Source organism: Anastrepha ludens, chromosome 4, assembly GCF_028408465.1.
Source record: "Anastrepha ludens isolate Willacy chromosome 4, idAnaLude1.1, whole genome shotgun sequence".
Classification (NCBI taxonomy): domain Eukaryota; kingdom Metazoa; phylum Arthropoda; class Insecta; order Diptera; family Tephritidae; genus Anastrepha; species Anastrepha ludens.
The window spans coordinates 93,090,533-93,147,198 of record NC_071500.1 but is presented as its reverse complement, the minus strand read 5'-3'; the positions used below and the strand labels follow the sequence as shown (position 1 = coordinate 93,147,198).

At 37.2% G+C, this 56,666-nt stretch overlaps 2 protein-coding genes across 2 annotated transcripts; both read right to left on the bottom strand.

Moving 5' to 3' along the window:
• Positions 1-17,063: 17,063 nt before the first annotated feature.
• On the bottom strand, positions 17,064-24,532 carry LOC128862069 (ionotropic receptor 75a-like). The gene is made up of 7 exons (XM_054100475.1): positions 24,442-24,532; positions 22,291-22,466; positions 18,769-19,137; positions 18,567-18,703; positions 17,861-18,467; positions 17,504-17,784; positions 17,064-17,443 (listed from the first exon to the last, which is right to left on the bottom strand). The coding sequence occupies exons 1-7, from the start codon at positions 24,530-24,532 to the stop codon at positions 17,176-17,178; spliced, it is 1,929 nt and encodes a 642-aa protein (XP_053956450.1). The 3' UTR covers positions 17,064-17,175.
• A 4,665-nt stretch (positions 24,533-29,197) lies between these two features.
• Positions 29,198-35,347, bottom strand: LOC128862067 (ionotropic receptor 75a-like). The gene is made up of 7 exons (XM_054100474.1): positions 35,257-35,347; positions 32,502-32,674; positions 30,815-31,180; positions 30,605-30,741; positions 29,891-30,500; positions 29,513-29,790; positions 29,198-29,456 (listed from the first exon to the last, which is right to left on the bottom strand). The coding sequence occupies exons 1-7, from the start codon at positions 35,345-35,347 to the stop codon at positions 29,198-29,200; spliced, it is 1,914 nt and encodes a 637-aa protein (XP_053956449.1).
• Between the last annotated feature and the right edge of the window lie 21,319 nt (positions 35,348-56,666).

The window sequence follows — 56,666 nt, the reverse complement described above, 5'->3', positions numbered from 1 at the left end:
CATTTCTTGTAATACCACAATATCTAAGCACCCAAATAAAACTAACTTTGTTGTGTTTTGCAACGCTGTTCAGTGTTGTCTTACATTCACCGACTAACTCCGAAGAACAGCGTGGATTAGCAAGGGCTTTTAGTGCAGCTTGACTGTCACTACAAATTCACTACTATTCAGGGTTTGCTTAGCAAAAGACGCAGGTTTATTACAATCTATCATAAAGAAACTTAAAGGTCAAGATCCATCTGGTACCACTAAAGCCCAATAAGTCTGTTGTCAGCCAAGTCAACTAAGAAATCTGCTAAAACAAATCTCGAGAGGGCAACACACACGAGAGGCAAAAGCAAATAAACGAAAGGCAGATATCTTCGCAAACTACTTCGATGGTTCCTGATATGGAACACGACGGCGATTGTAATGTTATTAATAAAATCCCTCCGGTAACATAGTACGAAAGATAGTACGGAAGATAAAAAAAATCGCCAGGTTACGACCTTTTACTGCTGAAATACTGAAGCAGCTCCCGAACAAAATAATTGCCGCATTGACGAATATCATCAGCACCACATTTAGGCTAAAATATTTTTCAATAGATTGGTGGAAGTCAGTATGTTTAATAAGCCAGGTAAAGCCGCTCACAATGTAAGATCATACAGACCTATCTCACTTCCTCCGATATTATCGAAAATGGTGGAAGCACTGTTGATCAAAAGGATCAGTATAATAATAGAAAGCGAAAAAATTATACCGACGCACCAATTTGGTTTCCGCACGAAACATTCGACTATTGATTAAGAACTTAGGATAGTTCGAATAATTCAAAACGTTTTTGAGAAAAAAAAACTTGTTCTGCGGTATTTCCTGATGTCTCCAAGGCTTTCGACAAAGTATGTCACTATGTGCTGCTGAAGAAAATAAATGCGCTACTATCCAAGCAATACTTCCTTATCCCATTTTTGTATAGGGGGGCCATGTAAAATTTACTTTTCGAATCGGCTATAAAACAAAAACTAATCAATATCTTTTCAAACTTTTTTTTTATTTTGAAGATTGAACATTATCATTTATGAATGAAAAATAATATCGTTCAAATGACTGCCACGACTGGCTTTACAGTAGGCCATTCGATCAACCCAATTTTTAAGCACATTTTCGATTGTTTGGGCTCCAATTTCATGAATGACAACTTCGATTTCGTGTTTTAAAGCATCAATCGTCTCTGGATGGTTCGCATAGCATTTTCCCCTTAACGGCTCCCCTCAAAAAATAGTCCAACGGGCTTAAATCACAGCTCCGAGGCGGCCAATTAATATCGGAATTCAAAAACGGTAGCCAAAAGTTCGAGTGTAACTTTGGCAGTGTGACAAGTTGCAACGTCCGGTTGAAACCAAATGTCGTCCATGTCATCCTCTTCAATTTTCGGAAACAACTCGTTGAGCATGTCACGGTAACGCTCGCCATTTACTGTAACCGCGGAAGAAGAAGAAGACTCACCACTTTGGAAATAGGTTTTCAATATTTCCCAATTTTGTTCAAGTGTATAGCGTCCCATTTCGTAAATGTCAAACCTTTAAGTAAATTATGAACACATTTGACATGCCATTTGTGTTACCATTCTCAAAAAATAGGTGGTTCAAAAAGTAAACGCTATTTGGTCCAACCGTTGTTTATCCGACCACTACTTCAGAGTAAAAAAACAAAAAATTCATATTTTTATTCCATATTAAAAAAAAAATAATAAAAAATAAAGCAGGGTTCTCTAAGCAAGCGCACTTGGCACTTTATTATATATGCTTTTTAGATGTGATCTGCCATGCAATCCAAACTGCGTAACAGCTACTTTTGCTGACGATACAGGTATTCTTTCGATAGGAAACACGGAAAACGCTTCGGCATCACAATTACAATTGGCCATAAATGGAATATATGACTGGACCAACAGATAGTATATTAAATTAAACGAAAGTAAATCTTTGCATATAAACTTCACCTAAAACAAAATAAAATACGTTCTAATATATATACATAAATGTATACTGGATACAAAATGGATGCAAATACTGCAAAATACCTGCGGATGACTCTAGACGCCAAGCTAAGATGGAACGGACATGTAAAGAAAAAGAAACAAGGAATTAAATTAAAGTATAGAGTTCTGGAATATGGTAAATGAGCCAGCACTATCCATCAATAACAAAATAATTATATATGAACACATTTTGTAGCCTATATGGTCCTACGGCGCACAGTTGTGGGGCTGCTCCAAAGTACAATAACATTCAAATTATACAAAGGTTCCATAATAAAATTATTAAATGTGCAGTCGGTGCTCCTTGGTTTATCCGTAGTTCCGATCTCTAGCGTGACCTAAATATTGATTCGGTAGCAGACACAATAAAAAACGAAGCAATAGGCCCACGATACAAGATTAAAAAACCACTCCTCAATACGGAGGGATCTAAAAAAACAGTATTGTGCAATTTCTTGCATATAAACCACATTTTTATATGGAGGAAAAGTTCAACACCGTAAACCAAAAAAAAACTTAAAAAAAACTAAAATCAACGTAATTTTATAGGCACTTAAAATTTTTACTTTTCCTATTAATTTGAATGGACTATATAAAAATCTGTTTAAAAAATTAAAAATCTCATGAAAATTTTTTGGAATTTTTCTTAATTTCCTACACAGTTTGGAATTTTTATTCAAATCGTTTTTGTTAAAGAATGCCCTATATTTTCATTGAGAATTAGTTAAAGAAAAATTAAAAAATCTAAATATCAAAACTTCCAATCACAAAGGTTACACTGGTGTTTTTTCTTTGTTGTGGACGGGTGTAAATGAATATGGACGTGGTATATGCCCAATGCAGTTGAGATAATCAACGCTCACATTTTATTACTTTGTTTTCTTTTACCAGTTTGCTTATAGTTTTGAAAAATGTCCATAAGTATGAGTGTATAGAATTTTATGTACACTGAACTGCTTAACTCGATAAGTTGTCTATCAGCGCAATCTTTCGGATTACCGTAAACGATAAGTGCAAGCAAACACAATGCATAAAATGTTAGGTAGAAGCTTTAGAGCAGGTAAATGAATAAAAATAAAATAAAATAAATAAATAAATAAAATTTATATGTGCGTGTGCGCGAACATGTGTGTAAGATTTGAAGCATTTATTTTCGAAAACTGTTTAATAATGTGAGAATATTCAGAGGAGAGTTCTGAAGCCATCAATCCTACTGAAGGGATTACAAATGATGGTCGAATATCGACACGCCAGCGACAGTTTTGTCAGTGCATCCGATAGGTTTTCAATTAGAATTTTTCATAGGCGTTTGAAATTGAAATTTGAAAAGGTCGAGCTACGGAGCACCAAGAGATTTGGGGGCTCCTAAAAAATATATATATATATTGTATATAATACGGCAGATATTTTTATGAGGAGCTTTTTCATGGCAGAAATACACTCGGAGGTTTGCCATTGCCTGCCGAGGGGCGATAGCTATTAGAAAAATGTTTTTCTTAATTTTGGTAAATTTGGTTTGGATTCGAACCTACGCTCTCTGTGAATTCTGAATGGTAGTCACGCACCAACCCATTCGGCTACGGCGGCCGCTCCTAAAACACTCAGGCTAAAAAGCCCATCGTATTTAAAGCTTTGGAAAGAGGGTAGATAGTTAAGAAGGAAAGGAGAAAAGTATCAGAGAAAGAGACAGGAAGGAATAGAGACAGAGATAGAAATAGTTAGTCCTGTGAGAATTTTCCAGATTCTTTGGCAAATCTGTAAATATCCCCCAGTTTTAGAGAAGGAATATTACTCATTCTCACGACATCGCAACCCCAAACTCGTAGCCGTGCTCTAGCAAAGGCGGGACACTAACAGAGAAAGTGCTCAGTGCTATCCGCCTCCTCCAAGCACGACAGGCACATTGGGTCCTCAATGATTCCAATGGTGGTTATATGCTGACCCCGTGAGTTGTTTCCTGTAATAATACCGACGATCAATCGAACGTCTTTCCTTCCAAGTTTTAGTAGAAAGTTTGACAGTTACTATTCGGACTTGTCACAAAATACTTTGCAGTTCTGCAGCGTTCTAGATCGGACCATCGCTCTTTATGTGAATTGCATACATAATCGCTGATCCAATCCATGATTCCTGCAGAACTAAATCCGATTATTGGCTCTGGCCCTTGTAGGGGAACCGCTAATCGACTTTTGGCCAATTCATTGGCAATTTCGTTTCCTTGAATACCGAAGTGGCCTGGAACCCATATAAGTACAAGCCTGTTTTGTCTTGCGACATAATTAAGCTTCTTCTTGCATTCTTGAACAATCGTTGAGGTTTGCTTCACGTTCTCCAAGGCCTTCAGTGCAGCCTGACCGGCACTGAAAACTCCAATCTGTTACCCGCTCCATCTCCTCTCGATTATCCATTTGTCTACTTTCAGGATGGCAAAAACTTTTGTTTGGAAAACAGTTGCCGTTTCTCCCATTGACGTTTAATAACACATCCATTCTTGTTCAATGTTATTACGGTTCTGATTGATTGATTTTCGCAAATAACCAAGTCTTGAACGAAGCTTACGGATATCTGGCGCCCTCCCTAATAACTAGCCTTACCCGTGCAGTTCGCAACTATGCGCGCGCGGACATCTTTTCTAAGACACTCGTGGGTCTAAAAATGATGAGTCCTAATAAAACAAACAAAACACAGAAAATCGGTCCTCCTCCTAACAGACTGACACGTACAACCAGTTCCGCAGTTCGAGCAACGGTCGCACCGAGCTAAAAGAAAACTCCTCATATCGGCTCAATAAGTCGTACAAAGCAAATAGTGACAGCCGCAGTGAACGCCAGGTCAGTAACTACACTAGCAGCAATACTTGATGCATGTCCAAGCACAAGCAAAAATGCACTAGCCCGGCAGTCAACAGCGATTCAACCCGCAAAAGCGGTCCCGACCGAAAGCACAGCTACTGCTAGCTCCGGTACCGAAGGATGGCTGCTTGTGAGAGTGGTAGATCCAACGAAAGCGGGCTACCAGGGGCTAAATAAATAAAAATTAAATGATAAATAAAAATGAAGCTTTTATATAAAGTTCTCGTATATACACGAATGTGCAGTATATAAGTAGACGTGCCTTTACTTGGAATGTTCCCCTGTTCAAAAGCTAAGTAAAATAAAGTTTTAACTATCCCATAATTGTTCATGTTTTTAAACGATCAGTTAATAAATATTTATGAAGCTGCTTATGTATGTGAGTATGTATGACTAATCGTGTGCATTTAAAATATTTACAATTTTACTGTGGAACCCCCAATGTAAATGCAAATTATTGCAAGTAAAAACGAGTTTAATAATACTAGGAAAATTCAGCTGCAATAGTAAAGTACACTGAAAGGAAACTAATAAATAAATTTATCACATATTTTTATAATTTCCGTACATACTCGTAGCTTTGGAGTTTTTAAATTGGTAATTTGAAATTGGTCGATATTACAAGCTCCAATTACAGACAACTTGAATATGAAAATGCACGACATTTTTTATATGAAGAAAAATTGCAACGCCGTCAATGATAACAGTTATGAAAAAGCAACGCTATTTTGCAGAACTTATAACAAGTCGTTTATTGTACTAAAATTCAACAAGCTATAAAACTGTATTTCAAAAATTCTTCTGGGCAGTCAAATTAACCCTCATGGCATTGGTATGAAAAGTTTGTGGAATTTTCTCAAGAGATAGGGGTAGTCAGAGCCCCAAAAAATGATGTTTTTCAATAATTTCAATTTGCTAGTCAATTGCTTTATTTCACACAAATAAAAACATAGCACAAATGCATTACGTTTCAACTTGACTTTAGCAAAATTTCAAAAAAAAAAATTGATAATTGTAAAAGTTATCGTTGTTTGCGTGGAGCTCGTTGCGGCGACAAGTCCTTGAAGATTCAGCTAAAATCAATTAGACAAGAGAAATTAGTTTTATTAATAGGTAATCTTGTGCCTGATCGAAGCTTTTTTGCAAAATTAATAATATGGCGGCCTCAGGAAATATTTTTCAGATTTTCGGAAAAAACCGACAATTAATTGTTAAAAAATATCGAAATTTTTGAAAAAAAGTTCTTCAATCAAGCACGGGTTTTTTTATGTTTTACAAAAGTAGTATAAATTTTATTAAAATCTACCAAGCGGTTTTTACGTTACAGTGATCACCAGTTAAAAAAACATAGTTTTAAGGGGGGCCTCTTTTCAGTGGCTCCAAAAAAAGGTGTTTTTTCTCAATTTTTTTCGAGGCGAAAAAAGCGACACACAGGAATAATCTTTTGCATTTATTTGAAGGTATGGTTGAAGAGTAATAAACAATTGTTTAACATAAATAAAAATAAAAAAATGGCGGACATATGAAGGATCTCGCACAGCTTCTCGTTGCGCGTTAGTAAAACGGCGTGTAAGATTGCGGTCGTAGTTTTCACCTGAAACATAAAAGAAAAATAATGTCTAATTCAGAAAGCTTTCCCGCATATAATAAACTTCTCTTGTATGTATAAAAATGTGAAAAAATGAACACACAATTAATTATTGAAAAAAGTGCTTTTTTCGCTTTTTTTCAAAAAAGGTGTTAAATAACATTAAAAAATGATTTTTTTTTTTGTATTTTGTTAGTTAATTAGTTGCGCATTTTAATTATCTTTATATAGATTACACTGTGCGACAGTGAAAATATACTTTTATAGAGACCTAGCACAACTTGTAGGTATAGTAAAACTAAGAAACATGGTATAGGAGAAATTTCCAATACACCCCCAAAATCTCATTTTATGGCCATAAAAATAACAATCATCTGGTTTATGATAAGGGTGATGATGCCACATCATCCGAGAATATTGAGAAATTCGACTTATCTGGCAACGTTTTGATTTATGTCTCTTGAATTTCAATGAAACAAACAATGAAACTTTGACGTTTTAATAAGGTTAAATTATAATAACAAACTTCTTTTGTTAATCAATGTACAGTGTGAACTTTGGTACACTTGGGAGCTTTTCCATATAGCAAAATTAAATTTACTATAACAGTAGTGTACTAAAAAACATCCTCAATATCGGATAATATCGTAAAAATGATGTCAAAGTTGAAAAAATAGAGAAAAAATAAAAAAATTCCAAATACTTCCGTCTACAGTCTCGTCAGTTGTCATTTCAGAAAAATTGTCAACACACTGTCAAAAAGGCTTGTTTTTGTTCTTTCGAACTAAAAAAACAAATTCGAAATCGGATGGAAATTGGCGAAGTTAGGAGTGATTGTTCACATCAACCTACTGAAAAACGGTTTTATGGCCATAAAATGAGATTTTGGGGGTGTATTGGAAATTTCTCCTATACCATGTTTCTTAGTTTTACTATACCTACAAGTTGTGCTAGGTCTCCATAAAAGTATATTTAATTTTTTTTTTTGTCACACCGTGTTATCAGTTTGAAATGATAACTTTTGTCGTTTTTTTTAGCATTTTCAAAAACATGGTTTTGAGAAAACGTGCTTCAAAGTTTTCAGAAGGTAGACATTATACTCACACGAGAGACGGTACACAGGCCTGTAACTCCGAAATCGCTTAGAATTCCGCTATAAAATTTTGAGGGCATATTCTCCTATATTATATCTATCGATTCCAGTCAAAAAATCGATTTTTTAAAGCCGACTGATAATAGGCCCCCCTTAAGGAAAAAGCATTTAAAGTTTTGCTATCGATTTATGTAGAGCTTACGAATTATTTAATTACTTACACTATGCCATCTATTCCTGGGCCATATAATAGTTCTTCAGCCATCATAGCAGTTTCCGAAATATCGATTTGCTGCTGCTGCTTACGTAGAATACTACCTTCTCCAGTGTTATCTGCCACTTTGATACGTGCAGCATCCAGTGACTTGCTCTCGAACGCTCCGAAACGCGCGAGCGCCTTTTGTTAATTGTTGAATAACTCGAAAAGTATTTGTCGGATTCACTTCAAATTTTCACACAATATTTCTAAAAAATTATACTTTAAGAAAATGTAAAAAAACTCAATTTTTGAGAATTCTGACTACTCCTTACCCTTTAATTTTTTTATGACTATTTTTGCTAGACAATAAGCTTTCGGTTGGTTGGCTAAATTGGCGAATCATCCAGAATCCTACTTCCGCCCCAATTTGTTGCCAGATCCTCGTTACCAACTTGTTTAATGGTTATTTACAGCGGGACTATACCTATTTTATGCGGTTTACAGTCTGTGTCAGAGGAAAAGAAACTGAGGTTAGTGTCGTTCGAAACTTTACCGTTAACGCAACCAAACAAAACAGAGTGAGAAGGACGCGAAGCGTTTTGAGGCGGTATTTTTATGCACGCATTCGAAAGGGCCGAAATTGTCTTACGCCACGGCTACGAAAGTGATTACAAAATCAAAAAAAGTGTATTGTGATGTGGAATCAGCGGTATAAGGTGTATAAAAATGTTGATGACTTTTCCGAGCGGGGCTTGAAGGGAGTGACGACAAAAAAGCAGTAAAAAGTGATCGTCCACGTTTTTAAGCGGGACCCTTTTTTGCGACTACGCTAAGCACACACAATTCTTGCTAAACAGGGAATAGATGTGAGTATCAACACCATCGATCGTCGACTGAAGGAGGCGCACATATTCTACCGCCCCACATCATCAAAACCAGTGCTTTCAGAAAAACACATTGAGAAACAACAAAACAAGCAAATGACATCACAGTATTGGACTGGCCTTCCCAGTCCCCAGACGCCAACCCCATTGAAAATGTGTGGGGAACTATGAAAACGCGTCTTGCCGGAAGGCCAGACCATGAGTTAAAACAAGTCGTACGTCAAGTTCGTAAAATTTAGTCTTCTTTGTCGACGAGCTACGCAGAAAAGCTGGTTCACAGCATGAAGAAGACGATGAAGACTACACGGCTTATTGAGTAATTACGACTAGTAGTTTCGTACATACTTTCATTTAAATTTAAATACACAGGGTGGGCCATATAGCGTTTGCTTTTTGAACCACCTATTTTTTTGAGAATGGTAACACAAATGACATGTCAAATGTGTTCATAATTTACTTAAAGGTTTGACATTTACGAAATTGGACGCTATACGCTTGAACAAAATTGGGAAATATTGAAAACCTATTTCCAAAGTGGTGAGTCTTCTTCTTTTCTGATTTTCACTTAGGTGGCTACGTCTATAAGCAAAATTGTCGGATTTGGGGCTCAGAAAATCCTCACGTTACTGTAGAGAAGCAAATGCATCCACAACGAGTCACTGCTTGGTGCGGTTTTTGGTCTGGCGGCATCGTCGGGCCATTTTTTTTCGAAAATGAGCGAGGAGCCGCGGTTACAGTAAATGGCGAGCGTTACCGTGACATGCTCAACGAGTTGTTTCCAAAAATTGAAGAGGATGATATGGACGACATTTGGTTTCAACAGGACGGTGCAACTTGTCACACTGTCAAAGTTACGCTCAAACTTTTGGCTACCGTTTTTGAATTCCGATATCAATTGCCCGCCTCGGAGCTGTGATTTAAGACCGTTGGACTATTTTTTGTGGGAAGCCCTTAAGGACAAATGCTATGCGAACCATCCAGAGACGATTGATGCTTTAAAACACGAAATCGAAGTTGCCCTTCATGAAATTGGAGCCCAAACAATCGAAAATGTGCTTAAAAATTGGGTTGATCGATTGGCCTACTGTAAAGCCAGTCGTGGCAGTCATTTGAACGATATTATTTTTTATTCATAAATGACAATGTTCAATCTTTAAAATAAAAAAAAAAGTTCGAAAAAACTTACATGGCCCACCCTGTATATCTTTTATTCTTCATGAATCATCGCGCTTCCTTTTTTCTGATACAGACTGTAGGTACTTTTTTCATTTTATAATTAGTGTCAATTAAATAAATATAACAGAAACTTAAATAAATTAAGATCTTTTTTGTGATTAAAAATCACTTCATAATTGGACAAAAAATAATGTTAAAGTGGAAGTACCTTGCTGTGCCACTACTTTTGTTCATTACTGTATATACTATATAAGTGATTTGATTGTAGTCCATAAATATGCAGTAATACGTTTTCTCCCCCTCCTCCCTTTTGTCTGGCTTTGCGTCTGATTTTTTGTTTTTATTGTTGCAATTCCGCGTAGTCCTGTTGTATTTGCCGTTGGCAACTAATTATAGTTTGCATGAAATTCGTGAAATGATAAAAGTAAATTAATCAAAATATGTGAAATAACTCTATGGCGCTGCCATTTTCCACGAACGGTATTAGAGTGAATGACAAATACGCTTTTATGCCACATAACAGTTTGATGGATTAGCATTTTACAGATTATGAATTTATTTACAACAAAGCGAACCATATTGCGAGAAGCACTAAATGACTTGAAACGCAGACTTTTTCATTTGAAATTATAATTAACATTCATATAAATTTTTTTAACACCCTTGGTTCTACCTTTCCTTTTTTTAAATGCTCTTCAATAACAATTTAATTCATATACTCGCATTTAAGCGCATTTGCTTAGCATAAAAAGTATCTTAAAACACTTAAAAATACTGCCACCAACTTTCCCAAAACAAGAAAACCCAATAAAAAGAAAATTTTAAGCACATCAAATGCTGCTTATCCTTCCATTCGCCCTTTACGAAAACCCCTTTAGGCAGGTTGACGCATAGCTGCAGCGATTTTCACTTTTCGGCACCCTCAACAACAACGCCTCATACACCCCGCACAACACATAACAAATCTGCATTTTTACTTTTATCTTTCCCACACATTCACCTTTTGATGCCACCACTCGTAGGGATATCGTTTTCAGCACATTTAAATCCTTACCAGCTTGCAGGACTGCAGGTACTTGGCAATGCAAATGCAAATTCAAGTTCAAATGTATTTGGGTGTCTTTGCTCTGTAAATACATTTACAATTCACAAACTACATTACAGCATCACCACACGGCCAAGAAAGTGAGAGTAAATGATACCCTTTTTGGGGAAAAAATTATGTCGGTTTCAAAAAATATTTTTTTTTTAATATTTTCTCTTTGGTCACAATCCGATTTGCTATTTTTCTATAGGATTTTTCAAGAGGTGCACCCGAACTTTGTCAGTGCTGGTTGAAATGGTGATTCACCAATCATCCAATTAGTGCTTCCGCATCATTTTGTCAAAAGTGTCAACTAGGCAAAGTTCCAACTGTCAAATCTAACTGGTAGGCGTGTTCAAATCTAAGGTGAATTTTAATTTTTCTCAAAAAAGATTTATTTATTCATCAATTTCTATTTTATTCCCTTCAAAGTAGTCCCTCTCAAACACTTGTGCCAGTTTTTTTCCAATCCTCGAAGCAGTTTTGATATGCACTTTTTGGTATGTCCTTGAGCTCACTGAGTGATTCGGTTTTTATCTCTACAATCGTCGCAAAATGACGTCCTTTCATGAGTCACTCCAACCTGGGGAACAGGAAAAAGTCGTAGAGGGTCAAATCTGGTGAATACGGGAGATGAGGCAAATAATCTCTCACATCATCATGATGCAAAAGTGATGCATTTTTTTTCCACATCTCCGGGCGTGTTTTTCGTATTGCTTTACGCAAACGGCACATAACTTCAAGGTGATACTCCTTATTTAACGTACGAACTTATGGTAAGAACTCCTGATACACTACGCCATGGTAATCCAAGAAAACAGTGACCAAAACCTTGATATTTTATCAATCTTGGCGTGTTTTTTTTTGTCTTGACTCTTATGGAGTCTCCCATTCGGACGATTGGGCTTTGGTTTCGATGTCATAACCATATACCCATGATTCGTCACCAGTTTTGACACTTTTAAGCAAATCTGGATTATCCTTGACGTCATTCAACAATTCCTTAACGATGCTCATGCAACGTTGTTTTTAGTCAAAATTCAGCAAGTTTGGAACGAACTTCGCTGCCACATGCTTTATCCCCGAAATTTCCGAAAAGATTGCATGGCATGAGCCAACCGATATGCGGATATCGTCAGCAATTTCTCTAATTGTGATTCGACTATTCTCCATACCAATTTTCTTCGCTTTCTAAAGATTTTCATCGGTTGTTGATATCCTGGAGCTTCCAGAGCGATGATAAAGCTTTTCGCGGGGCAACTTCTGCCGTTTGATGTGGGACTACGCGGAATCACTGGGGAACAAAAAAAAAACATTATCAACACCACTGAAACTGTTTGTGTTACTTAATTTCAAAGTGCGAGCACTCTTAATGCGCCCGCCTCATTTGAAATGATGTTTCTCCTTTAAAAGCGTGTACAACAGAAATGAAAAAAGATTTTTTATTTTTGTGTTTAGTATTTTATATTTTGATCTATTGTTAAAAAATATAAATATTTTTTTGCCATACGAGGTTTGTTCAAAAAGTTATTATCCGTCAAAAAATGGTCTTTCAAACAAAGGTATGTCGTTGGCGACACGGATTCCGGGACTCACAGGTGTCTGCAACCCAAATGACAAAAAGGTTCCTGTTCAGTATGAATGTCGTTATCACGAGAACTACGATCTTAAAAAAAAATCAAATTTGACAAAATGGCAGACGTTCAAAAAGAAAAATCGTGGTCTGAACCTTTTTTTAATGTGGCGAAGACCTTTATGAAAAATGCTATATTTAGAATTATTTTTAGGTGTATTAATTTCCATAAATTTAAAGCTATTATAATATAAACAAAAAAAATGTTAGGGATATGGTAACTTCTTTATTTTTGAAGTCGGTTAAATGTAAATAACAATAAAAATAAAAACAAAAATAAAGCCAGAATTAATGGTAATTTAATCAACAGAAAACTAAACTAGTTCAGTGGTCTTGTGGCGTATTTCTACATGCACTTTGCATTAAAAATTTAAATTCTTTGTGGGAAAGAAAATAAACTAAATTGTAGACTGAGGTAAATGAGTGAGCACATTTTATTCTTATATATACATAGATATATACAAATATATGCTTTTTATTATTTTCTTTGTCAAAATACACACACTGAGAAACTATTTGACCAGCTCGATTCAAACAAACTTCAATAAAAATATTCAATAAAAATACAGCCATCACCATAAACTATAGTGTAAATAACTAAATATGTATATTAAATAACCATTTATGTGTCCTCTCTTAAAATTATTTACACACCAAGTGAAGCCCAGTCCTTCTGCACCTGATTTTTCCAACGCAGAGGAGACCCTCCTTTTCCTTCCTTTTTCCTCTGCTACCACCAGCTGGTACCGCATTGCATACTTTCAGAGCCGGAGAATTTGTATCCATTCGGACGACATTACCTAGCCAACGTAGCCGCTAGATCTTCATTCGCTGCGCAATGTCTATATCGTCCCAAAGCTCCTAAAGCTCACCGTTCCACCGCCTGCCATATTCGCCGTTGCCAACGTGCAAAGGTCCAAAAATCTTGCGAAGAATCTTTTTCTCAAATAGTCCAAGCGTCGCTTCATCGGATGTTATCATCGTCCACGTTTCTGCGCCATACGTTAGGACGGGCATGATGAGCGCCTTTACAGTGATAGTTTTGTTCCTCGAAAGAGGACTTTACTACTCAATTGCCTACTTGGTCCAAAGTAGCACTTGTTGGTAAGAGAGATTCTTCGTTGGATTTCAATGCTGACATTGTTAATGCTGGTGGATTTGGTGTTAATGCTGGTTCCTAAATAAACGAAGTCTTTACAACCTCCACATCTTAACTGTCAAGAGTAACGTGGGTGCCGATACACGACTGCGCCGACTGTTTGTTTGATGACAGGAAGTACTTCGTTTTGTCCGCCAGATCCATTCGCTTTGCTCCTTTATCCATTTTGAAAAGAGCAGATCTAATAGCGCGGTTCGTTAAGGCTTATGAGGTCTTGACCAGCATCAGGTTAAAGACGTCACACTACTAAGAGTCACCCTGGCTGAAATCTCGTTTGGTATCAAACGGCTCGAAAAGGTCCTTTCCAATTCTGACGGCACTGCTTGCATAGCCGTATAGTTTTGCGGGGATACCAAATTCAGACATCGTGCCATAGAAATAACTCATTTTTGTACTGTTGCATACATCTTTGAAGTCAACAAAAAGATGGCGTGTGTCGATTCTCCTTTCATGGGTCTTTTTCAAGACTTGACATATGGAGAATATCTAGTCGACGGTGGACTTTCAAGGTCTAAAGCAACACCGATAAGGTCCAATCAGTTGGTTGATGGCGGGACTTTTCGCGCAATACCCTCGCTAGAAACTTATAGGCGATATTTAGAAGACTAATCCCGTGGTAATAGGCAGAGATTGCAGGATAACCCTTCTTATGAATTGAGCAAAGCACACTTAAATTCCAATCGGCAGGCATGCTTTCATCCGACCATATTTTGCATAGAAGCTGAAGCTTGCACCTTACCAGCTCCTCTCCGCTATGTTTGCGTAGCTCAGCCGGCAGTCCGTCGGCGACCGCAGCTTTGTTGTTCTTTAGCCGCGTTATCGCTATTCTCACCTCGTCATGGTCGGGTAGCGGAACGTCAATTCCGTCGTCAACGATCGGTGTATCAGGATCTTCACATTCTCTGTGACATGCGCAGCTGTCACTATTAAACAAGTTCAAGAAGTGTTCCCTCCATAATTTAAGTATGCTTTGGATATCACTCACCAGATCGCCGTCTTTGTGCTTACAGGAAAAAGTCCCGGTCTTGAAACCTTCTGTAAACCGCCGACCTTTATGGTAGAATTTTTATTGCCTATTGGCCAGCAGTCCCAAATATGAGCTTCAATTGGATGCTTAACAGTTGATTGTGGTTGTCGTTTATTAACAGTACATCAAGACTGACGTATGCAACTGTTCTTCCGAAGGAAAAATTCATCCGGGAATATTACATTTGCCCTATTCCATTCTGAATTCGCTTTAGCCTATGCAAGTCTTTTTTTCAATGTTTAATAGCGGAAAGAGCGATTTCATTGTCCTCTTCTGGAATTTGAGGTCTTGTGCACACAAATTTCCACGAATCGTGTCTTTGGCTACATCACTTTTTCTTAAAACTGTTGCAGCTTCATGCAAGCATAAGTTCGGGTTTGTCACACACAAATCAGAGATCTTCTGATCTGGCTTTGTACGGGGAAGTCGTCAAGGTTTTTACTTCGGTATACCGTTGCACCGATTTATTCATGAACGTCGTCGACTCCTCCGTATGAATAATTTGTTCCGATCTCCTTAAAATCCATTTGAACTTTCCAAAAACTTTAGAAGATCTCTGATTCATACAGTGCTGAGATCTTTTAACTCATTAACAAACTATCTACCTAAAGTGTGACTCTTCGTCTGAATAGAATGGGAAAGTGGCACACAAGGTGCCAAATCGTTTATTCTTTATCTAGAACTCATGTGTCTGCGTACCTATTATGATGGCAGTACCCTATTATAAAGGAAATCATTGAGCTAAGGCTATGCTTATATTTGCCGAGAAGGGATTCTGTATCTGGCCACAATTGTCGGGCGATTCTGCAGATGGTTGTCATATTTCGTCTACTAATCTTAAAAAATTCTCAAAATGTCTTTCTTCACGTTATTTTCAATGTTCTCGTCAGTAAGTGTGGTGTCCAGTCTTGTTATTTCATCGGCTCTATAATACCCCTCGGCCGCAGTGGCCAGAAGCCTAATCCGAGCAAACGAAAAATGCGAAGAGATAAAGGCAAAGTTGGATGTTGTCTATGGGGACGCTTCGTTATCTATGACCACGGTTAGATATTGGTTCAACGAATTTTAACGTGGGCAAAAATCAGTTTTTCATGAGGAGCGACCAAGACGCCCGGCAGACGTTGTTACCGTGGAAATCATTCAAAAACTCCAAGACATGATTCTTGCTGATCGACAAACGAAAGTGCGCGAAGTAACGGAGGCCATAGCTGTGTCGAGCGGAACGGCAATTAATATTTTACAACATAAGATATTTTACGCGATTGCTCACGGTGAACAAAAAGTGGATGCCGCTGTTAACTTAGAAGCCGTGCTTGGAGGAATTGAAGCGAGATCCGAAGGAATTTTTGCGTCGATTTGACCCATTTGATGAAACTAGCAACTAAGCAGTAATCCAAATAATGTATTTCTCAAGATGTATCTGCTCCAAAGAAGGCGAAGACAGTTCCATCGGCCGGAAAGGTCAGGGCGACAATTTTTTGGGATGCGAACGGTGTCATCCTCATGGACTTTTAGAAAAAGGAAGAACGATCATTGGAAAATACTAAAGTGAGTTATTTGACCACTTTCACAAAAAATTTAAGGAGACACGGCCGCATTTGGCGAAAAAGAAGATACTGTGTCCCCACGATAACGCACCAGCACATGCATCCGAAGTTGTAGCCGTCAAACTGCTACAATTGCATTATGTATTGTTGCCGCACCCACGTATTCACCCGATCCAGCTCTCTGCGACTTTTTCCTGTTCCCTAACATAAAGAAATGGTTAGCGGGAGGAAGTCATAATCGAGACAGAGACGTATTTTGGAGAGTTCAAAAAATTAAAGTTTTTGAAGGGGTTAAAAAACGACCGGAGCGTTGGGAGAAGTGTATCTCTCTAAAAGAGGTGAAAAATGTTAAGAAATAAAAAGAAGTTTGGAAAAAATGGTGTATTCATTTCTAACACGGGTACTTGTTGAGCCGCCATCGTAAGTCAGCCTTCTCGTTAAGAGATGTGCGGCGCTTCACGGCTTTCTTGAGTCGGAGCAGTATCTAAAGAGCCACTTTCTGAGGTATATATGCCTAAGTTTATTTTTGCTCCTTTTGCGCTAAATGAGAAAAGTTTTAGAAAAAAAAATGGTTTGTTATCTGTCCTAATTTCTGATATTCCTACATTAATAACTTTCAGCTGCACCCTCTTTTAATTTTATTATTTATTTTTTCTTTGCAATGGTGTTTTCGAAAACGATATCTATTTCCTGTGTCTGTGCGTACACTTTTACTACTTATTCAAGAAAAATTATTACATTTTGTGCTTTTTTTTATATATTTAATAAACTGTATGTATATAAAGCAAGTACCCTTAGATTGCATTTTAATTCAATAAATTTTAGAGCTTTTCTACGTAATTTATGCACATAATTTCTATCTTCATACAACTTCTCAAGAACCACTTGTGCATAGTACTCATTTTCCTCTTCAATTAGACATTACGTCCTCCGCCAAAATACTCCTCCAAATCTTTGTAACATGGCGACACCGGTGTTCCAGCAGACGTTCAGTGAGCAGCTCCACTCCCAATAGCAGTAAACACAAAACAAATGAGAAAAGTAACATCAGAAATAGCGGTGCCGTGTATTCCATGCCAACAGCGAAGAGATAATTGCTCGGTACACAATTGAGTTTGTCCTTAGCCCAATGGCGACGATGTTTGCGCCAAACTCCTGTCTCTATAATGCGAACGGCTCTTAAAGAGGAAATTTAAAATTTGTTATTCGAACCAAACGAATGATTCCCAAAGCGATACCTCAAGCGTGTCAACTCCTTGTAGGTTGAGTTTTGGTGCAATTGGGTATATAGACTTTTGTCTGGACGCAACATAACCTCGTTTAGATCACAAATCTCGTGCGGTAAGAAGTTCCGTTCCAAAAATGAATAAGCCTGCGATGTTTCGAGTACGAAAACAAAACCGGGTTCATCACGCACACGTAAAACACCCTCTTCCATGGGCATCCAAACATTTCCGGGATGTCGCTTTGCCTCAATTTTACGATGCACAAATCGACGTACTTCGGGTAGTTGAGATGCCTAAAGAGGAAAGAGGAATTAAACAATATTATTATTATTCGAGAGAGTTGCGCAGAGAGCACAACTAACTACCCACATTCAAGTACACATAAGTGTAAGGCAATGGTTGTAGTCCAACCTCCAGGGAACTATCAGCCAACTGACCCAACGTTCTAATGTCTGACTTCACCGGTGTGCCCAGCAGCGTTGAAAGCAAAATTGACGTATAATAGTTATACATTATGAAGGTAGCAAAGTATAGTGTAAAATAGGCCATACGTCCACCCATCGAAAATGGTACAATATTGCTACCCTGATAACAAGCCGAGCCGAAGGCCAATAGGAAGGTGGCAAGCAGTGAAGGCTCATAGGGCAAACGACGTCTAAAGTTGCGCATTTCCACAGCGAAAGCACGCCAAAGAAAAATCGCAAGAATCGCCAAGAGAATACTGAAAACAAGCCAAACAGAGCTGTTGAATGGTTGTAGAAAGGCATCACCTCGCATACTGCCGCTGCGTGGCGTACGAAAGAGGCAGAGCGAGCGAAAAGCGCCAGTTTCGGCAATAAGCGAAAGATGCTTGAGACGCGAGGCAGTAGCGAGAACGGGAGTGGATATAAAGTCAGCGGCCTGAGTGACAATGTCACCTACAGTGCCACCATGCGTCTCATTGGTGCTCCAGCGATCATAAAAGGTGAGATTCATGCTTTTGAAAACGAGAGGAATGAAAAAGTTAAATTAATAATAAATGCATATTCCATTTTCATGATTACTTTTAAGTTTTTTGTTTAACTTCACTACTCACTTACAACCGAAGCTATCCTTGAAAACTAACAGTACTTGATACCCGAAACGAGATATTGGATCAATTTCAGTGTTGTTCTCTGAGGAAAGGTACGCCAATAATAAAGGCACGGGCCAGCTAAGCGGTCGGTTAGTGATCTAAAATGTAAACGAAACGATCACAAATATTTGCTAATCTCGCAACTTCCTCGCGCTCTACTAACCACAGTGGACACGCGCATAGTTATATCGTGCAGCTTATCCCGATTGCCATATTTGTGTCTCAAATGCAGTTCGGAGAGGTAACGGCTTACATGGCAAACTTTCCAATTGCATTGATACTCGCGATCAATGGTCACATTCAGTTTGCCTCCCAGAAGGCGTCCATTATTGTACACATCATACGTTGTATAGAAGGATAAATTTGTGTGGGGTGGTGTGTCATGGAGTTGTGACCTCAAGGTGGCATAGGTGAGCTGTGCATCTACGGAGAGATTGGCATTCGTGAAAAGACGTCGCAGTTTGTGCATATCAGCTGAACGATCGTAAAGCAGCCAATTGTAGTGCTCCTTGTAGAGGTGCCAACGGCTGAGCTGGAAATGGAAGAAGAGAGGAGAGAGATTTGTGATACTATTTGATAAGAATTTAGGTAAGAAAACTAATGAAAAAATAAATCGTTTTATGTGTAAGGGTATTTTCTTAGTTTCGTGTGTTTAGGGCCTCGAGTTCTTCATTCCCATGGCAGCCGGTTCTACGTTACCAGAATGACTAAGGCGTATTACGCATAGAAAGATAGACCTCGACGCAGTACGACAACGCAAATCCTTACAATCTCTTCCAGAGACATAAGAAGGCGAGCCTATAGCATGAAACTGGCTATAAGTCGTGGTGGATTGGGTGGACGTCGTTCTGCGCCCTCCCAAAGTAACGCAGAAAGCAGTTTCCGTAGGGGAATCTCCCCTGAAGAAGAAGATCGAGTAGTTTTAGTGGGCAAACAACTCGACGCAGTAGACGTCGGTCGCTGTAAGTGTGAAGGCATTTTGTACCCTACCTCACCCACCAAAAACAGAAAAGAAAGGTATATAGGATAGCCAAGTGTTCTAAGCTCAAGTACAGATGATTACATATGATATGATTACTGGACTACGTTACCTATGCAGCATCTCAGCAAGAGATCTCAAAGAGTTGCTCAGGAATATCGTACTATTACTTCTCGACAAAACCCCACGCAGGAAATCCCACCGATAGGTACAGATCTTACAGGTCAGTCGTATTAGTCGACAGACCGGCGAGCGCAATTGTAACCACGCTAAAGTCTTCACATTGGCATCATCCATAGAAATATTACTAAATCTTGTTAGAGTTTCTTAACTTATAGACCAGAAAAAACATTTTTTTCGCATTGCGGGCCAAAGACACAGCTTATAGGACAATTGGTGCTTGAATGGAGAGTAGTAGTCCCTCAATGACAGCATTGACACAGCAAGAGTTAAAGAATGCCTTATAGAACGGCGCTAAATATCATTCTAAGTCGGTCTGTGATATAATCGTTCGCCACTCTCGTCTGGTAGCATCCCGATTGAGCTTCTTGCGCGGTTTTTATGCTTTTTCATAGAAATGAAAGAGGCCCCATTAATGGAAGATTCCATTGCAGTGCGGGAAGCATTTTGCCGAGAGTAAACGCGAAAAAAGAAAATCAGTAATGGATTTCAAACGCAAAAATGTGATTGCAGTATATTTGGCTGTAAAATCACAACCAGAGATTGTTCGTGAGCTCGAGCACCTTAAAGTGAATAAAGTTTTTATTTATCGTACCATTGCTCGTAACAATGATACTGGTAGCATCGCGAAACGTCATGGAGGTGATCATCAAAAGACTACAACGTCACGTGAAATGGTTAAAAAAGTGATGAAGTGACCTGAGCGAAATCCCCGACAAAGTGCCAATCAAATGGCGAAAGAACTGAAAATGTCTGACCGTAGCATCCGCTGCATACTGAAAAATGATCTCAAAGTCAAGCCCTACAAGATCCAAAAGGCGAATGATCTCACATGAAAGCAGTAATTTTCCAAACTAAATTTATGGCCTTTTCAATTGGTTACACTTCGAGTGTCGGACCCTGTATTACTCTTTATTATGGGTATTAATGATTTTTTAAGCAGTCAGAATCAGGGTAATTATTAAGATAAATAAGATATTATTTAAGATCATGTTACGTCGCACAAATCCACTCTTTCAAGGGCCGATGTTGAGTGTGAACCCCACCTAAACGTTAAGTTCTTTTCTGCATTTTATTTGAGATTTTTCAATTTCAGTTTAATTCAATTTGAACCATGGAAGGATACACCATCGAGCAACGCGTTAAAGTTATTCAGGGCTCTTATGAAAACGGGCAATTAAATTAATAAAAACATCTTTCTAGTAGCGGTCGCCCCTCGGCAGGCAATGGCAAACCTCCGAGTGTATTTCTGCCATGAAAAAGCTCCTCATCGGAGTCGGCTTGAAACTGTAGGTCCCTCCATTTGTGGAACAACATCAAGACGCACACCACAAATAGGAGGAGGAGCTCGGCCAAACACCTAACAGAAGTGTACGCGCCAATTATTTATTTATTATTTATTTATGAAAACGGGCGTTCAAATCAAAATGCATATCGCGCACTTCATGATTTTTTCGGCCAATTTAATCGTCCAAATGTGCGTACAATCGGAAAAATTGCGCAAAAGTTTGAGCAAACTGGGTCTGTAGGAGATGTGAAAATACCAGTGCATGCTCGTACAGCTCGTACTGCAGAAAATATTGCTGCTGTTCGCGATTGTGTGGTTGAAGAGCCCTCCACCTCTCACGCTCGTCGTTGATGAACATAATGCATAAAGACTTGCATTTACACTCTTACAAGGTGCAATTCTTGAGTGAACTAAAGCCTCTTGACCATTTCAAGCGTCGTCAATGGTCAGAATGGTGGCAGGAAATGGCAACAGTGAATGACCAATTTTCGAAGAAAATCATCTTCAGTGATGAAGCACATTTTCACCTCAGTGGATTCGTCAAGAAGCAGAATTGCCGCATTTAGGCGAATGATAATCCAAGAGTGATTGCCGAAAAACCAAAGCACCCACAAAGAGCGACTGTTTGGTGCGGTTTATGGGCCGGCGGCATCATTGGGCCGTATTTTTGCCAAAATGAGGCCGGTCAGGCAGTAACTGTGAATAGTGTTCGCTATCTAGAGATGATAACGAACTTTTTATGGCCCGAATTGGAAGATATGGATGTGGACGATATGTGGTATCAACAGGACGGTGCCACTTGTCACACAGCTAACGAAACAATGGCTCTTTTGTGCGAAAAATTTGATGGCCGAATAATCTCACGTCGCGGCGATGTCAATTGGCCGCCAAGATCATGTGATTGGACACCGTTGGACTTCTTTCTTTGGGATTATTTGAAAGAAAAGGTTATGCTGATAAGCCAGCAATAATTCAAGAGCTAGAGGATGAGATAATTCAATTATGCCTCAGCGTCTTCGAAAATTTGGACCATCGGATGGAGGTGTGCCGCCGAGGCCGCGGCGGCCATTTGGCCAATATTTAGTTTGATTCGTAATTGAATCATATCAACATTATCATAATAAAGATAAATCATAATAATTTTCTAAAAAAATTGTATTTTATTCAAAATCAACACCTGCCCTTGAAACTTAACCACCCTTTACATACATTTATTGTTATTGTTATTACTGACTTACTGTGTTCATTACTTCTTCCGATTTATTGCAGTTCACATCAAGAAATGCTCCCAAAATTTTACGATTATGCAGCAAATATTGATATTCAAAGTCAACTGACAAGTCGATTGATTCGATATTTACAAATCGTGTGTACCATAACCTCTGGCTGGTCAAGTGCGAAAGATGGCGTTGAGCTGAAAAACGAATTTCAATACGTCCTTTTTAGTAAAAAACTATAAAATATTAGGTATAATATTATGGTAAATGTCCCTACTTCATGTTACTTCAACCAACTGCCAAATAGTTCTTAATTCTATCCACCCTCTTATGTTACGTAGCCAAGACATTTAATTCCTACCAATTCCTCGTTCTCCTTATTCATATCATATTTAGAACTACGCATAATATGATAGTTTATTGGTGGACGGAGGAAATAGCCGTGCTGGGACGTGACTGTCTTCGGCTCAGACGGAAATACACCAGAGCCAGACGAACCGGGCAAGCCACTGTGGACGCAGAAGCAAACAAGAGTGGAAAGAGTGGTGTGAAGAAACTGGGAGGCCGGATACCTACACCGGAACTAAGCTCGAGCGCGATGGACTACATCGTAAAAGAACTATTTCCAAGTCACGTATTCAAAGAAGACATTGAGTGTCAAAGAGCCTCCGATATTCACCAGTGAGGAACTCCAACAAGGTACCAGGACCGGATGGAGTACTCGCAGAAGTCCTCAAGGAGATCGCAAATATGCTACCACAAGTCTTAGTAGGCATGTATAACACCTGTCTAAGAGAGGGAACTTTTCCAGAAATCTGTTGTTTCGCTTCTGTACAACAATACGGACTTCACGCATGAGCCGAATATTCATAGTTTAGGTCGCCTGGAGATTTGGGAACTCCCCAATACTGTATGCATTCGCCCGAATGTCGTCCTTGCTTTGTTTAGCCTGCAGTTGATATCTTCATTTGCTCCCCCATCTGCCGTTATGATGCAGCCCAAGTTAGCATAAGCTTTCGACAAATTCCACCGGGTATCCGTCAACCAATATCTACCTTGCGTTATTGTGGTGTCATAGCCTTGGTCTTGTCCGGCAGTGCGGGCCAGCGCGACTAGTTTGTCCGCCTTCGCTTGCATGACAAAGAGTTTGTGAGAGAGGAGGCAGATGTCATCGGCGAAGTTCAGGTCCTCAAGATGTCTGGTGAAACTCCATACGATGCCTTTTTTGTGCAAGGTAAGTTGGCTCATGACGTCATTAAGGACGATGGCGCAGAGAAGGAGTGACAAGGGTCAACCTTGCCTTATGTCTGCGTTGGTAGTGAATGTATCGCTGATATCGCCTTTGTGAAACACTGACAGTTCGAACTTCTCGTAGAGGGCTTTGATGAGATGGATTATCTTGATGGGAACTCCCTTTCTACTCAGTGCCAGCCTTATTGCGTCTCGCTTGATAGTGCCAAACGCCTTCTTAAAGTCTACGAATAGCATGTAGAGCGGGAGTGCCACTCAACTGATTGATGAACTATAATCCGAAGTGTGTTGGCCGGGTCAACACAGCTTCGGTGAGGGCGAAACCCAGCTTGTTCGTCTCTTAAGGAGCGTTCGATATCTTTGAGCCTGCTTTCTATGATCGCGACCACAATTTTGTAGATGGTGTTAAGTATTTGACTCTACATTTTTTTTTTTTTTCAAACAAATTTTTTTGTTTTAAGTATATTCTTTCGGTAAATTTTTCGGTTTACTTCTTTTTTTATTTACGTCTAAAAATGAACCAAATTTCCAAAAAATGTACAACAATGTGCAAAGCACTAGAATCACTTGGCACGGAATCACTCGTATAAGTCGTGGAAATCAGTATAGACATACGCAATCGATTTAAGGCAGGTAGCATTTAAAATTATGTTTATTATTTTTTATTTTTATAATACTTAAAAAAAAAAAGAAACAACACCCCACATAGATGACACACCGGCGTTATAGGGTAAGCCACGCTTGGATCCAAGAAAGAAGGATAACCAAGTGGCTGCTTTTCTAGTGCAGCTATATGAACACACCAGAGAATCATAGGAACACTTGTATGAAATTCATTGCATTTTCAGAAAACATTATTACAGAAAAATTTTGAAATATCTACTTAAAAATGTACTCTAGCTCCAGCTGCTTTTTACTTACCCTGCACACTCCAACAATTGAAAAATACAACCACATTAATATTCGCGTTCAAGAAATGATTTAAAATAAAGCTAAAAAGTACTGGCTGCATCGTTTCAGAAAGGTTTTAGTAAATAAAGCAACTTTATTTTAACTTAATTTTATTATTTTCAAATTTTTTCATAGGATATCTGTATTTATACTGGCTGGGGACTCCTCGCTTGCAACGAAATTTCTATTATAATTTTTTTCTTTACTTAGAATTGAAGGTCAGCAGTAATACGCCTGTTTAAGCAAATAAAATGGATAATCACTCAATTAATGGCAATTAAATAGGCTTGAAAGTCATACAAATTGGCTGTTATTAAATGGCATGCATATTAACCCTTAGTTGATACCACTAACTAAATACTGGGTTTGCTCTAACCAGCAGAAATTAAAATAGGGAACATTTTTAGAATGACTGTTGTCACTCAGAAGAAAATATATTCACGTTGCACAAAGATAAGCCCATGAGTTTTTTTTCACTTAAGGAAACCCCAACTAAAGGGTGGTCAATTTGGAGGTACTTTTTCACTTTACAGATCACGCGTGCCTACTGTCAAACTACATACTCAATATACATCATTTTTTCAAGGGAAGAGAGAGAGCGGCCCGATGCAAGACAGGACAAGTCCATCCATGTTTATACACATGGCCCTAAGCTCGAAGGTAGGTTTAACGGAGGTGTATATTCCGAACATCTGGGAATCTGATTCACTTTTCGGTTTCCCGACTAGCGCAGGATCTTTTAGGCCAAACTAATGGCAACAATTAAAGTGCGATTCGATACTTGCAGATGATATCTACATTTTCACTAATAACCAGGCAGCGATAAATCTCCTCACAAAGCGTTTGAAAGCCTGCAAGGCACATCTCTTAACGAGATGGCTGAGTCATTTCACTAAAGTAAAATGAGTTCCAGGCCATTGCCACATTGAAGGCAATTGCAGGGCCGATGAACTAGCGATACTTGGCACTGAGTTGGCTGATGAGTACAAATTTTATAACATAGGCATACCCTTAGGGACATGTAAGCTACTTGTTTTTGAGGAAAATGTAAGAGCGGCGAATGAAATATTGCGTATGAAACCACCTGCAAAATCGCCCAACAATCGTGGCGAATTTCAATGCTAAACGCGCAGGATTTTTGCTAAGCCAAAATAAGCACACTCTTAGCACACTGATTCCCGCTATAACGAGGCACTGCCTAATAGACAGATTCGCCCAGAAAAGGGGTGTGCAGACACATAACTTCTGCAGAAGCTGTTTAGATAAGGAAAAAGAAGAGACAATCTCTCACCTCCTGTGCCATTGACCTACTCAATCCAGAAGTAGATTTACTAGTTGAGGTTGAAATTTTTTTAATGAATTGGAAGATCTCAGTACTGGAGAAATCAGGGATCTTCTAAAATTTTTGGAAAGTACTTATACACACTTGTTCTAAGGTTGTTCCCCACGCCCCAATGTGCTATGAGGCTGAGTGTGTCCCGCAGTGAACAAGCGCTTCAACCTAACCTAACCTAGAAAACTGGGAATTTCCTCTCAGAGTTCTGGTTATACTTCTTAGAGTAAATCCAAAAAAATCTGTTTTGAATTTAGAATACTTACACTTCCTCTTCAAAAACTCGCTTAAGTGATATCCTAATCCAAGTACATCAACAAACACTTCACGAAGTGCAACATCCACGAAAAACTAACCTATGCTACCAAAAACGTCAAGCGGACGTTGCTGAAATGGTCCTCATTTATATCAGACCACAAATAGCTATACAAGGGAATTAACAAAAATTGAGTGTTTTATGCATATAAAGTTTTAATATTTCTTTAGTAGTTCTATATTTTTATTTTGGTCAATGAGAATCTATATCTTCATGTAAAAGTATTTTTTTGTTTTTTTTCCTTGTTCACTTCTCTCTCGGGAGCATTAGGGCCTCGACAAGACTCTTCCATCGTGCACGGTTTACCCAGGATGTATGCAGCTTTTAATTGCTCCAAACAGCGGTGATTTGGGGATGAAGAATTTGCGCTGATATTTGCGAGTCGGCTGTCATTAGGCTGTATGCCATCTTCGCCCACAGCTTTGTTGAACATCAGCTTCTTAATTGCATCCGTAATCTCCGCTAAGCTGAAGCAGGATGTTATCATTTGAAGTTAGCAAAGCACCACGCAGACCTCTGATCGGCTGGTTGCTGTTACTGCGCTGGTTGGTTAGGCGGCCAACTATTTGGTTCAACTGTCTCATGTTGTTTACTACTGCTGCCGCTTCGGCAACGCCAGCAAGATCTTCAACGAACTTTCTCTTATTGTTTCTGGCCGATTTCTTTACTCGCTTCGCTTTTACTCTCTGTAGCCTGACCGAAGGGAGCCATCGCTGATAAGTTGCCTTTTAAGTTCGTTTCTGCGCTGAATGATGCCCCAAGTGGTGTCAGAGATCCATGATTTGCCGTTGGTGGTCTTTATTGTGCCAAGTTTTTCCTGAGCATTCTGCGTGAGCGTGGCGTTTGTAGCTTTGCATTCAGTGTTTTTGTGGTTGGTGAGTAGCTTCTCGCGAAAGGCTTTAGTTGTTTCTTTTTTGGTCGCGGGATCGCGCAGCAGCTGGACATTGAGTCGCTTATGCCTCCGTGGTGCGTAGTAAAATGTATAAAATAATACATAAAAATATTTTCTTCTCTCTAGCTAATCTATTTTTGTATAAAACCTTGTTTTTTAGTAGTTACAGCCAGTTAAACTCACAACAAAATATTTTTGTTTATATTGCTAGCCAGGGCGTATACGCAATTTCATACAATTTTATTGTAATTTGAAATTTGCCTATTACTCAGCCTATTTAGATTTCATATCCAGGCGCTGACAGCATAATTTGATGAGTTGAATTGATAGATTGGCCTGCTATTTTTATTTACTAGAAAATACAATACACATGACTTTTTTTAATAATCTACTTTTTTATACCCAATTCTAAAAACCATGAGGTATTTAATTATTTTTCCCATATAAGAGTAAACTGGCTAAGTAATTTTAAACATTTTACATAATTATTTATTTATGTACAATATTTATATATTATTTATAAAATTATGTTTCTATTATTACTATATTATGAAGTTATGTTTTCATGAACTTAAAATTAAAATTTAATATTATCTCTTTACTTGTCAGTCAGCATTTCTTTGTGAAAAGGTATCAACAGTGAAAAAGGTATAACAGTTGCTCTTAAATATTTTAAGTATTTATAACCATTGAAATGTGAATTAAGTTCGCACTTTATATAGAATATTTAGACCCAGAAGGGTAGCGCTTTATAGTCTATACTGATGAGGCTATCCGCCTTATAGTATAAACGAATTTCACGGTAAAATCGTGTTAGGTTATATATTTAGTTACCCAAGCAAGGGACCACTTTGATGAAAAACACAAATTTCGTCTGATTTTCTGTACAAAAAACCGCTCGATTCGAACATCTTCTGAACGGCACAACCAACCCGATTGAAAAGTAGTATATCGACTTAAAGGAGCTAAGAATAGGCAACAAAAAGGCTATTGTGTGCCGTCAAGACATCTCCGACAACACACATCTTTAACGATATACCAGAGGCTTCAAGATGTTGATCGGAAAGTTCGATCGCATCCGCCGTTTAGTTTGGACATTGATATTCGGGTCACGTGATTGTCATCGTTTCAAGCTGTCGAGAAATTTTATTGATAGTACTAAAATGAACCTAAAAAGTGGCTTGTACAATTGAGCTGGTCAAGTTTGGATGCAATTTTCAAACGCAGAATTTGTGTAAGGAAACATTTCATCATCAAAATAAAGTGACACCTGGTCAGAACTTTTTACTTGACTCAATATTTTAATTCGATTGGTGCAGTGTTGCTATGGAAGTATTATTTAGACCAAACAACCGAATCTGGTGTAATTTTGACGTTGAAACGAATTGCATACCAACATCTCATTTAAGAAAACAACTGAAATTAAGTATTCTCAATGTTAATATAATGAGAAAAAATTTAAATAATTTTCATTTGTTTAGTTTAACCCTTTTGCTGCTGTCCTTTGGATCTCCTTTTAAGCATTTTTTGATGATTTCCGTCATTTCTCATTTCATTATGTCGTTCAGAGGAGGCTTAAAGCCGCGTGGGTGCAATAATTTCGAGTTGTGGGTAAGGCACTTACACAAAATTGTAGGAAATTGGTCTAAATAAGTCTAGGATCAAATATGAGACTGTCTATTTATACTTTCTATGGGTAGTTTTTGCGGTCCTAGATTACGTTGTGCGCCATATAAAAGCCAGAAGAAATCTCATAGTATCAGGTATAGAGTCCACAAATTTGGTCAGCTCGCCCACTTCAACAATGCAAACCTTGGGTATCCCGCCCAGTAGATAGTGGAATACACAAGCACATGGCAGTATCTAAAAATGGAAAAATATGGGAATTTGGACTGAGTGGACTTTAACCAGACTTTCGTTAGTTCACAGCATATATCAACTCTCTGACGCTTTGGCTAAGACATAATTGAAAAAGTATTGATGGGTTATAGGTTGGCAGTTTTTTCAGTTAACCGGAATCGTCAATGCCTGAAGTCTCGATCAAGTATCTGCTCTATTTGAGTTTCATGAACTGCATATAAAAACAACAAATACTGCTGGTGAAGTGCTGGTTTATTTTGAAATTTATATAAAGAACCACTACAATGTGCAGATAATTAATATCGAATTAATTATCGAATCCATTTCACTCGTTATGCCAATTGACGCCAAACAGAATACTTTCCAATCTCATTTTCTTATCAATCCAATACTTCTTATGCAAAATCTCCAACAGCAATACGGTGAGCACCAATAGGTACGTACACACCAACAGAAAAAAAAGTGGCGCCATATATTCCATGCCAACTTCAACTATGAAATTGCTATCAAAACACTCCAAAGTGGTTTGTACCCAATAGCGATGCAACTTCAAAGAAACGCCAGTCTCCAAAATGCGGTAAACTCTAAAAGGAAAAAGAGGCAGCAGTGATTTACGATCAACAAAAAATGTTTCATATACCTTTGCTTGGCGATCTCCTTGTAGCTAGAGTTCTTATGTATCGCACTAAATAAACTTTTCTCGGGACGAAATAGTATTTCATTCAAATCGCAGATTTCATATGGTTTATAGTAACGTTTGACCAGCAGAAAGCCAGTGGAGGCCTCGAAACCAAACACAAAGCCAGGTTCATCGCGTACACGCAGTATACCTTTCTTCAAGGGCATCCAAATGGCTTGTGGATTGGGTGTGGAGTCTATTTTGTGTTTGAAGCGGCGTACTTCCGGCAACAGAGAATTCTATTGGAATGAAATAAACTGAATAAGATCTAAAATCCTTTTCAAAGTAGGTAATAATAATAAATTGTTAGTAATTATTGCAAAAGAGACAAGTTCTCACATTCAAATAGGTCAAGGTGAACGGTAACGGCTCCAGTCCCACTTCCAGTGAACTATCGGCTAACTGGCCCATTGTCTTGATATCAGACTTCACTGGCGAACCAAGTAGCGATGAAACCACAATAGATGTGTAATAGTTGTACATTAGAAAAGTTAGTAAATACAGTGTAAAGAAGACCATCCTTCCACCGATGGAGCCCGGCACCAAATCGCTTCCCTGACTACAAGCCGAACCAAAGGAGATGAGGAATGTAGCTAAAAACGAAGGCATGTAATCGACATAACGCTGATGCATGCGCTTTCGTTCTAACCTAAAAATACTCCAAAGCACAGCTGCTGTTAAAAGAAGGAGCAACCCAAATAGCAGCCAGACAGTGGTGTTGAAGGGCTTCAAGAATGCATCACCCTGTATACCGGAATTGCGAGGCGTGCGAAAAAGGCAAATCGAGCGAAATGAAGAGGTCTCAGCGATGACCGTAAAGAACTCCATGCGCGGTGCTGTCGGAATGAACGGTGTGGATATGAGATCAGCACTTTGGACAGCCAAAGCACCGATTAGGCCGCCATGAGTTTCGTTGATTGTCCAGCGATTCACAAGAGTGTAGTTTACGCTGAAAATAAAAGAGAAAGGAAAAAAAGGAAGAAGTAAAAGAAAGAAATTAGCGCGCATTTTTAATATCAACTTGTTGCTAATTGATTGCTTCAGCTCACTTACTTGCAACCCAAAAAGTGTATTAAAATCGACACGGCCTGAAAACCAAAACGTGCTATTGAGTCCTTACTGGTGTCACTAACCGAGCGCAAGAAAGCGAAAATTTCCTCAGGCGGAGCCGTTAAAGGAACTTTGGTGACCTGTAGAATAGTTTATTTAAAAATTCTTAATTAATTGCGGCGGAACAAATTTCATTCCTCACTCGAAACTCACCACCACAGTCAAGCGCATTGTGACATCATGCAGCTGATTTCTATTGCCATATTTACTGCGTAAATGCAGCTTTGAGAGATATTTACTTAGTGTGCACTGCGCCGCGGTGCAATAAATCTCGCGATCTAGCGTCATATTTAGTTTTCCGCCATGATAGTAGCCATTGTTGTAGACATCGTAGAGTGTGTAGGCGGCTAAATTTGTATTATTCCAGTCACTTTCTACGCTCTGCAAGACAGCATAAGTTACTTCGGCATCAACAGCGAGATTTAGTTGTTTAAAGAGTGCCCGAAAGTATGTTACGTTAGCCATGCCATCGTAGATCAGCCAGAAGAAATGATCGTTGAAGAGTCGCTGTTTGCTTGCCTGTGCGTGGTTGCATGAGAAAAGACGTGTAATAATTTTGTGGTAAAAAAAAGAAACTTCAAAAACGACTGATGGTGGTATACAGACTGCAGATTCCAGCCATTGTTAATCATGAATAGGCTGGCGACTGTCGTTTGAATCGGAGAATAAATATCCTTACACCGCCATCATTAGTTCACAGGTATGCTAACAATTCTCCCATTAACTAACATTTTTATTTTTTCACTTAAACTAATATTTTCTAGGTAATTTTATGCACTTTTCGATCAGCCTATTTCAAAGGAAAACTTTAAATATTTTTCTTTTTTCTCTTAATCATTTTATTAATGTAATTAATAATTTAATTATTAACAAAGAGTTATTTTTCAACGATAATAAATATTACTCATCAGTTGAAAGCCATTTATTCATTATATTCAATAATTTTTACTTAAAAAATTGAGAGTAGTCCTTTCAGAAGTTTGTTTATAGACACAAATACGAGGCGTGTTTTTAAAATAAGTACCGTTTTGACATAAAAAAACAACAAGTAAATTTTTTCCAAAAATAATTTATTCACTTGAAAGGCTATACTTTACTCTACTTTTCAACATAATTCCCATTACTATTGAGGCATTTATCGTATCTTGGGACCAGCTTTTGTATGCCACCGTCAAAGAAGATTCCCGCCCGATTAGACAACATTTTTGGCACCTAACGTGAACACAATTTCCGATAATTTAAACGTTCGGGCACATTTTCGTAAAAAACACTTCTTGAGATAGCAGGAAACTTTTCAGCTAAGGACGAAATCTGGAATCGTCTGTTCTCTTTCACTTTACAGTCCACTTTTTGAATCAGTTCATCGGTAATGACCGAAATCTCCCACTTCGTGCCTTATCATGAATGTTTGTATGGCCTTTCTGTGGCTTTAAAAGTCCTAACCCATTGCCGCACCACTCCATCACTCATAATGTTTTCACCATACACTTCACTGATTTGGGGCTGAATGTCAACTGATTTGAAGCCTTGAGCACAGAGAAACCGTATAATTGCATGCACTTCACCATCGGCGGGATTCTCAATAGGTGAAGGCATTTTAAAATCACGCAAACAGATGTAGACTCGATCGGATGGTTCCGTAATGGCGCCTGTGGCTTCCTAACAGATGTAGCTACATGACGCGCATGCGCTAAACGGCGACCGCTGCTCTGCGGGGGTACTTACTTTAAAAACACGCCTCGTATAATGGCTTGAGTCACTAGATGCTAACGCTGTCTAAATATAGCCAATAATAAAGCCCCGTATATAATAATGTTTTTTTCACACAACAACTACTTACGATATCCAAGAGTTCCTCAGTGCTCTCGCAATTCAAATCCAGAAAAATGCCCATGGTTGGCCGCTTACCCCATATCCGATACTCAATGCCCTGAATTGCCTTAGAATCATTAATATTAATGTAATCTATATAAAAAGACCTATCAGCGGCCATTTTATAGAAAGCCAATTGTGCTGCAAATAATCGAGAATAGAAGTTAGCGAAATTAGTAAAAAAATATATCTAATGATAAAAATAAAACCAAACAAATCACCAAGAATTGAAACAGTGACCGATTTTTTGAGTTCCGCATTCCGATGGTCTCGAAAATTAGGCCGCAACGCAGAATATACAAAAAAAATATTAAAAGCTTGTAATTTGTGAGCACTAACACCCATTCAGCACCCCAGATGAGTGAGTTTGCCCGCTGGGAATATGAAATATTAAATTACAGAAAAAAATTGTTTACTGCCGTTTACACTCGGCAAAAAAAAAACTATAAAAAAAGTATAAGGGTTTCCAAACAGTGGTGTTATTTTGATATTTAAAGAAAAATGCTATTTTTTAATATAAATGATTGGGTGCTTATTTCATCATAAAGAGGATGATAGTCCGTTAATGTGGAAAATAACATCAGGCAAATGACAACCACGACCCCGCTTACAGGACAATATCCTTTTCATGAAATTTTCCATAACCGAATTGCAAAGGAGTTGCCCTATGTCCTCGATAGCCTCACGAACTCCATCTTTGAGGTCTTGAATCGACCCTGGGCTGTGTCGTAGACCTTCTCTTTCACGTGGCCCCAAAGAAAAAAGTCACAATGGGTTAAATCACAAGATGTCGGTGGCCAATTGTGATCACATCTGCGGGAGACAACACAGTCCGGAAACTTTTCCCGTAAAAGAACAATGGTGTCGTTGCTTGTGTGGCACGCAGCGCCGCCTTAATGAAAAAAAACGTTGTCCAGATCAATACCATCATCCAATTGCGGCCATAAAAAATCGTTTATCATCTCTCGATAGCGCAATCCATTCACCAATAACACCTGTTATTGGAAAACTCTTTTTAATTTTTTTCTTTTTCCAATTTTAATTTTTTTTCCTTAAAAATAGGTAAGTGCAAAGCGGAATAACTTCTTTTAATGAAATATTTTTGTCTAGTTGATTTTAGTTGATCCCAAGAGACTAAACATTCCACGGCGCCATTTTGTTTTTTTTTTATTTAAAAAAAATGTTTGTATATTTATTTTAGCATGAATATTAATATGTAATTTATTTTAAGAGAATAAATACTCTCAGTCTTTCGCAAAAAATTATTGAAAAACTCGTTGTCTGGAGCAGGTCCCCCTTAAAAAATAGGCATTCTTAAGAAAAATTGCAGTACAAAATATATAAAATATAGGAACCTAAATTACAATATTTGGTCCCGTTTTAGCAAGTATGTTGACTTGAATAAGCTATACATGCTGAACTTTTCAAGTAGTTTCACTCCTTTCGCTTTACAGTGGTTTTGTTAAGTTTTATATTTTTTAAGAACATTTTGTGTTATTATTTTCGAAGTTAAGAGTGGCTTAATATATATGTACAACTTAGTATATATAAAGGAGAGTACGAGCATCTAAGATTGGCTTCTCGTTTTCTTAATCAAGGAAAGCTGTGAAAATTGGGAGAGAGCCGCGGATGAAAGCAAATCTAGCTGATTAATTAGCAAATGGGGGCAATAATAAGTGGTTGAATGTATGTTCTTTTACCTACAAATGCTCCAAGGATGATAGATAGCAGGTTTGCTCGTTGGGTATGGTGAAAAAAAATGTTCATGGGAACTTTGGATTCGACGTTATTCGATATGTGTTTCACTATAAATTTTGTGAAATACAAAACGAATGACGTCGGCATATCTGTCAAATTCACTCAGAGCCGAATAACGGGGTCTGCTAGGTAGTACGCCTCTAAAAATCTTTTCACCATGCAACGGCTCTAGTGGTGAATTAGCTTGGTATTTTCAAAAGAATATTCAAATCTAAGACTTTGTAACATCTTAACCCGAGCATATGGCAGACGAATATGTTGTGCAAGTACTTCTGCTTGACTTCCGCTCGAAATATTGTATATAATTTAATCGAATATAAACTTTTTTTTGTTCAATTCATAAGCATCTAATGGTTGTGACGAATGCCTGTCTAGGGCTATATTTGAGTCACTCAAATATCAAATTTCCACCAATAACTATCGCGTCGTATACATTAGAGGCTAGACCTTTTGAATAAATTCGTCAATCCAGACTTAATCAATAGAGGCTCTGGATCATTCTGAGCTATGATTCTCATCGTCATCCGATTTTCTTTCGCAAAAAACTCAGATCAATATAAAAATTCTAAGAAATTTTCAGTAATAAAATAGAAATCACAAAATGTGCCATGGCGAGTTTGAAAAAAGAGAGTGAGATTAAAATACGAGTATACACTCACCCGGTAATCTGGGAAGCTTGGAGTTTTTGAACCTTTAACTAAAAAAAAAGTTTCGCAAAGAAACGACTGCTTCTCGGTAGCGTTTTCAGCAGTTAGCTTTTGAAGCTTCGCAGTTTTGCAGCAAACATTCGCTTATATAATTTTCAACAAATAGAAAAGGTGGCAAACTGAGATATAGCCCTACACAGCAGCTTTGAATTTGAAATTAGTTGAATAATCGAAAAAATCCCAAAACAATGAAGCAAATAACTTAAGTTAATATCACTAAAATTGTATAACTTTACTTGAACTGCATTTTTTACTTACTTTCCATATCCCAGCAGTTGAACGCTACTAACACCTTCATATTAATTTTTAAAAAATAATATAAAATAAAATTCAAAAGCACCTTATCCATTTTTTAATAATATTTTCAATAAAATAATTCGTTAAAAAGTACAAGTTGAATATTTCTGCAAGTTGCTTGGTGAGGATATTTATATCGAAAAATGTTTTGTTGAAGGTATACAACATTTTTTATTGCAGTATAATTATCGTATTGAGCTGTCACTGACCAAGCAACTGTCATAATTGTCATATAAATTTTAAATAACCAGACATTTGTTGACACTCTAATTGCCGTTGAAGAAGGGGGTCAGGTTATGTTAAGCAGGCGAAGTAAATAGTTAACAGTTGTAGGCGGCAGAATTATGTTAGATGTACTATGAGAAAAAAAATAGGTAGTGAAGTGGGGCAATTTCGAACTGAGCACTGAGCACTGAGTTTTATGTTGAATGTAGAATGATAAAGAAGTAGCGAATTGAAGGCGCCTTATATTAATTTGTACGTTTCTTAAACATATGAAGGGCTTTAAGGGGTTAGGGTAGTCGGAGGCCCGAAAAAATTATGATTTCCAAAAAATTTTTTTTTAATAGTCAATTGCTTTATTTTACAAAAATAAAAACATAGCATTAATACATCATGTTTCGACTTGACTTTAGCAAAATTAAAAAAAAAAATTATAATTGTAAAAGTTATCGCTGTTTGTGTGGAGCCCGTTTCTCCAGAAGTCCATTGCGGTGACAAGTCATTGGAGATTCGTCTAAAATTAATCGGACAAGAGAAACTAGTTTTATTAATAGATAATCTTGTGCCTGATCGAAGCTTTTTTACTCAAAATTAATAATATGGCGGACACAGGAAATATTTTTCAGATTTTCGAGAAAAAAAATTGACAATTAACAATTAAAAAAAATTTTCAAAAAAAAAAATTCTTCGATCAGGCACTAGTTTTTTATGTTTTTCAAAAGCAATATACCATAAGTTTTATTAAAATCTATCAAGCGGTTTTTAAGTTACAGTGATCGCCAGTTCAAAAAACATAGTGTTGAGAAAAATCCATTTAAAGTTTTGCTATTATTGAATAACTCGAAAAGTATTCGTCGGATTCACTTCAAATTTTCACACAATATTTTTAAGATATTAATTATTGTAAGATACTTAAAGAAAATGCAAAAACAAAAACCGAACTTTTTGAAAATTCTGACTAACCCTAACCTCTTAAATAAATGCATACACTTGGAAAAATATTTTATTTAAAAACCCATTCAATCAAGTAAACGTTTATTAACTTTGAAATACTAAAAAAAACTCATTTTTTCAACTTTTTTCTTAACAACTTTTTTCTTCGAATACTTAAATAATGCCTGTAAAATTTCAGACACCTCCATTTCAACTTACGTCTGAAATGAGCTTTTAAATAACACCGCTTATAAAAATCTCAGCTTTAAGCAAACATAATCGGAGAGCAACGGCATGCACGCTAAGCTCAAGCATGCATGTAACAGTTCTATGGGAATGCGCGAGTTAAATAGATGCGAACAGCTAACAGCTTCAGTTTAAGACTTAAGCTTTGTAACTTACATACATTTAATGCTTATTACGTAATACAGAATATGCATCACGTGGATTTTGCCATTTAACAGAATAAGTGCATCACGCTCCCTCTTAATGCAGTTATGTCAATTATACACATACTTTCTTTGTTGTAGTTTGATTTCCTTAACAAAGCTCCCCAACATAGTTTTCTCTCTAATAGCTGCTTAACAGAGAGACGGCCGTTTACATTAATCTTACAGAAGTTTAAGGGGTCCCGGTGATCTAGAGCTCTAAAATTTGGGGTATTTTCAGGATTTTTTTTTTACAACAAAAAAATTAAAAACGATATTTAAATTTTTAGACTTTTTATTTAACTTAAAAAAAAGAAAAAAAAATATAAAAAAATTAAAAACTAAATTTACAAAAAACAAAAAAAATAAAAAATTAATGTTGTCCATTTTGGCTATTCTATTTATTTGAAGCACAAAAACCAAAAAATGTATTAATCAATATGACTGTTTTTTCAGTTTAAAAAAAACAAAAACCGAAATAATTCAAATGGGTTTCGAGATAAATGAGTTTAAAGTTTGAGGTACAGGAGCGCGTGGACCGCTCTCTGCCTAGTTAATGGGCTCAAGAAGCTATAATATTGGGAACTTCCGCATGAAAATTTCACAGTATATTCTTAAGATACTATTCTTTCGAAATATAAAAAAAATAAAAAATCGATTTTTAGAAAGTTTTAGACCGTATTGTCTTAAGTATGATTATAAACCTCTCGCTTTTGCTGTGCAAAGAATATAAAAAAATGATTCCATCTGTCAGTTTCATATGTAACATGAGAGCTAAGAAGCGTTTCAACCAATCTCTATAAATTTTTACTTTCTTTACGACCTGTCTTGCTACCTTCCCAATTGCCAATAAGCCGGTATATGAGTAATTGCAAACTAAAATTTTTTTTATATTAATAAAACAAAATTTAATTTTTTCCTATGACAAAATCAATCTTATACAATAGTAAATGTACTACTATAGTATCTATACGAGAACAGCTGTCATTGTCCTGCGCCAGCATATCAAATGCTTGTCAGCTCTTTTTATTAGCTTTCTTCGGAATGCTATTTCTGGTGTATTCCAATTATATCGTTGCATAAATGCATTGCAATTTAAAGCTTACTGCTTTCTTCTAACCCAATGAATTTGTCAGTTAATCGCGACATTTATTGTCTTGTCAGCGGTTGACAATTTTATTGAGAAAAATACAACTGAAAATACAATATATAAATAATAAAATTTGTAAGGGGAATATAATAAATGCTCAATTTTGTCTGCATATTCACATACATACACACATGCACACAAATAAACAGCGGCTGTGTTGCATTCTTGGCTGACAAATGACTGTCGTTGAAAGGTTAAAAATTGCATTAACTGTTAGCACACCGACTCCTTTTGAAACGACATAAATATGTCGTTTGCGGTCGTGCTGACATTCGTACACTGGCATTTCCTACACTTACTCGTACATACCCGCACAACAAAACACACCCCCACACACATTTTATGCTTACTTCTCATACACCTCTTGCAATTATGATTGTTCCACTACTACTGTCAGCAACAAGTGTTCCTCCCCGCACACGTGCCGTTTGTTGCCCCACACCAACTGCCCCTTTCCTGGTAGCCTCTTTTTTGTGCTTTCTTTTCAGCTGCGCCGGCGCCGATATTCAGCTCGGGTTTTTGTTGATGTCAGCAATGCAGCGTAGGCACTAGCAGTTTTATGAATGAACTGTTGCTGACACACACACTCACACAGACTTAAACCAAAATTAGTGCAAAAAAGCGCTTTCTCCACTCAAAATGCCTGTGGTTTTGCCTTTCCTATACAGTTGCACACACACACATTCTCACCCGTGCATGTGTTTGATCCCTCAAGCGTTTCACGCTTCCTCACTTCGTTTGTGTTTCTGCTTTTTCCGTCACTTTTTTCTCGCTGCAATTATGCATTCGTGTTGTTCTTATTGTTGCCTATGTCCTACTCGCTTATTGTGGCTTCCTGCCTGCACATGTTGTGGTTGTCCGTACAGCTGCTGCCTGTCTATTTGTCTGCATTGCTCTGCATTTGTCGTTGGATTACTTGCTTTTTCTACGCGTTTCTTTTTTTTCTTTTTATTTTCATTTTTATTTTTTGTTGTTGTGTGTGTTTGTGCTGGCAGATCCTTTTGCCGAGTGGCAGAGTGTAAAAAGCGCGCCCTTTATTTCGTTTCGCTTCAGTCGGTGTTGCGCGTTTGGCGCGTTCTGTTGTTTAGTCGCTCGGTAAGGTGATTGAAGGGTTTAAAATGAAAGAATATTAAGCAGTACCAGTTTACAAATGAAACGTGGAAATTAGAAATTAAATAATAGTAATTAAAAAAAAAATAAATAAATAATTATAAAATGATTTTAGACTTATCATGAAAAATATTTAATAAAGAACGCTGAAAAAAGAAAATTTACGAAAATATTGTAGCAAATTATGAAAATATTTTTTCTGTGTTTTCTGATTTAAGTAATTCTGATTAGTTGCAGTATGTGAAAAATTTTTAAATTTATCTCAACATAAAAACACAAAATAAACCTCGACAAATATTTAAAATTACATTATTTCAACAAATAACAAATAATATAATAAATAAATTTTTAAATAAACAAAAAAAAATTTTTTTTTGCATGAACTACAAAAAATCTCTGCTGACGTAGAGAAGATTATAGAAAATGAGATTATAGAACGAAAAATAAAAAATAATAGAAAAAAAAAATATTTCATGAAAATAGCAATTATGAAAATATTTTTTCATTGTTCTCTAAATGAAGTATTTTAACCAGCTGCAGTGTGTGAAAAATTTTAAAAATTATCTTAACATGAAAACACTAAAATAAACCTCGACAAATATTTCAAATAAATGTATTTTAAATAAACAAAAAAAAATTTTTTTTTTTGCATGAACTACAAAAAATCTCTGCTGACGTAGAGAAGATTATAGAGCATAAGAAAAATAAATAATAATAAAACAAATGAAATAAATATTTTATGAAAATAGCAAATTATGAAAATATTTTTATTGTTCTCTAAATGAAGTATTTTTAACCAGTTGCAGTGTGTGAAAAATTTAAAAAATTATCTTAACATAAAAACTCTAAAATAAATCTTGAAAAATATTTTTGTTGAGGAAATTTAGTGAAGAAAATAGACTTCAGCCCAAACATAAGTAAACAATTTAGAAACTTAAAAACAAAAATGCGAGCAATTGCTGTTCTCATTCCATTTAGCTAAAATACTTATTTGGTTAATTTAATGTTCAACTAAAAATATATAATTTTTTTTTTTTTGAAAAAATTACATTATTTTAAATAAACAAATAATATAAAACAGGCGGTTCTCGTTAATTCGAAATTCGAAGGACTTTTAAAATATTACGAATTATCGAGATTTTGAAATATTAAATGATTCAAAATTTTTGAGAAAAAATAAATAAAACTTCGAATTATCAAGTGTTTTTATTTAACTGCTAATGCTTTACATATTCATAATGTGAATTAATTAATCTTTGAAAGGAACTCATTTATACGGTTTTGCTTCGAAGCACATTGCTGCTGCTTAGACTTGTCAATACTTTTTTTAAGGAGAAAAAGTGCCCGGTATGCTCTTTCATCAGTTTCGTTTTGTAGACAAAAGCTTTGTAAGTTATCGAATGAGATTCTTTCTACCTTAACTGCCAAAGGATCTGATGCATCGTCTTCATCTTCATCGTTGCTCTTTTCATTCGCATCTGTCGCAGATAAAATTTCACCATCGGTTAGTGATCCAGAGACAGCAACATCTTCATCTACTTGAACATAGTCAGCAAACACGACTCCATTCCTCTCTTTGAAATTTTGAATGCCGCCGTTCACTTGCCGCAAAGTTTTGTATGTTTAGAGTAGACGCGAACTCTTTTGCTTTTTCCTTTACCAACATTCCGCGAATAGATACTGTTTGTCCTCTACACTGTCGAAGCCAAATGACCAGGATTTCTTCCAGATGAGGAAATTAACCTGTAGTTGTTCTTTTCCGTGCGCCAGTAGTTTGAGCCGCAGTAACTTTCTCCTTGTTCTTTATTATGGTTGAGAGAGTACTGACTCAACATCGTTTATAAAACTGAAAGCAAATAATAATAAACCCCTTCAATTTGTTTATCGGAATGTGAAGAGTCCCTCAAAAGGCACACGTGGATTTTATTTTAAAAAATAATAAATAAATAATTTAGATTCATTCAGGTTTTACTATTTTTATTCAAAATACGGCGCCTAACACTTATATTAAGTTGGGGAAAAAGCAATCCATTTTCTTGGTAGACGCCTAATAGTCGATTCTGAAATGCCTAATTCTTGAAAATATCGGGTTATTGCAAATTTGTATCCCTATTTCAGAGCATATTTATAAAAAAATTAAATCGATGAATAAATAAAAAAAAAGTTGTGAATGAGCAAATGAAAATACCCAAGTCGCGAAATTTCAATGCGTGCTTACATACATATATAAGGAAAATTGTATAGCTTTGCTCTCGAACACATCATCATCACAAGAAGCCTGTACACAAATTGTTTATCTCTATTTTGTCTGAGATTTCAGTCATTTACAACAAATTGGATAGTGACAAAAAAAAAATATAGAGAATTTCAACGGTTTTCATGTTTTTGTTTTTTTACAAAATCATTTTTTAACCAAATTTTTTAGATGAATTCAGCCCATTCTGGAAAACCGTTATTCCAGAAAGGTTCATACATAATAAATGTCATAAACTGCTTAAATAATTACTTCTATATTTGTTCTCCAACGAAACCTTTTTCTGACCAGCTGAGCCAGATATTTTGAATTTTCGGACAGTCGGAGGGATTTTTTTTGCTATATATAAAAAAATATATAATAAAAATAAAAAAAAAGTAATGAAAAATTTCTGCCGCCGTAGCCGAATGGGTTGGTGCGTACGTAAGTTTGAATCTCGGTGAATCAACAAAATGAAGAAAAAATGCTTCTAATAGCGGTCGCCCCTCGGCGGACAATGGCAAACCTCCGAGTGTATTTCTGCCATGAAAAAGCACGTCATAAAAATATCTGCCGTTCGGAGTCGGCTTGAAACTGTAAGTTCCTCCATTTGTAAAACAACAGCAAGACGCATATATAAATTAAAAAAAGCAATCATCATTTTTTTATAAAAGCACAATTATGTAATATGGTGGAATAATCTCATCAATACTTCCATGCAAAGTGGAATTGTGAATGTAAAGGGTGATTTTTTAAGGAAAGTTTATAAGAAAGTTTAAAAAAAAAAACACACGTAAAATTCAGAAAAACGCATGAAATTTTTATTTAAATCGATAATACAGTCCATATAATTTAATGTTTGAAGATTATTCCATGCAAATGTTGACCGCGACTGCGCTTCAAGTGGTCCATCCGCTTAGTCCAATTCTGGCATACTCTTTCCAATGTTTCGGCCGGTATCTCACATATAAATGCTTTAATGTTGTCTTCCAATGCGTTAATTGAAGCTGGCTTGTCTGAATAGACATGAGCTTTAATATAGTTGCACAAAAAATAATTTAAAGGCGTTATATCGCACGATCTGGGTGGCCAATTGACAGGTCGCGAACGTGAAATAAAATGTTCACCGAACTCGCCTCTCAACAAGTCCATTGTTACGCGTGCTGTGTGGCATGTGGCACCGTCTTGCTGAAACCACATGTCATGCACGTCAAGCTGTTGTATTTTCGGCAAAACAAAAGTTGGATATCATTTCACGATAGCGCTCACCATTCACAGTTACGTTACGATTCCCAGCATCTTTGAAGAAGAACGGTCCAATGATACCTCGGGCCCATAAACCGCACCAAACTGTGACCTTTTCTGGATACATTGGTAGCTCTTGCAATTCTTCTAGCTGATCTTCACTCTAAAATCGACAATTCTGCTTATTTATGTACCCATAGATCCAAAAATGAGCTTCGTCGCTTAACACAATTTTTCGATAAAAAAGTGGCCAACTTTCCAAGAGCCCATTCACCAAAAATTCTGCGTTGCGGTAGGTCGATCGGCTTCAATTCTTGCACCAGCTGTATTTTGAAAGGCTTCACACCTAAATCCTTTCGCAAAATTTTCCACGTCGTTAAGTAACAGAGGCCCAATTGCTGCGAACGGCGACGAATCGATAATTGATGGTCATCATTAACACTGGCCGATACAGCTGCGATATTTTCTTCAGTTCGCACTCTACGTAACCAGGTTGTTGGTATGATGTCCAATAATGTAAATTTGGTTCTAAATTTAGTCAAAATAGCTCGAATAGCCGCTTCAGTGGGTCGATTAAACTGACCATAAAATGGAAGAAGCGCGCGATAAACTTTCTTAACAGAACAAGAATTTTATAATAAAATTCAATGAATTGCAAGCGTTGTTAAATTCATGGTTAAATTACAGACCAAACTGAAGATGTTTGACAGTGAAACAAAACACGAAACGTGCGTCAGCTGTTTAAGCCAACTGTTTAAAAAGATAATAGCTAAAAAATCACCCGTTAGTTACAGTTAAAGCTTCAAACCAACCTTCAAACATTGTTTTAGTTATGAGTCCGACTGATTCTATAAATATAATTAAAATAAATAAATAATTGGCGCGTACACTTCTGTTAGGTGTTTGGCCGAGCTCCTCCTCCTATTTGTGGTGTGCGTCTTGATGTTGTTCCACAAATGGCCGCCGTAGCCGAATGGGTTGGTGCGTGATTACCATTCGGAATTCACAGAGAGGTCGTTGGTTCGAATCTCGGTGAAAGCCAAATTAATAAAAACATTTTTCTAATAGCGGTCGCCCCTCGGCAGACAATGGCAAACCTCCGAGTGTACTTCTGCCATGAAAAAGCTCTTCATAAATATAATTAGTTTCGAGAAAATTCACCTAAAGTTTTCAATAGGCTACTTATCGACCTGACAGGAAATGCGCCAAAATTTAAAATTGCGGCATTTACTTCTATTTTTCCCGCCTTAATCTTTGGGTATTCCATTTTTAAAGTACCAGGGCATTTGGCTCCGAAAACTTTGTATGGTGTTATAATAAAATATTATTCAGCTGAAATTTTGAATTATAATTTTTTGGGAGTTTTTGAAATTTGAAATTTGCTTGAGGCAATGGAAATTTAAACAAAAATTTTATTTGCGACCGAAAATAAGCTAGAAAATAAATCGAAGTTCAAAAGAAATTGTAATGCAAGCAATATGGAAATACGCTACTTTAAAGCTTACGCGTTTAGAACTTTTTAATGAAAACATAAAATAAAATGTCAATAAAATTTAACGCTATAAACATATTAACATATTTGTATTCATAATTGTGCTTAAGAAACAAATATTGCACTAGAATTTACGCGTTATATTTTAATTTATTAACTGCTTGGCCTCTTATTTGTTTTGTACGTCTTGATATTTTTCCACAAATGGAGAAACTTCAGTTTTATGCCAACACCGGATGGCAGGTAATTTTTTAAGAAGAGTTTTTTCATCACTCGGAGATTTGCCATTGTCTGCCGAAGAGCGAAAAAATGTCTTTGATATCAATGCTATCACTCATCTCTAAACTGTTTGAGTGCATTGTAAGGACAACATTTATTTTGCGGTTAAGTCTTTAATTAACCCAAACCGACATGGTTTAGTAACCGTGGCCGTTCTACAGCTACTACTCTTGCGAATTTTGTATTTCATCGTTTTCTAAAGTTGATTACGCTTACACTGACTTCTCTAAGGCATTTGACAAAATGTCGGTCTTCAGTGGTCACATTAATTTTATTCTTTCAAAATCGTATTCGGTTCTAGGCTTCATCCGTCGCAATACAACTGAATTTTCTGATCCGTATACCTATAAACGGCCGCCGTAGCCGAATGGGTTGGTGCGCGATTACCATTCGGAATTCACAGAGAGGTCGTTGGTTCGAATCTCAGTGAAAGCAAAATTCACCAATTTTCCTAATAGCGGTCGCCCCTCGGCAGGCAATGGCAAATCTCCGAGAGTATTTCTGCCATGAAAAAGCTCGTCATAAAAATATCTGCCGTTCGGAGTCGGCTTGAAACTGTAGGTCCCTCCATTTGTGGAACAACATCAAGACGCACACCACAAATAGGAGGAGGAGCTCAGCCAAATACCCAAAAAGGGTGTACGCGCCAATTATATATATATACTCTACTTGTGACTACAGGAAGCCCAACAGTCAGCCAGAGCTGTTTGGAGGTCTGTTAATGGTATCAAAACGGCGCTTTAGTGCTACTTGAGGGGTGCCAGACTGGTACTTCAACCATTTCACCACAGGCATAGAACAATTGGACTCATTTGCTTAAGTCCTGACTTAAATGTTTACCTCTGGAACTCCCCGAAAACTTATGGTTTTCATATTTGCCGGAACACCTTTATAACTCGGGGCCCAATACATATTGATGTTAGCCTATCAAGGCGATATTTGGCAATTTTGTACATATTTCAAGTTAAGCCTTACCGCCTTAATTGACTTCACCTCATACTTACTCTCCCCAATAAAGGCGATTTTTGAAGTTAACAATTCCTACAGACTCTTTAACTTTGTTGCTATGTTAGTTGCATAGTCCGCAGACTGCAGCGGACTAGTAGTATGTAAGTTATTCTTAGTGAGAGTTGCAATGAAAGGATGTTGGATCCTGTTCTAATATCTATTTTTAACCAATCTGTGGAGCCTCGTCATTGGTAGTAACGATATCAGATTCTAAGTCAGTTTTTTCATGGACGTGGGCATCAAACTACCTACCACTAGCGTGTGATGACAGTAAAGGATCATAAATCATAAATCATTCTGAAGTTTCAAATGCAATGATTTTCTCACATTGAAACACATCGCAGTTGTTCTTTTTGTTGTAGCAGCATAAACATTCGCCATACATATATCGCACCCTAAATACAAAAGGGTCACAACTCAAAATGTACTTCTGCTCAAATATGAACGAGACGTTATCAATAAAACGGTCCGCGGATGACATATGGCAAAAATACATTTTTGTTTTTTGGTAGGACTGTTATAAGCTTACATGGCAAATTTCAGCGTGATATGTCACATAGTTTGTTTTCTGTGCTACTGTAAACAAGTCAAGCTCGAGTGTGGAAAATTTTGAGTTGTGCCCCTTTTGTATTTAAGGTGCGATATGTTCGTGAAGTGCTGCAAGAGTAACAGTCCGGCTAAAGTAACAGCCCTGCTAGAGTAACAGTCCTGTTAGTGTAACAGTGCTGCTAGAAGTAACAGTCCTTGATCGCGTGAACAAAAAAATGAGATGGTTTGAGTTAATGTGGACAATTTTCCTTGAAAAGGCAGTTTATTATGCCTAGAAAAAGGCAGTTTATTATGCCTTGATACAAAATCAAGCATTTTTTTAACAACAAAATATTTTGTGATTGTTAGTGCATGTAATTTACATATTTTTAAATTGATTTTTTATACTAGTAATCCTTCTGTAAGCGTGTAATTTCTAAAATTGCATTTATTTAGTTAAACTATCAAACTGTTAAATAAATAACAAACTGCCTAAGCTTTTTAATACTATCAGCTGACTTTCTCCAAAACCAATCGCTCAACAATTAAAATTCCCTATCAGCCATTATGTTGTTATGCACTTCCCCTGTTGAGCAATGATTTTTATCTCTTGTTAACATAATCGGCGCAATTCCTGTTAGTATTTAAGATAAGCGTGATTATGTGCAGTGAGGGTAAATGTACATGCATAACAAAGCTAAACAAAAATACAACAAAGCAAAACAAGAATGCAACAAATCCATTTTAGTAAGCATAACTGGAAAATCACTTCGAAAATTGCACATTTGCAATTTGGCTAGCAAACACTTGCAATAGTAAGACATCAGATTTCAAAAAGGAAATTGAAGTGTAGCTTAAATGATATCAATAAAAGTGGATTGCCACTCAATACGTATGGATGAAAGTATTTTTATTTGTGCAGCTGTGGTGTGCTTAAATGCATTAAATGCAAATGGAAATGTTTTTATTGAAAATGTGCCTGTTCATATTTGCACTTTTCATAGTTGGCACAGCATCAAATTGGCACTTCACACATCATAAAACGAAGAAATGTAAAATATATCTTGAAAGCAAAGATTGGTAATTGAAGCTGCATATATGAGTACTACAGCCATGCGTATTTTGGCTGACCCAAGAAAGATAAATGCAATTATATGGCGCATTATCAAAATATGTTAGAACCGATAATTCCCATATCTGGGTACCATCCCATACAAAAAAATTTATGATCCAATAAAATAGAGAAAATGCAGAAAGTCGCGATTAAGTTATCACCTGATTTTATTTAGATATTTTTTAGATATTTTTTCCACCCAAATCGATTAAGTATATAATTTTTAAGGTAATAGGAAAGGTTGGGTTAAATTAGGTTTGGCAGCTGCATCGCACTTAGAGACAGCGATGCCACTTAGACTACGAAATGGGTCCGTTGTGAGCCGCAGAGGCTGGGCTATATTTCCCTTTCCATATTGAACCATCCTGAGCTTTTGACAAAGCGTAAAAGGTTGTTGATACCTAAGTTTATAGATTATCTGTATTCATTAAGAAGTAGGATCTTAAATATCGGTTCCTCCTTCCGGCTAGAGCCGGGCAGGTGCAAAAAAGGTGTTGAATTATTTCCAACTCCTCCTCATTCCTTAAGCTACGACAGAAATCATGCATGTAAACGCTTAATCTCCTTGCGTGATTTCCTATGCGACAATCTCCTGTGAGGGCCCCTACTAAGGTCTTAATTTGAAGTCTATTCCATTTTATAATATTCTTGGACAGACTTAGATTTAGCCTTAGCCATGTCTGCCAAGCAATTATTTCAGAGGTATTGGCACTAATCCATCTTTGATTTACAGAACTGATTAGTTCATCCATAACAAGAAGCTTACAAGTTGTGAGAGGTACCCGTATAAAGTTGCTTATGTTTGGCATACAGGTACCTTCTCTTGCATGTTGGTCAGCCCTACAGTTCCCTGGTATATCTCTGTGGCTCGGAACCCAGCATAAGATAATACGATATTATTTGGCCATCTGATTAAGAGATTGGTGGCAATGTAAGTAACTCCTTGATGTTATTTGGAATGCATCGAGGGCCCGTAGGGCAGTTTGGCTGTCTGATAGAATGCAGATATCTGTTGATGATATTCTTTTAATCTCTAACCATCTTAAGGCTTCATGAATAGCGTTAATTTCTGCTGCAAAAACACTACAGTGATCCGGTAGTTTAAAGGATTCATGGATAAAAAGCTCTTCGCTGCTCTGATCCTACACCGGTGTCCATTTTAGATCCGTCCGTGTAGAACGAGTGTGTTGAGTGATGGATCTTTTTCAAGTCATTCCAGTCTAGAAGGGATTTTCATTGAGAAACTCCTTTCGAAGCAGAGAATAGGAGGGTAATAATCACAATCACTGGGTACATTCGTATAGGAGTGTCGCCTCTTACGACAGGCATGCCTTACCGTGGATGTATTCTTTACCCCAGCGGGTCGGGGAAAAGAATACATCCGCAGTAAGGCATGCCTGTCGTAAGAGGCGACTAAAATCCGGCAGGGGAGGAAGGGGCTCAGCTCGATAGGCCTCATATACCCCGAGTACCTCCAGCGGCAGGGCTGTAAAACTCATCAGGATCGAGACTAGTAAGATCCTGATTACTTTATGCTGGAAAATATTCTTAGATTAGGAAGTCTATGTGCTGGTGAAAGAGTGTTCTATCACCTCAGTACAGGAGGGTGACACCTCACCGAAATTTCTGATAGGCTAATGCTATAATCGCCTCCGTCCCGTTAAAACTCTGGCAAGCCTTCTGTTACGTTCCTTACGCGTCACCATTAAGTTGGTGGTGAAGAGTCAGTTGAGAAATCTTGACTCTGAACTCTAATGCCCATGAGCGTAAAGTCATCCCTCGCATGGACTCCCTGCTCGCATAGATAGCTATGGGGACACTTAAGGAAACTGGCCGGCAGAGAATGCTCTAATCCTTAATGCAGCTAGAAGCGGACCAGCCCGCACTGCGTTTAAAAATGTCAAAGCTGATAGCCCCACCAACGGCAATGGGCACAGTAACATCAATATCCAGCTGAAGGATGCTTCCAATACCGCCATTGGAGGGCCAGCGCAGTATAAACCAACCAGCACTCTTGCAGCAGCAGAACGGCTCGTCACTCCCTTTCCAACGAATGGGAACACAGAAACAATCCCCACAAAAGAGAGCGCGTCAACCGGCGCAATTGAAATGTCTCCTCGGCTCGAGCTAATAAAAAACATGAGGAGGATGGAGGAAGATGCGATTTCCCAATGTAAGTTGGTGATAAGATCTACGCAGCAGGCGTTCAGACGCCAAAAGGACACTAGCAACGAAGTCAAAGCTGGAGTATCCAAAATGGCTGAGCTGCTGGATGTAACGCTGAACTACAGACGTTCGTGAAGGCAGCCGAAGACGGAAGGGCGCTCTCGAACCCCCAAAAGAACACTGTCATCCAGCAAATAAACGATACTCCCACCTCTGCGACGACGAACCCGAAGCGAATGACAGCCAGTGCAGGAACAGGACGCTGAGTATTTGCAGAAGAGATCTAGGGGATGATGTAATCTGATATCCAAAGTCATGAATGGCGTGGTTTTCATGACGCCACATATTGCTAATTCCGCTGATCTCTGCACCTTTTTCAATAAAATAATTATAATAGGTTTTTTCTGCATATCATCGCAACAGACAACATCGCCATATAGAAGAATAAGTCTGACAATAGCAGTATAAAGCCAATGAGCAACCTTAGGTTTAATTAATTAGGAAATACGGAATCTTTTACGCAAAAAAAATCGTTTTTTTGTTTATTTATAGAGTGGACTAACCTCATTATGGGAGTTGAATTTCTCTAATGTTTTTTGTGATACACAAAATTATCATTCAAACGGACTTAAAAAATGTATTCAAACTTTCCAACACATCACAGAAAAGCATTTAATACATTTTTTTTTTTTTTTGATATTGCATTTCAAAATATTGTAAACTCAGTCAATGGCACCTCATTTTCTGTAACCACTCAGAATACAGTTGCCCTGGCATCGCAGGAATAACTCACGCTAGGTTAAACTAAAATTAAATACCAAATTATTTTTGTTAGTGTATAAACGAATATACTATAGAACTCAAGTTTGATGAATGGAGAAAATACAATAAAATTTTCATTTTGGATGCAAAAAGATAATATTTTCGGTATAATTTGTATGCTATAAAATAAGTTTTATTAAAACACGCTCCACGTTCAGGCACTAGTCAGGTATGCAGTGTATGTAAAAATGCATTTAGTAATTATTCATTCGGTATGTAAAGTCCTTTGGCGGCCGCCGTAGCCGAATGGGTTGGTGCGTGATTACCATTCGGAATTCACCGAGAGGTCGTTAGTTCGAATCTCGGTGAAGGCAAAATTAATAAAAACATTTTTCTAATAGCGGTCGCCCCTCGGCAGGCAATGGCAAACCTCCGAGTGTATTTCTGCCATGAAAAAGCTCCTCATAAATATGTCTGCCGTTCGGAGTCGGCTTGAAACTGTAGGTCCCTCCATTTGTGGAACAACATCAAGACGCACACCACAAATAGGAGGAGGAGCTCGGCCAAACACCTAACAGAAGTGTACGCGCCAATTATTTATTTTTTTTTTATGTAAAGTCCTGGCAATTATCTAACTAAAAACTGTTAATTGTAGAAACCGCCTCCATTAAATGGTGCATCATAAACTGCCCTTAATGACCACATAAAACGAGCTGTTTTATTGGTCTACCACAAATATGTATACATGCAAGAATGCATAGAAAAAATTCAAAGTTAACATTTCCAGCCAGTCACATAACATATGTACAGATTAGCAGGCGGTTAACAGTCAGAGAGCTATTATCACTGTAGTCACCGGAACTCCACTCATAAGCATCAGATTCGCTTAATGTAATATTTCCGTGAAAATGCAAGTATGCATAGAAAAAATTAAAAATTAACATTGCCAGCAAATCAAATAACATACATATGCACAGATTAGCAGAATATTGTCAGTCAGAGAGCCTTTATCAATGTAGTCACCTAAACTCCACTCATAGGCATCAGCTACGCTTAATGTAATATTTCCATGAAAATGTCACCCACCACATATGGAAGCCAATTAAAATCCATTGCAAATTTTAATTTAATAATTTGAAGAGATTTCAAAAAGCAAGAAAATGTAACGCGGCTAAAAAAAGTTTGTATAAAAACCCTTTCAACACTAACAATAAGTATATTTACATGCCAACCGCATTCATTAACTTTCATTAGACTTTTGCGGCTTTAGTCTCAATTGAGTGAATGTGCAGCAATGCGTATACGCGAGTTACTTTTTGTTACTGTCGGTGGTGGGTGCCAATACAATAGGCATACAAATATAATAAAATAAAATAAATTTTAACACGGTCAGCAAAAAATGTTTGCGCAAGTTGACAAAAACTTACGAGGCGTAAATTTGAATTTGAGTATGTGTGTGTGTGTGTGTGCATAACCTTTCTGTAACAATTAACTCTGAGCCGACAGGTGGCATGAGTGATGTCAAGACATTAAAATAAGCATATCAGTCACTACTTTACCACTTTTATGAATATTAGAAAAATGTGCCAAAAAAAGATTGTCTGCCACTGGTTTGGTATTGTTTTTCTACCAAATTTTACGCTGCTTCATCAAGAGTTTGTTGTCTTGAGACAAAAGCTTTGAAACGGTGCGCTTGGGTCAGTTGTGAAGAACAAAAGTTGCATTCAGTGATTACCAAAGCTACACCGAATCGCTACCAATTACATTTTCGCTTTCATTTCATTTTAATTTTAGTCGCCCGTTTCAGCGAAGAATGCATTAATGAAAGCAACCTTAATTTTTTTTCGTTTTTCTTTTTTGCTGCATTTTTTTGTTGAAAAGATTTTCAAATTTGTTGACTTTATGCAAAGTGACCGCATTCTATTTTTGTTTTTATTTTATTTTTTTGCCCCCTCCACTCAAATACTCTGCTCTGTTCTTTATTCGCTTTTTCACGCGCATACAACTGCTGGCTGCTGCAGCCTCTGTTTACCCCTTAAATTTAAATGTAATTTAACATCAGGGATGGCTATTGTAATCACCGATGCGGTTAATGTAAATAACACTTACACTTTTTTCTTTGCTTTTTGTAGGGAAATTCGTACTTCGTTAAGAGAGGTTTGTGATTAGAAATATATTTACATAGGCACCATGACCTTGAAAAATTTCGCACAAGCACTTCGGTGTGTGCCTTAATAATTTTCCACAACTAGAGGCTTTTAGAGATTTGCACTATGCCAAGGATGATTTTTGTGAGCAACTTTTGAGCGAGAGAAACGCGTTATGTTATTTACGATCGCTGTAAAGTGTATCGAGCAGAACCAGTATGAACAGTATGCATACCGCTTTGTGTGAGTACTTTCATCTAACATACATAGCTGTATGGGGCAATTAAGTTAGCCAGTAAAGCTGTGTGTTTAATTGATTATTCAAAATTTTAATGAATCACTATCCAAATCACTACATAAATTATTTATAGTAATTGCACAATTTGCTGGAGTAACTTAACTTCAGATTAGCAAAAGCCAAATTATTGTTATTTGATTAATCGCAATGCTGATTAAAATACTTCTGACCGGCCATGACATCATTTTTTTCAATTTCGGGCTTTTTGTAGCGGGGTTTTGAAATAAGCTTATTTTTAAGAATTTGCTACTTGAAAAATAACATCCTTAATCACATCCTTAGTTTTCAGATATAACACCAATTAAAAGCAATCTTTTTTTCCTGTCCAAAATCGCCTTAAAGTCAAAAGCCGATTTACTTTAATATTCCCTACCTTACCAAGGCTATCTACTATAATTCATAAAAAATGTAAGCTATGCCAGCTATGAATCTGCTGGTGTTTTGTTTATGAATAATTTTAGCCAATGTTAGGGAACTTTGCAATTTATCAGTTTTAGGTGCTTTGGGTATAAAATAGAGAAAATTGTTCCTTAATATTTTCTCACCCCTCAAATTTTAAAGTAATTCAATATTAAATTTTCTTTTACAATTTTTTCTTAATTTTGTTGCTTTGTACAGTGAGTCAAAAAAGTATTGGCACACTTGAAAAATCAAAGTTCTCAGTGCTAAAACTTTTCTTCTAATGAAAGTATAAAAAAATAGAGCACGGCATTTTCCAAATGTATTTATTTATTAGGTATTTGAACAAAACAAAAACTAATATCGACATAGGTTTACAAGCTCAACCTTGAAAGGTAAAATAAGGCACAAATTCACATCAAAAAAGTATTGGCACATTCTTTATGTTAGCTCATGCTTTTGGCGTCGTAACGGTAAACTCCCGTTATTTTCACTCTTGCTTTTTACCTTTTTCGTACGTTTTAGGAATTGCATACGGTCGCAATCACTTTTGATCGCGATTTCAACGGACATGGACCAAAATGGTAGTGGTACTGAAATTTCCCTAGAACTACGTCAATTAATGACTGTATTGCGAAAAAAAATCCTATCGCGAAATTGGCAAACTTGTCGATAAATCATGGTCCATCGTTCGAAACATCGTTATGCATTATTGCAATACTGGTAAAATAGCTCCGGAGAGCAGATCTGACCGCCCAAAAAAATTAACGGAACGACGGGAGCGAATTGTGGTGTCAACGGTGACACAAAATCCAAAAACTTCGGCTGTCAAATTGTGCATTTAAATAAGCCCGACGCTATTTGGAACATCACCATATTTAGTGATGAATCAAAATTTAATTTAATTTGGACAAATGGAGCACAAATGATTTGGCGAAAGCCAAATAAAAAGCTTCAAGAGAACAACCTACTTAAAACAGTTAAACAAGGTAGAGGAAATGTGATGGTTTCGCGGCACCTGATGTCGGAAAGCTAGTGTTCATAGATGAGACAATGGATAATCATGTGTATCGCGACATTCTTAAAGAAAATTTAAGTCCAAGTGTCGAAAAACTGGGCCTTAATGGGACAACTTCGCAATTTCAACAAGATAATGACCCAAAACATTCGTCTTGTCTTGTGCAGAAGTGGTTGATATACCATTGCAAACAGCTCGCCGAACTTAAATCCTATTGAGCATGTGTGGCATCTTCTGGAACGGAAGATACAATCTAACCACATAACGTCAAAGGATTCTCTAAAAGAGGCAATAATTGCTGAATGGAGTAAAATAACATCTTCCGAAACTGCAAATCTGGTAAATAGTATGAAGAGATGTTCGCAGGCCGTTATTCAGTCTAAAGGAGGACCCACAAAGTATTAGCGCGTTACAGCTGCAATGGAATAAGCGGGTAGCGTAGTGCCAATACTTTTGTGATGTGAATTTGTGCCTTATTTTACCTTTCAGGGTTGGGCTTGTAAACATGAATCGAAATTAATTTTTTTTGTTCAGACACGTAATAAATAAGTACATTTAGAAAATACCGTTTTCTATTTTTTTATACTTTCATTAGAAGAAAAGTTATAGCACTGAGAACTTTGACTTTTCGAGTATGCCAATACTTTTTTGATTCACTGTATAATCATATACACATCGATTGAGGGAGCCCTATTTCTTAGCGATACCTTTTTTATAACCTAAATATTACACCTAGATGGGGAAATTGTGCCCCTCTGCAGCTGCGCAAATTTATTACATTCACTTTTACACCTTCCAACTACAGAAGTAGCTGAACTTGTTGTAAAAAAAAATAACATATCCAGAGTGAGAAAAACCAACCAAAAACGTAACCCCACAGCAACAAAACCAAAGAATTGTAATTGAGAAAACAACAAAATAAAAGTAAGAAATAACAGCTATGCTGGCGCTAACGGCCCACTTGGGGAACAAAATGCAAAATGAGAAACGAAAAATTCCTACACCGTACAGCTTTCCAGTTATTGCAGGCAACACAACAATTGCGGCTTGCTGCCAGACAAACTCATACCTTTTTCTTATTGGTTCATCTTTCCGCTGACCAAAAGCACGAAATCAGCATTCAATCATTATTTGTTTGGTTGACCAATAAATCGGTGCACTATCTTTTGAGTGATGGAGTGTAGTTAAATAATGAAACGGTTACTAGTCATGTAGGAGAAAGTGCAAAAGGAGGGGAACATAGATAGCTAGAATTTCCTGCTCACCGCATATGCTTGGCATATGGGATTGGCGAGCAACCCGAGGGACTGGCTGACAATGGAGTCATCCCTTTCGAAATTTGCTTTCAAATGCTGCAAAATGCTTTTAATTGAATTGAATCACAGGCCTGCCACAGGACAGCTTACTCGCACTAGTGCTGCTGGATCGGTTTAACACCAGCTACGAACTACGAACTAAAGCGTCTATGCCACAGCAGCTTCAATGGCACAACATAATTGCTATTAACAGCTTCATAATCATTGCTATCATTTTTCGAACATATGGAAATGGATTGAAATTTTCAATATCAAATTTTGTGCTTTACAAAATGCCACCCACATTGACCCTCGCACATTGGCCGCAATGCATTTGGGAATTTGTAGTTGGTTGGTCAACTGAATTGGTGAGTGAATGAGGGAAACGCTTAAAGCATTCGGCCTGGCAACAGATATTAGAAATGTTTGTTCTTTTTCTTCTCCTCCTCCTTCCTTTCTAAGTATTCACGCTTAGCGCTATGCTGTTGCTGTAACTGAGCTGCATCAAATTTCCATTGAATCGTAGTTGTTGTTGCTGTTGTATTGCATAATTATGATTATTTGCGAAGCGAAACAGAGGCTGTAGTTCAAGCTGTGAACGCTTTTTATGAAAGGTGTACATACATATGTACATACATTCGTACATAGTCCAGTGTGACAACTGACATGCCCAGTCGTCAGTCGAGAATTTGCATAGTCCCTTCGGCCAGTTGGTAATGATGTAAGTGCACATTTAAAGGCATACAAGTGCGGGCGAATTTCTACGACTCGTCTGCTTTGGTCGTGAATTTGTTGATCAAATCTCATCAATGCTGCATAACTCGCTTTTCCTGCTGCAGTGGCTGCACTGCGTCTCCTACGACTAGCTCAAGGATTATTGGTAGTGCACAAAAAAAAAAACAAAAAACAAAACTAAGCAAGTCCTTGACCATGAATTGTCTGTCTGTTTCGCTGTTGCGTGAAGCAAAACGGTTGGTTGAGGCAAGTCATTTAGGCAATGGGAAATTTAACGAAGTATTTAATGTGATTGTGCTGCATAGCTGATGAATGGCCAACTAGTGCCCTGAAGCGAAGTCTAATAATCTCTTTAGTGCTAGGCAAATTCAATTTCGACGCAAAGACTTGTTTACTTTCGTCCCGTTAGCACAAAAGCGAACAGCGTCAAAGCTTCAATAAAAAATAAAATAGAAAGTAAAAAATTCGAATGATGGCGACTTGAGAACTTGCAGACCTGTGACTACTTCCATTTCCACTTGTTGAGAATGGTAACTTTTTAATAGCAATTCAAGCCGAAATGTAATTTGCAAGGCCGTGACCTTAAAAAATTACCCTAAAGGAATATACAGTGCCTCACAGCTTATTTGATGCAGCCAAAAAAAATTATTAAAATATCAAATATATTTTTTGATACTCGTATTTGATTTATAAAAAAAAATCTTTTTTTTTGTTAATTAAGATGTTTTATTTAATAACAAAAAATGCTTCCTCATACGAAAGATATGGCAAATTAAAAAAATTCAGTTACAGTTTTGAGGTCACAGCTT

Coding starts and splice junctions, on each gene's coding strand:
- LOC128862069 (XM_054100475.1), bottom strand. CDS start 24,532: ATGCAGCCAGTACTTTTTAGCTTTATTTTAAATCATTTCTTGAACGCG. Junction 19,138..22,290: donor CGGAAGAAGTAATGAACACA/GTAAGTCAGTAA, acceptor TTCCATTTCCAG/CTCAGCCGTTGGCACCTCTA. Junction 18,704..18,768: donor CTATGCGCGTGTCCACTGTG/GTTAGTAGAGCG, acceptor TTTACATTTTAG/ATCACTAACCGACCGCTTAG.
- LOC128862067 (XM_054100474.1), bottom strand. CDS start 35,347: ATGGATAAGGTGCTTTTGAATTTTATTTTATATTATTTTTTAAAAATT. Junction 31,181..32,501: donor CTGAGGAACTCTTGGATATC/GTAAGTAGTTGT, acceptor AACCACGCACAG/GCAAGCAAACAGCGACTCTT. Junction 29,457..29,512: donor AAGGAGATCGCCAAGCAAAG/GTATATGAAACA, acceptor TTTTCCTTTTAG/AGTTTACCGCATTTTGGAGA.